Source organism: Phyllobates terribilis, unplaced genomic scaffold (genome assembly GCF_046119375.1).
Source record: "Phyllobates terribilis strain yellow unplaced genomic scaffold, ASM4611937v1 Scaffold_7__3_contigs__length_470593459, whole genome shotgun sequence".
NCBI classification, from domain to species: domain Eukaryota; kingdom Metazoa; phylum Chordata; class Amphibia; order Anura; family Dendrobatidae; genus Phyllobates; species Phyllobates terribilis.
In genome coordinates, this window is record NW_027362767.1 from 378,874,973 (window position 1) to 378,947,061 (window position 72,089).

General features: G+C 46.0%; 1 protein-coding gene across 1 annotated transcript; it reads left to right on the plus strand.

Annotated features, from left to right (window-relative positions):
* The first annotated feature begins 10,407 nt into the window (after nucleotides 1-10,407).
* On the plus strand, nucleotides 10,408-40,446 carry LOC141154882 (NTPase KAP family P-loop domain-containing protein 1-like). The gene is made up of 6 exons (XM_073641412.1): nucleotides 10,408-10,488; nucleotides 13,827-13,860; nucleotides 14,107-14,280; nucleotides 18,927-19,001; nucleotides 35,797-37,439; nucleotides 39,777-40,446. The coding sequence occupies exons 2-6, from the start codon at nucleotides 13,839-13,841 to the stop codon at nucleotides 39,963-39,965; spliced, it is 2,103 nt and encodes a 700-aa protein (XP_073497513.1). The 5' UTR covers nucleotides 10,408-10,488; nucleotides 13,827-13,838; the 3' UTR covers nucleotides 39,966-40,446.
* The last annotated feature ends 31,643 nt before the right edge of the window (nucleotides 40,447-72,089 follow it).

Consider the following 72,089-nt stretch of genomic DNA (forward strand, 5'->3'; position numbering starts at 1 on the left):
ACATATCACTGAGCAGCTGTAAATACTCGGAGCTCGGCCCGAGCATACTCGGCGAAAGGGTGAATAGAACATACTCGCTCAACACTAGAAGGCTCCCCTTAAATCCAACTTGGAGAATACCTTAGCTCCCACAACCTGGCTGAACAAATCAGGAATCAGAGGAAGAGGGTATGAATCATGGATGGTAATTTGATTTAATTCCCGGAAATCTAAACAGGGACGTAGACCGCCATCTTTTTTCTTCACAAATAAGAACCCTGCCGCCACGGGTGAAGATGAGGGCCTGATATGTCCCTTCTCCAGACTTTCCGCAATGAAATCCTTCATGGCTTGCCTCTCAGGGCCATAAAGATTATACAGTCTGGACTTCGGTAGTTTAGCTCCGGGGGTCAGGTTAATAGGATAGTCATAAACACGATGAGGAGGCAAATCCTGATACCCCTCAGAAAAAACGTCCTCAAAGCCAGACAGAAAAGCAGGTAATATTTCTGTAGAGACAGTAGCAATGGAAAGTTCTCATGGCAGTAATCTCCCCATTCAAAGTACTGCTCTTGCTAAAGCCTCACAAGTAGTAATGATTATAGCCAGCACATCCCTCTCAGACATATCAGGTATTTATACACCCAGGCCAGGGAGCTAATTAGCCAAAAAGGGAGTTAGGCGCTGGGTCCTAGAGACAGCCTGCCTCTAAGAAGATGTCTGTAATGCCAAATGTAGAGATCTCCTGCAACCAACTGCAGGGCAACTGTCACCTCTGACACACCCGTGACATAAAGTTGTTCATGAACTGTCTCTTTTTCATGCTGCATGTCTCCTACCATCCCTGAGTGAGGAATCACTGTAAATGCTGTGGAATATGTTGGCGCTATAAAAATAAAAATTATTATTACCACCACCATGACCCATTGTATCACAGCTGTACTACCGTGACCCATTGTATTACCACTGTACGACCATGTATCATTGTATCACCACTGTACCACCATGACCCATTGTATCTCCACTGTACCAGCACGTTCCATTGTATCACTGCTGTACTACCGTGACCCATTGTATTACCACTGTACCATGTCCCATTGTATCATTACTGTACTACCTTGATCGATTGTATCACTGCTGTACCACCATGTCCATTGTATCACTACTGTACAACCGTGACCCGTTGTATCACCACTGTACCATCGTGACCTATTGTATCTCCACTGTACCAGCACGTCCCATTGTATCAATGCTATACCACCGTGACCCATTGATCACCACTGTACCACTGTGACCCATTAATCACCACTGTACCACAATGAGCCCCTATTTGTCTAAGCTAGTTAAAACTATCATGAACTACATTGTCCAACTCAGAATGAATGTATGTCTTCTTAGAAAAGTCATTATAAATTAAGAGCAGGATGCTCAGGCTTCTGGCACAGTTCAGCAATTATGAGATTATTAGTTCTGTGGAAATCACATTATTGGACTTGATGATACAAAAACAACTTTATATTCCATGGAAATTGCATTTGAAGAGGTGTCTTTTGCTTTCGATTTTACCTTCTTCTTTTTTATGCTCCAGAAGATGCTTTGTTACTGCAGGTTGTAACTTATCCACACATAGTAACAAAAGATATGATTTATTAGTTAGTCATAGCATTTTATACCAAATACTAATAAAGTGGTAATAATAACTTGAGCAGAGCATTGCGTAGAGACATAGGGACAATTCATTAAGACTGGCGTATGGTTTGCCAGTCTTAATAAAAGTCTTGCTGGAGTACATGACACTAAATTCATTAAGAGGCACATGCCACTTAATGAATATGGTGCATCTTCTCTGTGGTGTTTGCCTCCATTCGCCAAGCCAGATTTAGTACTCCAGTCAGGGAGTAGAGTAGCATTTCTCGTGTACAAGACGCCAGCATTTTTAATGAATTTGATGGGCGGACATGGCCCCGGCTCCTCCCAGTTCCAACCATTTTAGCAGAGCTGCTTCAAACTGGTGTTGCACAAAAAATTCACAACTTTTTAAAGCTTTTACACCTGTTTTCTGGTGTAAAAGCTTTGATGAATCTGCCCCCTAGAGTGATTATTGTATGAAGTTACAAGGTATACAGTATATATTGAGCTACAGTATAAAGCTGGTCATAGAACTGAAAAAAAAATTGTACAATAGTTTTGGATTTTTTCGGCCTATACAGTGGCATGTAAAAGTTTGGGCACCCCTGATCAAAATTACTGTTAACTGTGAACAGTTAAGCAAGTTGAAGATTAAATGATCTTTAAAGGCCTAAAGTTAAAGATGACACATTTAACTTTGTATTTTATTGTATTTTTGGGCACCCTTGGAGATTTGTGTTCTCAGATAACTTCAACCAAGGTTTCAGACCTTAATTAGCCTGTTAGGGTTATGGCTTGTTCACATCATCGTTAGGAATGGCCAGGTGATGCAAATTTTCAAGCTTTATAAAAACCCAGCCTCCTCTAACCTTGTGCGAATAAACAGCAGCCATTGGTTCTTCAAAGCAGCTGCCTAGCACTCTGAAAATAAAAATGGCGGAGTCCCCCAAAAAACAGGAAAAGGCTATAAGAAGATAGCAAAGCGTTTTGAAGTTGCCCTTTCCTCACTTTGAAATGTAATTAAGAAATGATAGTTAACAGGAACAGTGGAGGTCAAGATAAGGTCTGGAAGACCAAGGAAAATTTCAGTGACAGCTGATTGTAGGATTGCTAGAAAGGCAAATCAGGACCCCCGCTTGATTGCAAAAGACCTTCAAAAAGATTTAGCAGACTCTGGAGTTGTGGTACATTATTTTACTGTTCAGAGACACCTGCACAAATATGGCCTTCATAGAAGAGTCATCAGAACAAAATCTCTCCTGCGTCCTCACCATAAAATTCAGCATCAGAAGTATGCAAAAGAACATTTAAACAAGCCTGATGCATATTGGAAGCAAATCCTGTGGACCGATGAGGTTAAAATAGAAGTCTTTGGCTACAATCATCAAAAGTATGTGTGGAGAAAAAAGGGCACAGAATTTCAGGAAAAGAACATCTCGCCAACCATTAAGCATGGGGGTGGATCCATCATGCTTTGGGGTTATGTTGTAGCCAATGGCCCGAGTAACATTTCACGAGTAGAGGGAAGAAAGGATTCAATGAAATTTCAACAAATTCTTGATGCAAACATAACACCATCTGAAAAAAAAAAGCTGAATGTGAAAAGAGATTGGCTTCTACAAATGGATAAGGCGCAAGCTGAAGGTTTACCATGGCTCTCACAGTCCCCTGATCTGAACATCATCGAAAATCTGTGGCAAGACTGTGTAGGTGTCTCTGAACAGTAGAACAATGTACCACAATTTCAGATCTGCTAAATATTTCTGAAGGTCTTTTGCAGGCAAGTGGGGGTTCTGATTTACCTCTCTAGCAATCCTACAATTAACTCTCAATGACATTTTGCTTGGTCTTCCAGACCTTATCTTGACCTCCACTGTTCCTGTTAACTGCCATTTCTTAATTACATTTCAAAGTGAGGAAAGGGAAACATGAAAACGCTTTATCTTCTTACAGCCTTCTCCCGCTTTGTGGGCCTCCACCATTTTCATTTTCAGGGTGCTAGGCAGCTGCTTAGAAGAACCTGTGGCTGCTGTTTTTTGGCACAAGGTTAGAGGAGGCTGGGTTTTTATAAAGCTGTGAAATTTGCATCACCTGGCCTTTCCTAACGATGATAGTTCACAAGCCATAACCTTAACAGGCTAATTAAGGTCTGAAACCTTCGTCAAAGTTATCTAAGCACACAAATCTCCAAAATGCCTAAAATACAAAGGAAATGTGTCATCTTTAACTTTAGGCCTTTTAAAGATCATTTCTAGTGATGAGTGAATGTGCTTGCCACTGCTCAGTACTCGCCCAAGTATCACGGTGCTCGACAAGCTCGGCGAGTATTTCCAGGTTGCTCGGGTGGGAAATCAGGTCCCCTCCCTGCATGTTTGGCGCTCTTTAGAGAACCATTGAACATGCAGAGATTGCCTGCCATGCACTGTATATAAGACCTGGTGCCGCTATGCTCGTCACAGTCTACCCCGTAACCAGGCGGAGTAGGGAGACGTGCTGCTGAGTCAGGGAGAGATTTGCTTGTTTATAGTTAGTATAGGTATTCCACAATAAATATATATGTAATCTGAACTAACAGGCCTTCTGAGGACTAATCCAGATTCATATATTCTGTGGTGATAGCAGGAGTTAGGCAGGCAGGCAGCGTATGTGGCAGAATGCAGTGTATGATACAGCACAAGAGGGTCCATTGAACGTCCTGTCTGCTGCTGTAATAATTACATATATTTGTAGACATAGCCCCAGATATCAGGGGCCAGGGCAATTTTTTTTTTTTTTACCTTAATCCTGGTTATTTGCTTAAAAAGCAATCCAGAGTACACATTGTTTCTTCTCCATTTGCTTGTTAGCACTACAGAATACAGCCAGATCTGTTCAATATTTCAGTGATAAAAATCCAGAAATTTGAACTCAACCTGGAAACTATTGTCCTCCTTTTCCATTCTGTTGCAGTGTGTATGTCAAGCTATTCACACTAGGTGTCTGTGAAGAATAGTATTAGTAAATTACCGGCCTGCTATTTAAAACCGTGGTTCTCGTTCAGACATATCACCTATAAGAGTGTTCCAAAATCAGCCATTTTGTCCATTTTCTTTTCGTTACAGTGTGTCGGTCAAGCTATTCACACTAGGTATCTGTAAAGAATAGTATCAGTGAATTATAAGCCTGCTATTTAAAACCGTGGTTCTCTGTCAGATATAACATATATAACTGCGTTCCAAAATCAACCATTTCTTGTGAACGTGGAACATATTGTCCTCCACTTAAAATGGGCAAGGTGCGTGGTATGGGACGGGGAAGTGGACGTGATGGTGCATGCATAGGCCGAGGACATGGCCGTGGGCATGGTGAAATTGTGCCACAGCAAACACCCACATCTTGTCGCTCGACCTTCCTGTCCCAAATACTAGGGGACCGCAGCACACCACTATTGAACCCAGAGCAGTGTCAAAAGGTTGTTGGTTGGATAGCAGATAATGCTTCCAGTCACTTAGCTACCACCACCACCACTATCCTGTATTCCAGACGGTCAAATCTCAGTATACGTGAGTTTGAACCGTATATTCCTCACCCTGATCCTCCTTCCTCCCACCATGCTGGGTGCCCGGAGACAACTGATCCCACACTTGGACACTAAGAAGAGCTGTTCACTTTTCTATTTGTAGATTCTGGTCTCTCGCCCGGCCAGCTTCAAGCGGGGCAAGAGGAGAACGCGTGTAGCGATGCCCAAATATTGGAGCAGCCATAGTCACATGAAGGCAATGGTGGGAAAATGCAATTACTGTTGCAAGAGGTGGATGATTATGATGGGACACAATTGCCAGAAAGTCAGGAGGAGGACCAGGGTACGGAAGTGGAAGACAAGGTGGTGGATGATATAGTAACTGACCCAACCTGGCAGTGGGACATACAGAGCAAGGAAAGCAGCACACAGGGAGAGGGAGGCATGGCACCACAACAGGCAGGAAGAAGCAGTGTGGTGGCTACAGACACAAGGCAGGAAAGCGTTCCTCGCCAACATGACGGAAGTTGCCAGTACAACTGTTAGGTCTTCCCGAGTCTGGTTACTTTTTAAAGACTCTGCATATAACCCCGAAAGGCCATTTGCACTACCTGCCAGGCCAGCATCAGCAGGGGTAGCAAAACTAGCAGCCTGACCACCACCAGCATGATCAGGCACATGGCAGCAAAGCACCCGACTAAGTGGGCCAAATCCCAGGGTCCAGAAACAGTGTCTGCGGGTGACACCACTGCTTCTTCCGCTGCTGTGCGTGCACGCCAGTCCTCTGTCCATGGCGCATGCGAAGATGCCTCCCGCCCTACACGTGTCTCTCAACTAGCACCATCAGCAAGCACGTCTACCACCTCATCCCTGCGCAGCATTCAGTTGTCCCTACCCCAGCCCTTGGAACGCAAGCACAAATACGCAGCCAATGCCCCACAGACCATGCTACTAAATTAACACATTTCGCGACTGCTTGTGCTCGAAATTTTGCCTTTTAGGCTTGTGAAGATGGAAGCTTTCCGCAAGCTGATGGCGGCGGCTGTCCCTCGGTACTTGGTCCCCAGCCGCCACTATTTCTCCCGGTGTGCCGTCCTCGCATTACACAAGCACGTGTCCCACAACATTAACCGTGCCCTCAACAACACAGTTACTGGGAAAGTCCACCTAACCACGGACACGTGGACAAGTGGTCTTGGGCAGGGACGGTACATCTCGCTGACGGCACACTGGGTTAATATAGTGGAAGCCAGGACCCAGTCGGACCTTGGGACGGAACACGTCTTCCCGGCGCCGAGGATTACGGGCCTTGGGTCAATCATAATTGCCCCCATATTCTACAGCTCCTGCACCTCCTCCTCTTCAGCCTCCATCTCTGAAATGACCACATCAGTCGCAAGCTGGAAGCACTACAGCACTGCCTCAGCCAAGCGGCAACAGGCTGTGCTGAAGCTAATATGCTTAGGTGACAAATCGCACAGCGCTAAAGAGTTGTGGACAGCTCTGAAAGAGCAGGCAGATCTGTGGCTGACACCGCTGACCCTACAGCCAGGCATGGTCATCTGTGACAATGGCTGGAACCTGGTGGCAGCTCTGAGGCAAGGCAAGCTCACACACATACCATGCCTGGCCCATGTGCTTAACCTCGTGGTTCCGCGGTTTCTCAAAACCTACCCGGATCTGCTTCTCAAAGTACGCCGCCTGTGTGCCAATATTATAAAGTCAGCTACAGCTTCCGCCGCCCTTGCCGTGCTTCAGCAGCGTTTGCAGCTTCCAGCTCACCGACTGATCTGCGATGTCCCCACACGTTGGAACTCTACATTGCAGATGTTGGGAAAGATTTGTGAGCAGAAGAGGGCAGTTGTTGATGACCAGCATCAACAAGGAAATCGGTATTCAGTTCAGACTCCACACATAAGACCTCAGGAGTGGACATGGATGTCAGACATACAGTACAGACCAAAAGTTTGGACACACCTCATTTAAAGATTTTTCTGTATTTTCATGACTATGAAAATTGTACATTCACACTGAAGGCATCAAAACTATGAATTAACACATGTGGAATTATATACTTAACAAAAAAGTGTGAAACAACTGAAAATATGTCTTATATTCTAGGTTCTTCAAAGTAGCCACCTTTTGCTTTGATGACTGCTTTGCACACTCTTGGCATTTTCTTGATGCGCTTCAAGAGGTAGTTTTTGTTTTTTTTCTAGAATTCTGTCCAGCATAGAAAGTTTTGAAACTTTACAAATTACTTTAATAAGGGATTTGTCTTAAGTCTTGTTAAAAAAATGAACATAAGTGGCTTTCAAACAACTCCAATTGTAACTGTCTGTTTTAACTGTCTGTTTGCCTGCCTTCATCTCTTTTGACATCAGAATGTAATCATTTGGAGTACAGATGATGGCAGTGGAAGGATCAGTTCTGCTCCTGTATCACTAAGGCTGTGTGCCCACTATGCGTTTTTTAAGCATTTCCGCAGCGGCAATTCTGCTGCAGAAACGCTTAAAAAACGCTTGGTAGAAGGTCTGCCATGTTCCCCAATGATAATCTGCATGTGCTGTGCACATGCTGCGGAAATTTCATTGCTTAAAAATCCGCAGCACTACCAATTATTTTGGGTAAACGCGGCGTTTTTGCCGTCATTGACTTGCATTGGACCCCATGTCATCTGCATCACTAGATCTGTACATGTGGATTCCATGCGGTTCAATGTGCGGATGGTACCCGGGTTTGGAGAAGAGGAGACTCCTCTGGACCCAGATACCATAGAACCTGTAAAAAAAGAATAAAATAAAAAATAAATATTATACTTACCTTCTGATGGCCCCCGGTGTCCTTGTCTCGACTTGCCGGCAGCTCGCGGTAGACTAGAAGGCCCTGCGGTGACGTCATTTAGTCATGTGATGGGTCACATGACTGATGACGTCGGCTGGTCCTTTAATCTACCGCGAGCTGCCGGAAAGCCGAGACTAGGACACCGGGGGCCATCAGAAGGTAAGTATAATATTTATTTTTTATTTTTTACAATTCTTTCAGTCACACTATATAAATCCATGCAGTTTGCATGAATTTATATAGTGTGATCAAGTTGTCAAGCACTTTCCAAGTGATGCTAAAATCGCTTGGAAAGCGCTTGACACCCGCATGCGGAAATGCATGTGAAGAACGCTTCACTTCCGCTTGTCACTGGCAGGAAAAACGCATGTTTAATCCGCATGCGTTTTTTCTGCCAGGGAGATGCAGAAACGCTCAGGAAAAATCTCGAGCATTTCTGCATCGTGGGCACATAGCCTAACTCTGGGGATAAGCTGCAATGGGAGATATTTTTGATAAGCAAATACTCAGAGGAGGACACAGGTGCTGACCGATCACTGCCATCATCTGTACTCCAAATTAGTATGTTCTAATATCAGTGCTGCTGACAACAGGTGAATAGACTAGGGAAAAGCAGGGGTTTGGAAGCCACTTACATACTATTTCTTACAGGAGTGAAAACAAATCTAATAAGTGATTAGCAAAGTGTCATATCTTTCAATGCTGGACGAAAATATAAAAAAAAATCTAAATTTAACGTTTATATTACTCTTTAAGAGAAACTGTGCAAATAAGCAGCCAAATAAAAAGATGATTCAGTTCTATATTAATAAAATATTATACAATTGTTTGGCGGAAGATACATAGGTACTTCAAACGGGAATAACCAAATATTTGGAGACATGGATACATAGAGGAATTCATTCATTGGTGACACATGGTAGACTCATGGATTATAGTTTGAGTGACTCTTCTTTCCCATGTTGTCTCCAAACAATATCTTCTTAAAGGAACATAATAAAAGATAGATGTAGTCATAGGTGGATTCTAATGTGGGAAATCTGGGCTACCACCCAGGGCCCATGGTTCCAGCGGCTCATGGCCAGATTGCCCTCATAATAATGTTTTGCTGCGGTGCTAATCCCAGGGCATGGAGCATTCCTGAAGCTCTGTTGCCGGTAATACAGAATGGCAGCACACCTTCAGGAGAACTCCCGTTGCCTTTCTGTGACGTGCCGGCACGATGAAATGTTCAGTATGTGGTTCAGACATGCAAGAGGAGGTAGCAGGTAGATGGCAGAAACAAGTAAAGGGGGTTTTCTAGGACTATATTATTTTTTTACTATGAGCCAAACAACTAACAGACTGGTAGTTGCTAACTATGTGCCTGATCTATGCTTTTCTGGCTCAGAGCGGTCACTGACCCCTCCTGAAGAAGATTCAGCTGCTCCACATCAACACGGCAGCCCTTCAGCTTCTGAGCTCCTTTGTCGATAGGGCATGACTGCCAAAATCATGCTGATTGACAGCTGGCTTTCTGCAGTTAGGCAGCAGGGAGCTGGCTGTCAATCAGCATGACATCGTCAGTTACGCTCCAACAACAGAGCAGAGCGGAAGAGAAGCTGCTGCCCTGTCGACATGACGTCAACAGAAGCCGCAGATTCGCTGTCAGTCTATGACTGCTCGGGGCCGGCAGAGATCTGTGCTGGGCAGAACTAATACTTGCTTGTTAGTTCTTAGGCCCAAAGTAAAAAATTAACATAGTCTTGGATAACCCCTTTCAGCATTGAGAAGCATTGAGGACTCTTATTTGATGGAATTCTGGTAAATAAATCATGAACAAGATGTGATTAATGCTATTCAGTATGATCCAATTATATCTGGTCATAGAGAGAATGCATCTATTATGTTTGGAAGCTATAAAGGCCATTGGGACTGAATGGATATCCGTTCATCCACCCAATTTTAAAAAAAATTTCTGGAAAAACATTGAGGTCAATTTTTCCTCCTTTAATAAAGAATAAATTGTGAAGGAGATGGCCAAAATAGCTGTATAATGTGTAATGCTGGTGGGTGTGAACCCACTGCTCCATGGGCCTTGCTTACCCTGGAGGGGCATAACTAAGCGATTACCTGGTGTTCGCTAGTAATGACTAACGGCGTAGTGAACGCCAGATACGGGTAAGGTTTTATCCTCATGATGGTTCCTTCTATTTTTAAATGAATTTCTAATAAAAAAAATTAATTTTATGGATGGAAGTGCCGAAAAATCCTTTTTCGTTTTCGGTTCTTCAATAGTTAAGCTTCACCAGGAATTGGCACACGTTCATCACCTTTTGGTTGTATCCTGAACAATATTGGCACGGTGAGCTTCATTATTTCTTTTTTATCTACAACATAATTAGTTCTCTGGAATTCCACACCCCAAAGGATTATTTACATGTGTTTGATAGGAGGTAAATACTATAAATACCTCTAATATCAGCCTTAACTCAATCCAATGACAGAATCCATCTGTATTCATTATTTCCAGGTCAAGTTTGCATCGAGCGCCGACTGTAAGTAGAAGGAATTCTTTAATAATAATAATAATAAGAATAATTTCTTTATTTTTATTCTAAACTATAAAAATGGTATTTATATATCTGGGTTGTGAAAGTCTATTTTTAAATGTAAACTTCCATTCATTTCATAACATCTCTATGGACTCCATTGCTTTATTACCGAGCACCAAATCCTTCCTTACCCTGCACACAGCCATTGAGCTACATGATAAGATCACCAAGTCATGTTTTATTAACCCTATAGATGTACCACTAATTGAAATAGACGGTTTCTTTTCATAAGATTTTTTTTGCACAAAGATTTTCTAAAAAATATTGCTTTGTTTTGCTCCTGAATGAACTCCATAGCTAATTTATAATCAAAGTCGTTTGGGTGTAGAGACTGAGGGGCTGTAAATATCCCAAAAAGTTTCTGTAAAAATCCATACACAGAGACATGTGTTACGCAGTATACAAAAATGAAGTTTAACAAATGCATTTTTTTTTTTTGCAATAGAATATACTTTATATACGCTGACCAATGCATAACTGGTATTTTACACTTAACTCTATTACATATTGTCATTGTACAAGGGCTATTCTGTGCATAATGCAGTGGGGAGCAGGGTGTATGTGATGTGCTGCAGTGTCCTCTCCTCTGCCTTCCTTTTGCCCAGCGCTTAAAATTAATTTGATACAGGAAAGGAAAAATATATGAACTTTTGCAATTATGGCCACAACTGTTTTCCCCCAGTCCCACATTGATAGTTCACTTGTCTCATCTATTGCATTATATTTGTGTATAAATATGTGATTCTTCAGATTTTGTGTTCTACTGAGCCTACTGAAGAGACCTGAGTAGTCTCGAAAACTTGCAACCTGTTACCATCTTTTCAGTTAGCCATTAAAAGGTATCAACCACTGAGGACTCTAGGATCTTATTATTTTAATATGAAATTGTCATTGGAAAATTACATGTTGTTTCAATCATGTTTTTGTGTTAAATGTATTCTTTTTTTAGTTATAGCAATATTTTTTTTCATAAATTTTTAAAAAAAATAAAATTGAGAAATCTTGCAATTTTCACACTGGCCACTTTATTTTTTTCTTAAATACTAAGGGGACAATTCTTCAAAGTGTTTTAGCCATAAAACTAATGAAAAACAATTTGAAAAGTCTCTAAATTTTTGAGCGATGAGGAGTTGTGTAAAAATTGCGCAACTTTCGGTGTTTTCAGCCCAGTTTCAAGCAGCTCCATAAGAATGGGCAGAGCTGCAGAGCGTCAGAAGATCTTCCACCAGAAATGTTAATGAATCAGGGCCAGTAATGTGGCTACCAGGGGAGCAGAGGGTGCAGTCGCCCTGGGCCCCACAGCTTCCCTAAACTGTATGAGTGTGCGCAGCACATCAATACAGTTAAACTGTGCAATAAAGCAGGGAGACATGATCTCCCTGCACTGCCGCTCAGCGTCCATGATCTGTAGATCATTTTTATATGAAAATTGCTAAAATTACAAAAAAAATGATTTAAACAATAGGTCATATTCTGACAACACTTTCCACTTAATGCCGATACAGACAGACTAACTCAGTGCACTGCACTAAATCCTGGGACGAGACATGTTGGTACCTTAAAGGGGTTGTCTGGTATTAAACTACAAGTGTGCAGTCACACTATGTGACTGCAGACTCATGAATCCTCACATCCCGTGCTGTCAGGATTCTCTGGTGTTGGCACCAGGAACGGCGATCATGTGATCGCAAGTATGCGATAACATACTCACGGCTACATTCCGTCCAGATGGATGCGGCTTCATGCAATGCAAATGTATTGAGCAAGGCCAGAAACAATCTAGTTTGAATGTGGCCGGGAGTATGCATATTGTATACTTGCGGTCACATGACCATCATTACCGGTACCGACACTGGAGGATTTCAGTGCGTGAGATATGAGGATCCACAGGTTTGCAGTCACATATTGTGACTGCAGACTTGTAGCTTAAGACCGGACAACCCCTTTAAGCAGATAAGGTATATTGCTTTTCTCCTATTTCTCCTCCAAGCCATAAAATAATTTAAAGTAAGTGTTTGGATCATTGATAGAGACGAAGTTAATAATAACATCACTAGTGGTCCTCATGACTAAATGGGTTAATGGGCTGGGTCAAGTGCCACATGTCCGTCTGTTTACTCACCTGCCTCCTCAGTCTCCTGGACTGTCTGTGCCCCTATTAGGCTATATTATCACATTGCGTTTTTTCAGCGTTTTTTTTCTGCAGCAGAACATTATCTCTTGGCATCAAAAACACAGGTTTAGGTGCATTTTTTTGTGCGTTTCTGGTGCGTTTTTCAGGATCCCAAAGTTCAGCATTGCTTCCACCACAGAAGCATGAACACAGGTCACCAATGCAAGACATATGTGAACCCATATTAACCAGAATTACAAATGTAACAGTGGGGGAGGTGAATTGTTCAGTAATAGTTTACCTAAGACACTGGCAGTGTATTGAGTTTGTAGGACACTATTTATTATCACACTATGGTCTGCCATTCTGTTGCACAGGAATTGTTCAATTTCACACCTTCCTGGGCCACAGGTAGTGTTCAATCTCACACGTAGCTGAGCCAATGTTTACATTGTACACATCACTAATTTAATTAAACTGTCCTAATCCAAACTGCCATCTCTGACCAAGACAAGATGGTAAAAAAAAACAAAAATAAAACGAGTTTCACATACTGTTGTACTTGCTTATTTTCTCTAAAAACGTAGCAAAACCTGATGGCTATGTTCACTCTAGGCGTTTTTTCCAATGGGTGAAAAACGCTGAAAGAAGTGACATGCTCTATTCTGCAAAAAACTATGCAAAGCACAAAATACTGATCAAACAAAAACCAAAATGTGTGCATGAGATTTCTGGACTCTCATAGACTTTGCTGCTACCGTAAAACGCAGCTGAAAATGTGCATAAAAAACGCTGAAAAAAACGCAATGTGTGAACATAGCCTTACTGATTTTACCACTAGATCATCAGGATCTGAAAATGTAGTTGTAAGTGGTGACATTAAGATCTGAGATTGTAATTATAAAAAAAGTAAAAAAGCATAAATAGACCACAAAATAAGTGCAATCTCCAAAATAATACAAAGATAAGAATAACCGTTTGAAACATCTATTGATTTAACATTGATGTTGTAAAATAATCCTTCATCCTTGGGGGAAGACATGTCTCCTCCTGGTAAATGATGCTGTATCTTGCACATTTTTCACAGAAGATACTCAGAAAATACTATATTTTCAGGAACAAGGACAGTTTTAACCATTTTCCATTTTTTTTTCATATATTTATGTAGGGGCATATTAGGATGGAGTCAAGTTGCAATGTTGGTAAGTATAACGTACACAAAAAAATCAATGATGGGATTGAAACTTTTGGTGTATCAAGATAGGGGAGGTGTCCAAATATTGTGTTTAGTGCAAATATCATTCTTTGTATTGCATTTATCATAGAAAACACATGAAGAATTGCCGCACTGTTTGTTGAAAATAACTTTCATACAAGGAGGCTGCTGAAAAACAAATTGTGTTGCAAATATTATAGTGGTATTGGTTCATGAATGCTCTCCTTCCTAGATATTTCCTATGAAATAAAAATGTGCAACACCGACGACGATGATGTGTACACCACAGATGATGATTATTGCAAAGCACTGGCCTGGACTCTCTACAAGGGGAAATGTCCTATGACAGTCGGTCTGTATGTACCGTGGGGCAGATGCAAGGATGCCCTCCTTGACAAGATCAGGGGTAAGTATAACATTTGTATTTGGACATACATAAGGTTTTTATTAAACGTACAAAGCTTGTTAGGAAGTTGAAAGGAATCAATTTGTCACAATGACCAGTCCAATCACAGATGTCGATTCATGCTTTGTTGAAACCACATTTGGTGTGTATATCCAGTATGGAAATTAGTAGATATATTAGATGTATGTATTGAAATTATGCGTAGAGTCCTAGACTATGTTCACACGTTGCGTTTTTGCTTCATTTTTTTCTGCAGGCAAAACTTGCTCTCTTGGCAGTAGGAATTTTTTGTTGCGTTTTTCAGGATCCCAAACTTCAGCTTTGCTTCTACCACAAAAGCATGAATACTGGTCACCAATGCAAGACATATGTTCATGAAAAAATACACATTACCAATGTAACAGCGGGGGGAGGTGAATTGGTGGGGAATAGTTTACCTAAGACATTGGCAGTGCATTGAGTTTGTAGGACACTGTTTACTTTTACACTTTGGTTGGCCATTGAGTTGCTCAGGCATTGTTCAATTTCACATCTTAGTCGGCCACATGCATTGTTCAATTTCACAACTTGGTTGGAAAATTTACTTTGCACGCATCACCAATTTAATTAAACTGTACTAATCCCAACTGCCATCTCAGGTGAAGATTCCAAGACATTATGGTTTACACTTTGGAAAATCACAAAAATAAATGCGTTTCATATACTGCTGTACCTGCTTTTTTTCATTAAAAACGCAGCAAAACCTGATACCTGTGTTTTTTGCTGTGTTTTTTTCTGTGTTTTTGCACTTACTCATTGTTTTCTAAGGGTGAAAAAATTATGCAAAAACACTGAAAGAAGTGACATGTTGCAGTTTGCAAAAACACAGTAGTTTTCCAAATCAGTCAGGAAAAAAACCCAATGTGTGTGCATGAGATTTCTGAAATCTCATAGCTTTTTCTGATACTGTAAAAGTAGCTTTAATTTACATAAATTTGCATAAAAACACACCCCAAAAAAAGCTGCAAAAATGCAACATGTGAACATAGCCTAACAGAGCAGACAGATGCCAAAAGTGCCCTTTTGACATTTAATGAGTAGCTAGAGTGGATATAAAAAGGCTGTATGCCACTGTTAAAATGCCAGGTTTATGTCATGCAAAATAATTATGCCAAGAATAATCATTTCAGAACTGTTTCCACCTTTAATGTCACCTATAATCTGTACAAAACCATTGCGAAACATACTGAAATCATTTAGAGGAGGGAAATGAATATAATGTGGTTGCATAAGTGTGAACACCTTCTTATACTTTGGGATGTGGTTATGTTCAGAATTAGCCAATCGCATTTACCCTCATGTTACATAGTAGTCAGTACACAATTGGCATGATTTACAGTGATTCTGATTACCCCATATAAAGTTAAGCTGTTCTAGGAGGATTTCCATGACATTTTCTTAGTTGAATTTTGCAGAAAAAGCTGTGGTTTATAAACTGCTTACAACACAGTAAAGGGGTCTAAGTTTTGAAAGTTATCAGTTAGGAGAAGGATACTCTGTGAAGACGGCATCACTAAGTGGCTTAAATTTGACACAACAGTGACATTACCTAGAACTGGATGTTCATAAAAATTGCTAAAAAGGCAACAAGAAATTTGGTATAGGAAGCTGCCAAGAGGAAATCCATGTGTACATTCAGGGCTGCAACGAGGAGTTTCAGGGCCCCACACTGGCAAAATTTTTGGGCCCCCTTGAGACTTCACCCAGTTCTGCCTCCATCCCTCGAACCTTTCACAGTCCCACCGCCCACTCTTGGAAAAACTCTACTTTCTGCACCACATCTTCACCAATCACACATTAACAGGTCCCATCTAACACTATATCACACACATAGCCAACAGCTTTTGTTTTGGCCAAAATAATTTTTAAGTTGCCACCACAACAAGCTAGACTCTTCTGACAGAGCCCTACTCTACGCTAACCTATTAAACTTTTCTTACAATACCCAATATTCTTTTTAGGTATATTTTTATTTAAGGGAATTTGTCACATACATTTTTTAAAATGACCAGTAATACCACTTACAAAGGACAAATACCATCACACTATGACCAGACCACATTTTACCACCACATAGTGACCGAATAATACCACATACAAGAAACAAATACCGCCACACTGTGACCTGACCACATAGTGACCGAATAATACCACTTACAAAGGACAAATACCATCACACTATGACCAGACCACATTTTGCCACCACATAGTGACCGAATAATACCACATACAAGAAACAAATACCGCCACACTGTGACCAGACCACATAGTGACCGAATAATACCACCTACAAGGGACAAATACCTCCACACTGTGACCACACCAAACCACATAGTGACTGAATAATGCCACATACAAGGGACAAATACCGTCACACCATGACCAGACCAAATATTATCACCACATAGTGACCGAATAATACCACATACAAGGGACAAATACTGCCACACCATGACCAGACCACATAGTAGTGACCAAATAATACCACATACAAGGGAAAAATACCATCACACCGTGACCACACCACATATTATCACCACATAGTGACCGAATACTACAATACTGAACATTAATAAAAAAAAACATAATACTAATATTACCATAAGTACCATTATACAGAGGAGCCCTGTGTATAGTATGTAGTGTATAGTGTCAGTGTACAGATAACACTGACTCACCAGTGACGTCTCTAGTTGAAGTTCTCTATCTTTGCTTTTCTCCTTCATCCAGCACAGACCGCCATCACTTCTTCTAGACAGGACTCGTCTCTGCATAAAATACACACAGTTATCTAGAGCAGCTTCTAGAGCACATTTCCCAATTTTCCACAACTTCTACAATACACCACATGAAGAAAAAAAAGGGACAGTGTCACCCTGCACAGTAATAGGACCCCATCACTGAAAACAGTATCCTCAAAAATAAAATTCACCACAGCAGTAATAATATCCTTTAATTAGCCCCTACAGTAATAATGTCCTACATCCTGCCCCCGTGTCTCTCCATCCTGCTTCCATTGTCTCCATCTTGCCCCCAATGCCTCCATTCGTCTCCATCCTGCCCCAATGTCTCTCCATTCTGCCCCCAATGTCTCTCCATTCTGCGCCCAATGTCTCTCCATCCTGCCCCCATTGTCTCACCATCCTGCCCCATTGTCTCACCATCCTGCCCCCATTGTCTCCATCCAGCCCCCTTTGTCTCTATTCTGCCCCCAATGTCTCTACATTCAGCCCCAAATGTCGATCCATTCTGCTCCCAAAGTCTCTCCATTCTGCCCCCATTGTCTCCACCCTGCCTCCATTGTCTCTCCATTCTTCCCTCATGTCTCCATTCTGCCCATGTCTCTTCATTCTGCCCCCCATGTCTCTTCATTCTGCCCCCCATGTCTCTCCATCCTGCCCCCCATGTCTCTCTATCCTGCCCCCATGTCTCTCCATTCTTCTGTCCCCCATGTCTCTCCATTCTGCTGTCCCCCATGTTTCTCCATTCTGCTGTCCCCCATGTCTCTCCATTCTGCTGTCCTCCATGTCTCTCCATTCTGCTGTCCCCCATGTCTCTCCATTCTGCTGTCCCCCATGTTTCTCCATTCTGCTGTCCCCCATGTCTCTCCATTCTGCTGTCCCCCATGTCTCTCCATTCTGCTGTCCCCTATGTCTCTCCATTCTGCTGCCCCCATGTCTCTCCATTCTGCTGCCCCCCATGTTTCTCTATTCTGCTGCCCTCAATGTCTCACATTCTGACCCCATGTTTCCATCTTGCCCCCACGGTGCGGCTTTAAAAAAAAAAAAAAAGCTTCTTCTTACCTTCCAGCACTCCAGCGCCCGGCTCTCCCATCACCGGAAGCACGATCGGTGGTGCATGACAGTGACGTCATATGCCAGCAACGTGCATGCTGATGTCAGCTGCTGGCCAATTGCCGTGCACGGCAATAGATTTAAAGTGAACCTATGTCCGAGGACGCACGTTCACATTGACTGAACTGGCAGGGGGCCGCTGGGGGCCCAGTGAACACTGCCGCTTGGGCCTAGTTCTTCTGCTCACCGGGCCCCATCAGGCCCCCTCTGCTCACCGGGCCCCATATGCCAGTAAGGGCAGTAATAACCTGATGGTGGCCCTGTGTACATTACACTTTGACCCTATCTTTTGTATTGAAGCATGTAATAAGCATATACAAGGTCATTGTGAAGGGAGGGGGAAAGTGTCATCTGTGACATTACCTCTTGTAATTGGTGAATCCTGTGTTATCAACTGTGTATAGAGGTGTTAACAGTCATTATAATCCTGCTTATGTGATTATAAGTAGTCTGCTGAAAACTCTTCCTAAAGTGATAGGAAGGATTAGTCTAGAATAGCTCCAGTGCTCAGTGTGAAAATTGCAAGATTACACTTTTTTTTTTATTTTATTTTTTATAAAGAACATGAATTCATGATATGAAAAAAAATATTATGTTACACATGTTTTTACTTAAACCGTCTGAATCATAAAGCTATAAGCTATTGTATACCAAAACATTATGACCGAATGGTTTTTCTTTGTAACATCCTGCACAGCATTTAAATAAAAAAAACAAAAAAATCAGGTCTTAATATTTTTTTTGTTATTACAGAGCACCTTTGTGAAATAACTTCTGAGTCTGAAGAAACAAAAATACTAGAACCCAGAGACACATCGCCTCTCAATGGTAAGAAGTTATTGTAAGGTAGGATGGATATTCATTGCCATCTATTGGTCATCCTGCGGTAAACTAAGTTGATAAAAGAAGATGCAGCCTCCCTGCATCTCCACCTTACCTGTGCATTTATGACCTGCACCTGCCTTCTTTACTCATGTCAACCAGCAGATCCCATCCTACATACCACAGCACACACGGGTAACTCAGATATTAAAAGGGGGCAGGATTGGGGGCTTGATGACTTCCTTTTCCTTTGTCCACAGATACAAAACATGGGGGAATCACGGGTTACAGGAAATTAAATGCATCACTTTAATGCAACTTCTTTAATCATCTCTGTGCCACCATTTTTCTCATTTGATAGCCAGTTAAGGAGGCTCCAGCACCCTGCTTTAGGTCACCGCTGCTGCCTCTGCTTCTACAGCCCAGAACTGGTCATATGAACCTGGTATTTGTATATTGCCCCTTACACAATCTCACATGGATGGCTCATACCTCCCAACGTTGAAAGGCAGGAAAGAGGAACACATATTGTGGCACATGCAGCTCACTATTATAAATTGTTTTACAGCTAAGCCACACATCTAGATCCAACCAGTCCTTTTTGATTACCCACACAGAAATAGTGCCCATTGTGTTGCTCTTTATGTTACCACACAGTTTGGTATTCTTTATATGGCCACCACACAGCATGATGACCCATATAATGCCCTTTTGACATAGAATGATGCCCCTACAGTGCTCCCCAACACACAGAATAATGCCGCCACAATGCATTCCTTCATGCGTGATGTCTATAACAGTGCCCCTGGTACACAAGATGGTGCCCATCACATATTCCATCCTCTCTACACACAGTGACATCATCAAACTCCAATAGTACTGCATTATGCCCCAACAGTGCCTGCCTTACACATTATTATGCATTCATATTGCCACCCACACAATATGATGATCCAACAGTACCCCCACATGGTATAATGCCCCTACAGTGCCCCCCCCCCCCACATTATGATAACCAAGAGTCTTTTCCCCCAGTATGGTGCCCCTCCACTCCAAGTCACTGTCAAATAAAAAAAAAATACTCCCCTAATCCTCTTAAAGGGAATCTGTCTGAAGGTTTTTGCTACCCAATCTAAGGGCAGCATAATATAGGAGCAGAGACCCTTGTTCCAGAGATGTGTCACTTGCTGGGCTGCTTGGTGTAGTTTTTAGAAAATCATTGTTTTATAAGCTGAAGATTATCACTGGAAGGACTACTTGTCCTGCTGTCAGGTAGTCCAACCACACCCCCATCACCGATTGACAGCTTTCTGTACACAGAAATGTGCCAATCAGTGATGTAGGTGAGGTTATACAAAGCAAAGGCATTCAGAGCACTGACAGATCTGCAGAAGATAAAACCTTACTTAAGTCAAAACTGCAGCATCTAGTAAAAATAAATCAGAGTTGCAATCCCATAAATATTTATCATGCAAAAACTCACCAGCATGCAAAAGGGGATGGAGGAAGAACACAAATTCACATCTATTCAGTGATGCCCTGTCTGTTCGGGACCCTTAAGGGCCATGTCACATGCTGCAGTAATTGGAGAAGGAAGAGGAGGAGTAGGTGGGAGTGGGAGTGGAGGAAGATATAGACTTGGAAGAGGATGAGGCAGACAGAGTAAAAATTAAAATGACTATGACACTGGCCATGACAACCAATCATTGCAGTGGGGTTACAGCAATGAAACATCAGGGCTTTTTCCAACTTCCAAAAACTGAGCACAAATTGATTTAGTACCAGGATAAAGCTACATTACCTGCTCTACCAAGCTTTCGTTGAGTGTACAACTGACCAGCAGACTCCTTTGCGATCACATCTACAATGTTCCTTTACCTGTGCCAACGTTAGGGGTACAACAAGTAGCCAAGGTAGCAACACTTACAGTTATTGTACATGATGGACAAGATGTTTGTTCTGCCATTGCGACAACCTAGCTCACTTCAGCAAACACAGGCAGTCACAGGCAACATGTGAACAGCCAGGTTCAGTCATTCTTTGACTGTCTCGTTTCTCTGTCAAATACAAAGAGCCCCAATCCTATGGATTTCTGAGTCCACAAATTGGACCTGTGGCAAGAAGTGGCGCAGTTTGCTATGGGAGTAATGCCATGTCCAGCCTCCATTGTCATGTCAGAGAGAGTATTCAGTGCCACCGGTGGATTTGTCACACCAAAGTGGACTAGTTTATCTGCCACGAGAGTGGAAAATCTAATAATTGTCAAAATTCATCTGGTATGAATTAGTGCAGAATATCATGCACCGTTGCCAGAAGCGGATGATTAAATTGGCTGAACCATCAGCCTACCTGCCTGCCTGTTCATTGACGGTCATATACAATGGGGAAAATAAGTATTTGATACACTGCCGATTTTGTACTTTTTCCCAAACGATTTTGTAAAAGCTATCGCTTCTTCACTTAGCAAAATGCAAAGATCTTTATATTCCATAAACAGTGATGATTGTTGCACCCAACTGTGTGAAAATGCCACAGATTCTTCCATTTGCAACACCTGTCTATAAACAACAGCATGCTTGCATCTTCTTCCCCCTCGAAAGGGATAATTTTTGGACCATTTATACAATTTCTGTACCCTTAAAAGTCTGATACTGCTGTGTGTTTTTAAATAGGCTGTTGGTTACCTCTGGTTGCCATCTGTTTTCCCCTAGCCAGATTGGTGAAGTCATTTGGACAATAAAACGGTTGTGTTTGCATTACAGATCCCAAAACATGTTCCTTTGACTCCAATCAAAACTCATATTCTACTCATATTTTCCAGGCTATTAGAGGCTTTTTAATTATGCGATTCACGCAAATTTATTCATCGTGAATCAAACTTTCTTAGGAAATTTGGCAAATTTGAAATTCAAAATATCTGCTCATTACTAGTCAGTGATAAAATACGGTCCTGAGTTTACGCATGCAAATATAGAAAAAAAACGAAAGAAATATTTATTTATACTCAATCATAAAATAGGTTATAAATGTGTTGAATAGAGAGGAAGCGGTGTTGTAGGAGGAGAGGTCGCATGCAAAAAAGCGTAACAGCACAGTGGTAAGATTAGGTAACAATATAATCCCTACATTAACCACTTCGCACCAGAGCCTGTTTTTGCCTTCGTGACCGGGCCAATTTTTTCAATTCTGACCACTGTCACTTTATGAAGTAATTACTCTGGAATGCTTCAACGTATTCCCCTGATTCTGAGATTGTTTTTTCGAGACATATTGTGCTTCATGATAGTGGTAAAATTTCTTCGATATCACTTGCGTTTATTTGTGAAAAAATCAGAAATTTGGCAAAAATGTTGAAAATTTTGCAATTTTCAAACTTTGAATTTTCATGCCCTTAAATCAGAGAGATATATCACACAAAATAGTTAATAAATAACATTTCCCACATGTCTACTTTACATCAGCACAATTTTGGAACCCAAATTTTTTTTTGTTAGGAAGCTATAAGGGTTAAAAGTTGACCAGCGATTTCTCATTTTTCCAACAAAATTTACAAAAACATTTTTTTTAGGGACCACATCTTATTTGAAGTGACTTTGAGGGGCCTTTATGACAGAAAATACCCAAAAGTGACACCATTCTAAAAACTGCACCCCTCAAGGTGCTCAAAACCACATTCAAAAAGTTTATTAACCCTTCAGGTGTTTCACGGGAATTTTTGGAACGTGGAAGAAAACAATGAACATTTAACTTTTTTTCACAAAAATGTTACTTTAGACCCAATTTTTTTATTTTCACAAGGGTAACAGGAAAAAATGGAATACACAATTTGTAGTGCAATTTCTCATGAGCGCGCTGATACCCCATATGTGAGGGAAAACCACTGTTTGGGCGCACTGCAGGGTTCGGAAGGGAAGGAGCGCCATTAGACTTTTTGAATGTAAAATTTGTTTGAATAATTAGCAGACGCCATGTTGCGTTTGGAGAGCCCCTGATGTGCCTAAACAGTGGAAACCCCCCACAAGTGACACCATTTTGGAAACTATACCCCTTAGGGAACTTATCTAGATGTGTGGTGAGCACCTTGAACCCCAAGGTGCTTCACAGAAGTTTATAATATTGAGCTGTAAAAATAAAATTTTCACATTTTTCCCACAAAAGCGTTTTTCATCTCTTAATTTTGCATTATCATAAGGGTAATAGGATAAATTGCTCCATGAAATTTGTTGTGCAATTTCTCCTGAACACGCCGATATCCCATATGTGGAGGCAAACCACTGTTTGGGCGCACCGCAGGGTTTGAAAGGGAAGGAGCGTCATTTGACTTTTTGAATGTAAAATTTGTTTGAATAATTAGCGGACGCCATGTTGCATTTGGGGAGCACCTGATGTGCCTAAACAGTGGAAACCCCCCACAAGTGCCACCATTTTGGAAACTAGACCCCTTAGGGAACTTATCTAGATGTGTGGTGATCACCTTGAACCTCAAGGTGCTTCACAGAAGTTTATAATATTGAGCTGTAAAAATAAAATTTTCACATTTTTCCCACAAAAACGTTTTTCATCCCTTAATTTTGCATTATCATAAGGGTAATAGGATAAATTGCACCATGAAATTTGTTGTGCAATTTCTCCTGAACACGCCGATACCCCATATGTGGAGGCAAACCACTGTTTGGGCGCACGGCAGGGTTTGAAAGGGAAGGAGCGCCATTTGACTTTTTGAATGTAAAATTTGTTTGAATAATTAGCAGACGCCATGTCGCATTTGGGGAGCCCCTAATGTGCCTAAACAGTGGAAACCTCCCACAAGTGCCGCCATTTTGGAAACTAGACCCCTTAGGGAACTTATCTAGATGTGTGGTGAGCACCTTGCACCCCCAAGTGCTTCACAGAAGTTTATAATATTGAGCTGTAAAAATAAAATTTTCACATTTTTCCCACAAAAAATGTTTTTCATTCCCTAATTTTGCATTATCATAAGGGTAACAGGATAAATTGCACCATGAAATTTGTTGTGCAATTTATCCTGAGTAAGCAGATATCCCATATGTGGGGGAAAACCACTGCTTTGGTGTACGGCAGGGTTCGGAAGAGAAAGGAGCGCTCTGTTGGCTGGGATAGGTTGCAGACACCATGTCACATTTGAAGAGTCGCTGACATGCCGAAACAGCAGAAACCCCCACAAGTGACCCCATTTTGTATACTACACCTCTCAAGGAATTCATCTAGGGAAGTAGTGAGTATTTTTTAATTTTTAAATTTATACCATTGGGCAGTGAAAAAAGCATAATTATATTTTTGCCACAAAAAAATGTTTTACCCTCAGATTTTACATTTTCACACAGGGCAATGGGTAAAAATGGTGCCGAAATGTGTCACACAATTTCTTCTAAAAGTGGCAATACCCCATATGTGGCTGTATCGTACCGCTTAGCCATACGGCGAGATCTGGGGGGGACGGAGCGCTATTTGACAATTGGAGAACAAATTATTGTAGAATAGGCATTTGGATTTGGGAGCACAAAATTTTCTGAATTTCTTTTGGGGGCAAGGGCCATTTCGCTTTTCCAGAGCCTTTCTGCTACCAGTAACTTGGAAGTCCCTTATATTTTTAACAGATGACGGACCTGAGTGGGACTAGCTTTTTTGAGGACTGAGTTGAAGCTTTTATTGGGAACATTTTACGTAACATTTATCCGGCGCTCTAGGCTGAGCACTTACATCGGGGTTTCCATCTAAATTTCCAAGTGATGTAATTCAGATGAAACCCCTACGGGATCCATTCACTGTAATGAGGCAGCAGAGTTACTCTGGACTCCGTCTGGCCCCTGTTTAGCGGTGTCCTTTTTTTCAGAAGTGCACAAAACTGTGGCCAACCGCACTTTTATGCACGCCTAAAACAAATGACACTGTGGGATCACAGGCCAGATGGCATCCACAGCGGCCTACATCTGCCTCATTAGAGGGAATCTTCCGTCATGGGTTCCGGCTGAATCACGTATTTCAGAGATTTACATGGAAACTCTGGTGTAAGTGCTCAACGCAGAGCGCAGGATAAATGTGAGCAGAGCTTTACTGCAATCTTTGGGAGACATAATAAACAAATCATTAGCAGGTGAAGAATTGGTTTTATTTATTTTTTACGCCATTCCTCATGCGGTGTAAGTGATGAGATTACTTTATTCTTCGGGTCGGTGCGATTACAGAGATACCAGATTTATATCGGGTTTTTATGACTGACAGCTGTCACACACTAAGAGACGCTTTTTTTTTGCAAAATCTAGTTTTTGCATTGCCATATTTTGAGAGCTATAATTTTTCCATATTTCGGCCGACAGAGTCATGTGACAGCTTGTTTTTTGCGGGACGAGTTGACATTTTTATTGGTACCATTTTTGGGTACGTGACTTTTTTTATCGCTTTCTATTCCGTTTTTTGGGAGGTATAATTAACAAAAACCAACAATTCAGGAATTGTTTTTTGAGTTTTTTTTTTATGCTGTTCTGCGTGTGGTAAAAGTGATCAGGCAGTGTTATTCTTCGGGTCAGTACGTTTACAGCGATACTACACTTACTGTATATTTTTTTTATGTTTTGGCGCTTTTACACAATAAAACAATTTTATAGAAAAAATATTTTTTTGCATCGCTTTATTCTGAGCGCTATAACTTTTTTATTTTTCGGCTGATGGAGCTGTATGGCAACTTTTTTTTGCGGAACAAGATGACGTTTTCAGCGGTACCATTTTTATTTCCATTTTGCTTTTTGATCGCATTTTTTTCCCCTTTTTGTCCGGCAATATGATGAAAAAGCATAGTTTTTTGCTCCGTTTTTTATTTATTTTTATTACGGTGTGCACAGAAGGAGTTAATTAGTGTGACAGTTTTATAGATCGGGTTGTTTCGGATGCGGTGATACCAAATATGTGTACTTTTTTTGTTTTTGCATAAATATACAGATTTATTGGTTTAATATTTTATTTATTTATTTTGTGATTTTTTTTAACAGTTTAAAAACATTTTTTTTACATTTTTACTTAGTCCCTGTATGGGACATTCATTTTTATTTTTCTAATCACTGATCTCATCCAATGTAATAGACATGTATTACATTGGATGAGACCTTTGCTGACGGTTTCACAGTCAGTGTGTCCTGCCAGGCTTCAGCTGCAGGCTGAGCCTAGCAGGACACCATATATGGCAGATCTGGAGGCGGTCATGTGACCTCCAGCTGCCATAACAACGGAAGGTCCTGGAAGCTATCAGGGGTCCGTCGGAGAGGTAAGTTGACGACCCCCTCTCCTCTCACTATCTTCTATATGCCGCGATCACTATAGATCGCGGCATATAGAAGATAGCAAAGGGTTAACATCATTGGGACCTGATCTAATCAGGTCCCGATGATGTCCCCTGTCAGACCTATCGCTCTGCACTGGAATCGCAGCGCTTGCAGGACCCTGGGGGTCCTGAGCGCTGCGGGACCACCAACCATTTTTAAACGTCGGCGCTGCACAGAGCCCAGGCAGCGCCGACGTTTATCTATAGTGGGCGGTCGGGAACCGGTTAACCACTTTACAGCCTGTGCCGTATTAGTATGCAACAGGCTGTAACCCCTGGTTCAGTGAGGGCTTCGGCGCTGAGCCCGCATTGAATCGAGCACATGTCAGCTGATTATTAAAGCTGACATGTGCCCGCAACAGCCGCGGGTGGAATCACGATCCACCTGCGGCTGTTAACATGTTAAATGCCGCTGTCAATCTCTGACAACGGCATTTAGCATCGCCGCGCCAGAAGCGCGTCACTTACCCCGCTCATCGGTGACCCCGTCACGTGATCGCGGGTCACCTATGGGTGGGCATGACAACCCTGGGTCTGCAGCAGACTCCAGTGGTTGTCATGAGCTGATCGCTATGAGTGCCACCTAGTGGTCGGCGCTCATAGCACAGGACTATTTCTGCTACATAGAGGTGATCTGCTGATCACCTCTAAGTAGTAGAGGCGATCAGACAAGTGCTGCTTCTAGTCTCCTATGGAGACTATAGAAGCAAGCAAAAAGTGAAAAAAATGTTTTTAAAAATATTAAAAAAATTAAAATATAAAAGTTTAAATCACCCCCTTCGCCCCATTCAAAATAAAATAATAAAAAAAAACATACACATATTTGGTATCACCGCATTCAGAATCGCCCTATCTATCAATATAAAAAAGAATTAATCCAATCGGTAAAAGGCATAATGAGAAAAAATTCTAAACGCCAGAATGACGTTTTTTGGTCTCCGCAACATTGCAATAAAATGCAATAATGGGCGAACAAAACATCGGATCTACCCCAAAATGGTGTCAATAAAAACTTCAGCTCGGCGCGCAAAAAATAAGCCCTCACCCAGCCCCAGATCACGAAAAATAGAGACGCTACGGGTCTTGGAAAATGGCGCCATTTTTTTTAGCAAACTTATGAATTTTTTTTACCACTTAAATAAAAAAGAACCTTTAAATGTTTGGTGTCTATGAACTCGTAATGACCTGGAGAATAATAATGGGAGGTCAGTTTTAGCATTCAGTGAATGTGGTAAACAAAATAAAAAAAAACATCTGTGGTATTGCACTTTTTTTGCAATTTCACCACACTTGGAATTTTTTTCCTGTTTTCCTGTACACGATATGGTAAAACCAGTAATGTCGTTCAAAAGTACAACTCATCCCGCAAAAAATAAGCCCTCACACAGCCATATTGACCAAAAAATAAAAACGCTATGGCTCTGGGAACAAGGGGAGCAAAAACGGAAAATCCCAGGGTTGCGAAGGGGTTAAAAAAATAGTAATAGATTAAAAATACCTGTAGTGTCGTATGGTAGTGAGTAATTTTATTTTCTGTCTAACGAGTAAAGTTTCCCTTGTGCAGAGCACCAAGGTGGAATAGAGAAACATATAGGCCATGCAATGCTCAATTGGAAATTCAGTGTGCAAGTAGGAAGAGAACAGGAACCCTAGTACCACCTATGGGAAGTACGATACGATTCACTTTATTGATCCCTAGGGTAATTACAGTATCACAGCAGCAGAACATAGACATTGCAACATAAGAGCACAATTTTGCAGGTATCCCATACATTCCCATTCATGACCGGTCAGTACGATATACAATTAGAACACCAATAATACAATGCAACGCAGCCAATCAACAAGCTTTTAGGCTGTGGGCACTCCCGGAGCAATCACAGCCATGCCAAACCGTGCCTGTACGAGTAATAGGCCTAAAAAAATAATTTTACTCTACCGCTGTGCCTGTCAGAGTTGTGACCATGCCTAAAATAATAATTATACTCTATCGCTGTGTCTGTACGAGTTGTGGCCGTACATAAAAAAATAATTGTACTCTACCGTTGTGTCTGTCCGAGTTATGGCTGTGCCTAAAAAAATAATTATACTCTACCAAGGTGTGTGTACGAGTTGTGGCTGTGCCTAAAAAATAATTATACTCTACTGCTGTATCTGTACGAGTTGTGGCCGGGCACAAAAAAATAATTATACTCTACCATTGTGTCTATACGAGTTGTGGCAGGGCGCAAAAAAATAATTATTCTTTCATTCTCTACTGCTGTGTCTGTCCGAGCTGTGGGCCTAAAAAATAATTTTACTCTGCAGCTGTGTGTGTGTGAGAAGTGTGCCTAAAGAACACTTAAAACAATGAGTAGACCATCAATGAGGAGATGAGGACACGGCCGTGGTGGTGCTGGTGTAGATGCTGCTGGTAGTGGTAGACCTGCTGCAGGGATAGGACGAGGTCGTTCTGTTCTTGTTACGTGCCCAAATACAAAACCTTCCTCTGGGGCACGGAGGCGACAGGACGTTATGCGTCATTTCGTAGGGCCCAATACTACTACACGAATGGTGAGGCGAGAACATGTTGAGGCAGTGTTAGATTGGATGGCTGAGAGTGCCTCCAGTTACTTCTCATTATCTTCCACCCAGTCCACTGCAGAAAGCGCAAAGTTGGCACCTGAAGACCATGGCTATCCAGCTTCCACCTCCACCTTCCCCTTGCGAATCAGCCAACCAGCCTGAGCCCCAAGTCATGCAGCAGTCATTTCTGCTTTTTCATGACTCCGCTGGCTGTGGTTCCGTGGGCCATCCACCTGGCCTTCCCCGCAAGTGGAAGATATTGAGTGCACTGATGCCCAACCACTTGTCCAGTTGGAGGATGAGTACATGGGAGGGTTAGTGTACGCGGTCAGCGGAACACCGCAGCACATCTCTGATGATGGCGAAACACAAGTGCAAAGTCCATACTGCTGGCCCAGCATCATTGCAAAAAAGGGAGCAGGGTGCAAAAGCACAGTGGGTGGCCCCTAGCCAGTACATCAGCTGCTACTGGTCATCGTGCTGAGGAAATGAGAACAATAAAGAAATCTCAAAACACAAAAGCCCTGGTGTGGCATTTCTTCAGCCAATGTGCTGACAACAAGACACCGGTGGTTTGCACTTTGTACCGTCGGAGCATGAAGCAAGGCATAAATGTTCTGAACCTGAGCCCCACCTGCATGACGAGGCATCTGAATTCCAAGCACGAGGTGCAGTGGGGTACACACCTTAAAAAAGCATGTCAGATCTGAGCCTCCTACCGCTCCATCTTCTGCTGCTGTCTCGGCCTCTTCCTCCCGCTCACGATCAACAGGGCCACCTGCCTCCCATTAAAGAGAGGATGTGACTGCACCACCACCAGCAGTGTCACCGAGCATGTCCACACTATCCCATGGAAATGTTCAGCTCTCCATCCCCCAAACTCTCAAGTTAAGAGGAAATATCCCCCTGCTCACCCACGAGCCATGGTCCTGAGTGACAGCATTTCCAAATGATGGGCCTTTGAAATGCTGCCATTCAGCTGGGTGAGACGGACAGTTTTAAAAAACTGATGGCAATGGCTGTCCCACAGTACGTTGTTGCCAGGTGCCACTACTTTTCCAGTCGGGCCATCCTTGCCCACACATGTTGTTGACCAAATCAGGTGTGCACTGCGCAACGCCATCAGTGGCAAGGTCCACATAACCACCCATACGTGGATCAGTAAGCACAGCCAGGGACATTACATCTTCCTAACTGCCCACTGGGTAAATGTAATGGCAGCTGGGACTGAGGTGGAAGGCATTGTAGCGCATCTCCTACCACCACCGAGGATTGCTGGACATTCCTCTGTCCAGGTTGCCTCTTCCTCCTACTCCGCTTCCTCCACTGCCTCTTCATCTGGTCACAGTAAGACCTTCACCACCAACTTCAACACAGCCAGGGGGAAACGACAGCAGGGTGTTCTGAAACTCATATGTCTGGGGGACAAATCCCACACTGCGCAGGAGCTGTGGACGGGGCTTAAACAGCAGACAGATGAGTGGTTGGTGCTGGTAAACCTCAAGCCTCGCCTGATGGTGTACAATAACGGGCGCAATCTCGTAGCAGCTCTTGGCCTATCTGGTTTGACGCACATCCCTTGCCTGGCGTATGTGCTGAATTTGGTGGTGCAGAGCTTCCTTAAAAATTACCCACGTAAGTCGGAGCTGCTGCTGAAAGTGTGGATAGTGTGTGGGCACTTTCTGTGTTCTCACCCTGCTGCTCGTCTGTCTGCTCTGCAGCGTCACTTCTGCAGCATCACTTCTGCCTTCCCGCTCACTGGCTGATATGCGATATACCAACAAGGTGGAACTCCACTTAGCATATGCTGGAGAGACAGTGCGAGCAGCAGATGGCAATAGTGGAGTTTCAGCCAAAGCACACCCGGCTGAGTCGTTCTGTGGAACAATACCACTTCACCACCAATGAGTTGGCCTCTATATGGGACATATATGCCGTGTTGCGTTGGTTCGAATACTCCAGCAACATGGCCAGCGCTGATGACGCCATCATGAGCCTTACTATACCAATTCTATGCCTGCTGGAAAAAACACTATAGGTGATGATGGATGAGCTGGTGGCACAGGAGGAAGAGGAGGAAGAGGAGCAGGAGGAACAGGGACCATTCACAATGTTATCAAGCCTTTCGTCCACACACGGCTCGGAGGGTGGGTTTCTGTACCAACCGCAGCAAGGTTCACAACTATCCAGCCAGGTTATAGTTTCGGAGGAGGAGGAACCGTGTTCACAGCAGGGTGGCACTCATATCAGCTCACGGGCATCACTGGAGCGCGGCTGGGGGGATACAGAGGACCCAGACCTTACCCCTCCTACCAAAGACAGCTTTTCGTTGCCTCTGGACAGCCTGGCACACATGAGCCAATACATGCTACTGTACCTGTGCAACGACCACCAAGTTGCTCGAATTGTTACCGATTACTGGGTGACCACCCTGCTGGATCCCTGCTACAAGGACAACACACCATAATTATTTCCATCACTGGAGCGGGATCACAAAATGCGTGAATACAAGCACACACTGGTAGAAGCATTACTGACTTCGTTCCCACCTGACAGCGGGGGCACACTGGAAGAACAAGGCAGAGGAGGAAGAAGTCGCCAATGGAGCTGGAGCACCACCATCTGATACGGTGCGTATTAGCAGGAGGCAGCGTTACAACATGGTGGAAGAGTACCTGTCTACATGTACTAACTTGATGGGACTTGATTTAATTTATGGGTTTCCACATTGAGCTTACCCTTTATGCCTTGGAGGTGCTGGCTTGCCTTGCGGCAAATGTACTGTCGGAATGTGTGTTTATCACGGGCAGGGGGTGTGATCACAGACAGGTGCATCTGCCTATCCACAGCCTATGTGGGGAAACTAATATTTATTAAAACGAACCAGGCATGGATCCCGCAGGACTTGTCTGTAATTTTGGCTGACTAGACAACTATACCAGCTGCACTCAACCATTGTTCAACTCTATGTGCCATTTGTTTCATTTTGGGTCCTCCCCAAATTAAAAAAACAAAAAACAAAAATAAAACAGTGTTTGCTACCTACTCCTCTGGCTGTTCCACCTACATCGCCACAATCACCCACTCCATTTACTCTTCCACTTGGATTTCCGCCTCCCGGTTCTAGATTATTTTTTTATTTTGTTAATTCTATGTTCTATTACTTAAGTTCCCTAAAAAAAAACACAAAAACAGTGTTGGATTACTCCTGCCTTGCCTTTTCCACCTACACTGCCGCGTCCGCCTCCTCCACCGCTTGGACCTCTTTCTCCTGGTTTTAGATTGTAATTCATTGTTTGGTTAATTCTATGTTCTTTTAAGTCAATTCCATAAAAATAAAAAAAAATAAAAAACAGGAAAAAAACAATGTTGGCTTTCTCCTTCCTTCCCTGTTCCACCTACACTGCTACATCCACCTCCCGGCTTCTATGTTTACCTCTCCGTCGTTTTCCTCGCTCCGTGGCTCCACCTCCTCGGGGACGCAGGGCCGATCATCTCTTCTCAGTGCATAAATTAAAATATATATGCACCTCCTCTCACTCCTGTTATCAGGTCTCAAACTCACATCACAGTGTCAACAGGCTGTTTGCACTAACCACTGAGCTACAGCCCATAATGATAAAGATAGGAGAATTTGGTTATCTTGACTCTACATTGCAATGAATCCAGAAGCAGAGTATACAGCTCCATAGAAATACATTGTATATATTGTATACATAACAATGTATTTTTATGGTGCCTATATACTGAGGTGAAGAAAAATATGTCTCTTGTTTATATGAGCCCACGATCAGGAAGAGTAGCGTTTTGGACGCAGCTCACCTGCGCTGGATTCTACATTACCAGCACAGTGGATGGGATTTATAGAAATCCCATGCCCACTGTGCTTCTATTTGATGCTGCGTAAACTCACCAGCGGCGCAGATTTACAAGCTGCAGCACGTCAATTTCTGTTGCAGTGACGCTGGTCTCCACTATGAAATTTCCACAATTGAATGTCATTAGATGCGGTAAATTCACATGGTTCAATGAACACATGCGTATTTACTTGCCTGATTATAGCACAGCGTTTTGGATGCAGCGAGAATATGCTGCGTCCAAAGTGCTGTTGTTCCTGATCGTGGTAATGTAGCCTAAAAGTATTAAAAATAATGATCAATTAAAAAATTTTTTTTAGCATCTACTCAGGTCTTGAACCACAACCTTCACATTACACATAGATGGAGTGTTATTGTGCTGAGCCACAAGCTCTACAGATATAATGAGCAGAATTCCATGTACTTGGTCTGTAGTGCAGAATCTGACTATGGGCTGATAGTACTGATAGAAATACACTGCTGTGTACAATGCATGTATTTTTATTCTACAGGGAAAATCAGGGTATGTGCCCACGATGTGTACCAGCTTCCGCTTAATATGCAAATGAGCGGCGCCTTTTTTTGTTTCACCTGCGGACTTTCCTCATAGAGGTTAGGTCTATGGGGAAAGCCTGCATGCAGACCCGCAAGAGAAATTGACGTGCTGCGGTCTGGAAAGACGCACCACATGACATTTTCCGCAGGTGATCTGCAGGAAAGACACATAGTGGACATGAGATTTCTAGAAATCCCATCCACTATGCTGTAACATCTGGCCGCTGTGGGTTTGACGCTGCATAAACAAGCCGCGTCAAACCCGCAGCAGCTCCAGACCATGTGCACATACCCTAAGAGATTTTTTCATCTTATAAAATTACTAAAAAAATAATAATGAAAAACACTTGATAATGAAAAAAAAGTTATTTTTAATGCGTTTATTTTTAAATAATAAACATCACAAATCAGCAAATAACACGGACATATTTGTGTCCCTGTAATTGTAATGACCCGCACAACACAGAGATCAGATTTATTTACGGGGATCGGTAAATGACGTAAAAAAATGGCGTCATTTATATTTTTCTCTATTAAACCCATAAAAATGTACTACAATGGTAATGCTGATGCCGTGTTCACACGTAGCATAAATGCTGCGTTCTTTCTGCTGCTATTTTTTCTGCAGGTGTCCGCACCACACGACACAGTAACAATCTTCTCTGATTATGGCGTCTTTGCTGCGTTACTTTCCCTCTTATTTGATGCGATTTTGGGGCAGATATGAAGCAGAGTTTTTAACACTTTTTAACAGTACAGAAAATCTTTGCTTCTTATTGTGGAGTTTGGTGCGGATCCTGCAGAAAACAGAAAACACAGTATTTCTGTAACGTGTGAACACTGCCTTACAGACACAAAAAAGCAAGATGTTGTATAATGAAGCTACATAGAGATGTATTCCAACTGTGAATGAGGGAACAAAAAATAATCCACAGGTCGCAACTAGAGATGATGTGGCGCTGCCCTGGGTGATCAGAAGCTGCCAGGGACGCTGGATGGTTAGAGATTCACGACCTCCTGTCCAGCCGTCAGGTACCACTGATCTGGATGCTGAACCCGAGACCCGTGAATCCATCCGCTCATCTCTAGTCCCTACTTTCCCGGATACAGCGGACAGTCCTGGATTTGGTTCTACGTCCTGCAGTCTCGGTCGTCTGCTGAATGCCCCTCATTACCACCGCCCCACCACTGACCACTCTTTCTGCAAGGGGAGAAAGAAATGGTAAATGGGCGTGGATTGGGGTGTGGCCAGGGGCATGGGCAAAACTTGCCAATGTGTCCCTCTTTCTGTTCTTCAAAAGTTGGGAGGTATGCGTTCGGATACCGAACAGAACTTTGAACTACAGTTTGGCCGAGTCTGAAGAACCCAAACAACCACAGGTCTGCTCATCCCTATTCACTGGTACACTACAAATACGCCCCCTGAGGAAGCTACACACACGAAACATGCATTGGGGATAGAGGCCTGTGTGCTGCTGGAACAAAAAGTGGGTAATTAATACTTGTATGACTTATAATGATCTTTTGTGCAAACTAGCACTGATGCACTTATGCAAATTATATTCCTTTTGCAGTAACTGCACTTGCACTTTCCATCTGGCATTACAAGGCATGGCAGTGATTGATTTCTAGTTATATGTTATACTTAATAGCATGCCTCTCCATGCATAGCTCTAACAACCTATTAATACTGGAATAAGATATTCACCTGCTCCTATTTGCTCTAGATAGAAATACAGTATATAAAAACACAGATCACTATTACCCTTTAACACATATACAGTATATACCGTACTCTGCCTTTGTTTTTATTTGTGATAAAATCCTAATTAATTTTCATTCAAATTAGAGAGTACATATTATGGGTTATGGTTATTGTTTTTTATGACATGCATATTTTCAATGAAATTACAACCCATAATTTTTATGGCACTTCGCCTATTATTTCTACTAGGATTATTTCATTGAATATAAAAAAAAAATTTTCAATGATATCTACAATAAAATGTCTATTTTATTATAGCTTTATAGACCCTTGGTTCTCCTTTTATTGATATGTTATACAATTTTAGCTGAGCAAAGCAATACGTGTGATTTAAATTGATATTTGGGCGCAAACTAAATTTAGCACCCGAGCTATTGAGACTTTTCCATTGCATCTGTTCCTGAACATTATTCAAGATACAGAGCTCATAATTCAGTGCACAGACTTAAAGGTCTGGTAATAACAACCATTTGGTGTGAAGGACAGGGTGAATCTGAGTTTTTTCCTGTGTTCTTATAACTTCGCAGCAAAGAAGATGGAACCAACCAGAACCTACCTTCTTTGACTACTTGCATATCAGAATCAGAATTATCAACAGGGTTTGACTTTAGTGTCATATCATGTGTCACTTACTCTTCTACTATGTAAAAAAAAAATGTTCATGTCTTACCTTTACAACAATAGTGGAAGGATCAAGTGTTAATAGATTTTATTTTATTACAGAATATTACAAAATAGAGTCTGAAAATCACAATGACGAAAACCGAAGACTAACAGTAAAGGAGCTTTTCAAACTTGTGTTTCTCATGTTATTCTATGATCCTATATTCACAACTGGAAATGAAGAACTAAAAGGTAGACACAATATATTCATTAAATTCAGTGCTTGGCACTGTATAGGCTGTGACCATCCATGGGCCGGCCTGGTTACAGCTCTCTGTGATGCTATTGAGGATGAATTTGGATTGATACCAATCAGCATATATCGAGCAGTACACAAGGAAAAAGAATATAGTCATGTGAAGGAATTAAAATGGGTTCCCAAGAAGATTCTTCGCATCCCAGTTTGGTGTATTACTCTCTTCATCTTTGTGATTCTGATTGGTGATTTACTTTTAAAGTTTTGTCTGTATAATTACTCTGGAGAATTTGAAGACTATAAAGACCCCGCAGATTATATATTATACATTACTGTGGCTATATTTGGCAGTGGTTCATTATTTCTGTCAGGAACGATCCTTAAAGTGATAAGAAATTGCATTGTGACTCAGAAAGGCAAATTGATGCAGAAAATGAAGAGGACAGACATGAGCTCCCAGTTGGGTTTCATGAATGACGTCAAGGAGGAAATTGAAATCATCACCTCTTATCTTCAATTGATGGAAACGTACCAAAAGCAGAAAATTATAGTCATCATTGAGATCACTAAATTGGACAAGTGCTTGCCAAACAGAGCGGTCGAGGTCTTACATGCTATAAATGTTCTCCTTTCTAATCCAGATGCTCCATTTATATCCATTTTAGCCGTAGACCCTGGCATCATCGTTGACTGTGTTGAAAAATCGGATCTCCTGAAAGGAATGGCCAACAATGGGCATCTGTTCTTAAACCGAATTGTATCATTGCCTTTTTCTGTGCCCCAAATGAACAAAGAGACTAAGAAAGAGCACCTAAAGAATATAATTAATCGTAAAAAAATTACAATTGAGAAGATAAATGAAAATTCTTCTGAAAATGATAAACTGAATGTCAACCAATACATCCATAATGAAATGAACGCTGAACAGCATGACTTCATACATGAAGCCTTGGAATTCCTTTATAATTGTTGTTCTAAATATATTAGTGACAATGTTATCAACATGAAGAGAATGGTGAGCACTATTATAACTGTCAGTATGATGATCAAGAGTGAGAAGGAAAAAAAGATATGCCCTAAAAAGTTGTCAATGTGGGTGATAATGGCTGCCCAATGGCCGTGTACCCTCAGTTGGATACTTCAGTGCATTGAAGATGAGCAGCAGAGAGGAGAGAAAGAAAACCAATTTATTGAAAACAAACAACTTTGGTACATTTATGAGAAGTCACTGGAGACATTGCATGCTAACAAGAAGAGTCTTAAACAGCTCATGGATTTAGACGGGGATCCGGATATTTTCTACAACTTACTAAATGATGAGGAATTGCGTGAGAAATTCACGGTGAAAGATGCCAACATGTTAATGCCGTACACTATCAATTTAGATCGTACAATTCAAAGAAAGATTGAACTTCTACAAGGTAGCTTTAACCTTTTAAGGTTCAGGGAAAAACAAACGAAAAAGATGGATTTACTGACTATGGACATAGACGCAGTCTGTAAAAAGGTTAGTGTTTTACTTTATATATACTGTAAGTTAAAGGAAATGTCATCAGAAAATTACCCACTGTTTGTCAGGTTTTTATATTAATCCCTTGGAGGCGAGCAGGCAGCTGCTTCCACATGCTTAGCGCATCTCTCCATATATGTGCGCAGGCTCAGGAGCTGTGCCGACGCCATCATGAGGGTTGTCAGCTGTAAATTACAGATGACACTTTGCTAAAACAATCATGATCAGTGCTAACATTAGTGACAGCAGCATCTAGGTGGTTACAGAGGGAGCGGACTCTCCCTTGTCAGTGTCTGTCCCTTAGTCGGATACAACTTATTATACATATAAATGGTATATTTTTTGGAAAAATTACCCTTTTCTCTTCACATTATCCACTGTGCATTCATTTCTGGAAAACACCTCTGGGGTCAAAATGTTCACTACTCCCTAGATGAATTCCTTGAGGGGGTGTTCTTTCCAAAATGGGGTCACTTGTGGGGGGATTTCTCTTGTTGGAGCACCTTAGGGACAATTTAAATATGTCATAGTGTCCTCTGTCTATCCCCTGGCATACTTACGCTCCAAAAGTTAAATAGCACTCCTTTGCTTCTGGGTCCTGCCGTGTGCCCAAACAGTAGTTTCTAACCTCAAATGGGATATTGCTGCATTAGGGATAAATTGTATAAAAAATATTGTGGTCTGTATCCCCATTTACCCCTGTGAAAATGAACAATATGGGACTAAAGCTACATCTTTGTGGAAAAGATGTAATTTTTTCACTTCACTTTGCATTAATTCCAGTGAAGAATTTTTTTGACAACAGTTTTGAATTACATGAGGGACGCTGTTTGTAAAATGATATCACTTTGGGAGAAGGAAGAGAGTTCAAATATACAGGCTTTGCAAAGTCACTTTAAAAGTGACTTGGTCCTTTGAAAATATTAAAAATTGCTGCTAAACGTCTAAGGCATCTAAAATCATAATGAAACAAATGGATGTTTGAAAAATGATTCCGATGTAAGATAGACATTTAGTAAATGTTATTTTTCAACTACCGTATAAACTCAAGTATAAGCCGACCTGAATATAAGCCGAGGCACCTAATTTTACCACAAAAAACTGGGAAAACCTATTTATAAGCCTAGGGTGGGAAATGCAGCAGCTACTTGTAAATTTCCCCATCCTGGTAAGCATTGCCCACTCATCCCCAATCCTGGTATACATGGCCCCCTCATCCCCAATCCTGGTATGCATTGCCCCCTCATCCCCAATCCTGGTATGCATGGCCCCATCATCCCCAATCCTGGTATGCATGGCACCCCTCATCCCCAATCCTGGTAAGTATGGCCCACTCATCCCCAATCCTGGTATGCAAGCTCCCCATCACTGCACACATGAAAAAAAATAAACACTTCTAATCACCTTCCTTTCCTCTGCTCCAGCTCTGCGTCCTGTTCTGCCCGCAGCTATTCTCAGCATCTGAGCAGCGCATGATGTCACTGCCATGCATCCTCAGACGCTGAGGTGAGCTGCGGGGATATTCACTCCTTTCCACGCCGAGACTATGGGCGTGGAGAGGAGTGAATATTCATTTTCTTTAACAGCACGCACGCAGTGTCAGCAGCGGCTGCAGCTCCTGTGTGCCCTCTACTAAAGAGAATTAAAATTCACTCTTCTCCACGTCCATGGGAGTGGAGAAGAGTGAATATTCATACCCTTTTAATAGCGGGCATAGAGGATTGTTGAGCCGCAGCAGGAAGCCGGCGGCTGCGACCCACATGGGCGTGGAGAAGAGTGAATATTCATTGTCTTTAGCAGCAGGCACACGTGTTAGCTGCAGCAGTCAGCTACTGCATGTGCACCGCTCCTCCGCCGCCTCAACCCCCCCCACCACCTTCCCAGCCTGAGTAAGTATATACTCGAGTATAAGCCGAGGGGGGCTTTTTCAGCATAAAAAATGTGCTGAAAAAGTCGGCTTAAACTCGAGTATATACGGTATTTTCTGTGCAGTTACTATCTGTTTTAAGGGAATAAAAATTAGTTCCTGTTCGTACAGAAGACTTCAGCAGTCTCATTATCATCAGAGGCAGGATTACAATGACAAGTAACAACTCTATTCACAGCTGATACTACAGGATCCACCAATCATAATAGGCGATTTGACGGCTGACCTTGCTCCCCTTCTCTTCACTATGATCTTTCCAATCATCACCCCATCAGGCCCTACATTAGACGTAATATAGTAGTAAGAGACCCTCCTTTTTAGCCTAGAGAAGTACAGTACACTTGCTTTTATTTGTTGTCAATAGCATATATTTGGCCTCTCATGTCCATTTTTCTTTTCTGTTTAAGATGGGAGAGCTTCATTTTGAAAATCATGATGTCTATGTAGAGAAGATAAAAAAGCAGAATCTAGACGGAGAGGCTCTTCTCTACAGTGAGAACAAAAACATACGAAAAGCCTTGAATATGAACTTGGGAGATTGGACGAAATTTAGAGCTGCATTTCTAAGCCTGCCTACTCCAAATGTTTTTTATTAAGAAAGAACAAAGATCTGTCACTGTATCCATTATAATCTCATGTTTATTATTTCTACTATGTTAGTCTTATTATCATATACTCACATTATATAACTGCATATGTGGAGATCTCTAATTTTATGTAAATAAAACTTAATAAATGATGTATTTTGCTCACATAGATTTGCTTAGATCGGATATCCATGTATTAGCTGAAATCAGCGCTAGGCATGTATGGAGTTTATTGATGGTAAATTTAAAGAGATATTCCCATGTAATCCATTTATGTTGTATCCAAAGAACTGCTGTGACCCTTGTCTGTCTTGAAAACTGCGCGTCTGTCTGTAGAGAGGTAGATACACATATATATTTCTTTTCATTCATATGTATGAGTGTACCAAACTTGTCGAGTAAGCGTGGTGATGGTTTGAAAAAAAGGTATATTGGTGATTTGTAAAATATTTTATCTTTATGGTGATTTATGACCTTTATATATATATATATATATATATATATATATATATATATATATAATGGAAATCCTTTTTGAAATATTGGCAAATACAATGTATTAGGATTATATGTGCTCAACGTAAAAGAGAATGTATATTGTATTTCATTTTATTAAATGTGAGTGTATAGAAAATAAATAATGTGACTTGTGGATTTATTTACGTTTTTTTTTTTTTCTTTACTTATTTCCTGCATTGTCTATATAGACACTTCAGAAGGTAAGGGTCTGAAAAGCATTGGGAGATTAATTTAGTCTCCAGGAAGGGATAAAATACTGTCCTCTGCCTTGATAATTAGCAAGTGACAGAGGGGATGCATTCAGAGAAGGATGCACTTGCGAAAATAGATATCTAGATTAGAGATGAGCGTTGTTCTACTCGAACTGTTCGCCAATCTCAAATTCGAGCTGTTTTGGGCGGTGTTCGAGCCGTTCGGCGAACACGAACAATTTGAGAAAAATTCGGCTGTTTGAGGTTATGTTCGATAACTGTTCGTGCACCAAAATCATAACTGGATTTTTTCTCAGTAATGATGAAAATTAATGTTAATACGCAGTTTGAGTGTACAGCGGGGCGGGGGGAGGGGCAGGGGATGGATCTCTGCAGGAACAATGAAGATCTCCATTTTTTTTTTCTCTTTCCCGCATTTACAGTGGGGAGGTGCAATCTGTCAGCCTATCAGCAGCGCACACACGGAGCGAAGTGCTTTTTTTCACACAAGCAAGGGCATGTGTCATTGGCAGTGTATGTCACATGTCCTTGCCCTATAAGACCAAGCCATTTTCCCCGTCACCACCATTTTCTCACTGCTGCAGCTGCGTGTTAGACGGCACCGCTGTTGCTGTGTGCGCTATACCTTGTTAATTTCAAGCCAATTTTCGCACAAATCTTCAGATAGCTTGGGAGTAGGGAATAGTTGTGATTGCAGTCCTTTTAAGGACTAGGTTACAGCATTTCCTACGACTTTTATCAGGCAGGTCTGTGCTCTTAAATAGATAGGTTGTGGGAGTAAAGACTAATTGTAATTGGAGTCCTTTTCAGGACTAGGTTACATCAGTTCCTATCAGTTTTTGCCAGGCAGGTCTGTGCCAGTGCTGTGCAAGTTTTTTTCACAGCATTTGGCTGAATCTAGCAAAGCTAATCCTTTTTGGCCTATTGCAGAGTGTGTTAGTCAGTGGAGTAGCCTATCTGTGTTGCAAGATATACCACCTGTGTATAGAATACCAATTTTTTTACTGCACCTAGTGAAGTAAAATCTTTTGGGCATAGCATCATTCTATTAGTCCATCTATACTGACCTCCATCAGGTTGCAAATTGAATATAATTTTTTTCTGCATCTAGCTCTGAAAAAATATTGGGCTTCTAGCTGTGTGTGGGACTTGTTGTATTAGTCCATCTATACTGACCTCCATCAGGTTGCAAACTGCATATATTTTTTTCTTCATCTACCTCTGAAAAAATATTGGGCTTCTAGCTGTGTGTGGGACTTGTTCTATTAATCCATCTATACAGAACTCCATCAGGTTGCAAACTGAATATATTTTTTTCTGCATCTACCTCTGAAAAAATATTGGGCTTCTAGCTGTGTGTGGGACTTGTTGTATTAGTCCATCTATACTGACCTCCATCAGGTTGCAAACTGAATATATTTTTTTCTGCATCTACCTCTGAAAAAATATTGGGCTTCTAGCTGTGTGTGGGACTTGTTGTATTAGTCCATCTATACTGACCTCCATCAGGTTGCAAACTGAATATATTTTTTTCTGCATCTACCTCTGAAAAAATATTGGGCTTCTAGCAGTGTGTGGGACTTGTTCTATTAATCCATCTATACAGACCTCCATCAGGTTGCAAACTGAATATATTTTTTTCTGCATCTACCTCTGAAAAAATATTGGGCTTCTAGCTGTGTGTGGGACTTGTTGTATTAGTCCATCTATACTGACCTCCATCAGGTTGCAAACTGAATATATTTTTTTCTGCATCTACCTCTGAAAAAATATTGGGCTTCTAGCTGTGTGTGAGACTTGTTCTATTAATCCATCTATACAGACCTCCATCAGGTTGCAAACTGAATATATTTTTTTCTGCATCTAGCTCTGAAAAAATATTTGGCCTTCTAGCAGTGTGTGGGACTTTCTCTATTAGTCCATCTATACTGACCTCCATCAGGTTGCAAATTGAATATAATTTTTTTCTGCATCTAACCCAGCCAATAGTTTTGGCCTAATACCACAGTTTGGCCACTCAGCTCTGCTCGGTTCCCATCCATTGTTTTTTTGTGCAAACAACTCCAGAGTTGTTAATTAGTTAACCACCAAAATGAGTGGAAAAAGGCCTGCTGCTGGTGGAAAGGGGAATAGGCGTGTTGGGAAGGGGAAAAAAGGTTGTGTCCGTGGGGTAGGTGTTAAAGCAACAGTAACATCTGCAGAAGAAAGACCATCTTCCAGCCAAACTAAAATGTCTACTTCTTTTAGCGGACAATGTGATAAGATCCCTTTCTTACGGCCACGCCAATCGCTACAAATTCCAGATGAGGCACAAAAACAGCAGGTGCTTCAACGGATATCAAGTGCTCCTTTAAGTGGGCTCTCCTCCACATCAACTTCAACATCACAAATACTCCAGTCCTCAAAGGTGTCACCCCAATCGCACTTGCTTCCTCACAGCTCCCAAATCTCCAGCTGCCCGTCTGAGTATGAGGTAGAACAGATGGTTGAGTCTGCAGAGCTGTTTACTCATACTATAGCCTGGGAATCAGAGGTCGACTCCAGCGCTTCTGTGAATCCAGACGAGGAAATGATCTGCACTGATGCCCAGAATCTTTATGAGTCGGATCCAGGACCAGACGCAGAAGGTTCTGACCATAATGTAGACCCTCATTCCCAAACTGTAACTCCTGTTGGTGGAGACAATGAGGAAGACGATGATAAGACTCAAATACCTGATTGGAGCGACAACTTTAGTTTTTTGTCAGGGCAGGAACAGGTTGGCTCTGAGGACGACGGGTGTGATAACGCACAGGGTGATGATGATGAGGTTGGAGATCCCACTTACTGTCAACCCACAGTCAGCCAAGAGATGAGGTCAGCAGAGGAGGTGGAGGAAGATGCTAGTGACGACGAGGTCAGGTTGCGCCTTCCTGGACAGAGACGTAGTACTGGAAGCACGTCAACAACTGCATCCTCAAACACAACTCTGCCTCTCACCACAAGTCGTGGTGGCTCTTCAGGTCGCATGGGTGCTAAGCCTTGCATAGCCTGGGCATTTTTTCAGATCGATAAAGATGACCCAACTCGTGTTATCTGTAACATTTGTCAGCAAAAGCTAAGTAGAGGCCAAAAAATACATAGTTTGAGTACTTCATGCATGAGCCGGCACATGGACATGAAGCATAAGTTGCAGTGGGAAGCTCAGTGTGCTACAATGCGGCCTAGCCGGCCGGGCCAACCACCGTCTGCCATATCTTGTGCATCCGCGGCCTCTTCATCCTCTGTGACTGGGGGGACAGCAGTCACACCTGTTTTGGGGCGCAGACCTGCCACCTCTTTACCCGCAACAGCCAGCGTGATTGGCAGGTCATCATTTTCTTTGGAGGTGGTAACACCAGCTGGTGTTGAGCGCTGTCCGACATCGATAGCACCACCTTTGGATCAAGGCAACCTAACATGTCCGCCTGCATCTTCCTCACAGACCGGCAGTTTGCCGGGGACACCCTTATCAACCCCGTCTAAGCACAATAGCCAGCCCTCGGTCCCTCAGATGTGGACAAGTAAAAGACCATTTCCTCCTAGCCATGAGAAAGCTAAGAGGTTGAATTTCACCATCTGCAAGTTCTTGGCTACAGAAATGCTGCCTTTCCGCCTGGTGGACACAGAGGATTTTCGAGACCTTATGTCCGTCGCAGTGCCCCAGTACCAGATGCCCAGTCGGCACTACTTCTCAAAGAAAGGTGTGCCTGCGCTCCACCAGCATGTCGCACACAACATCACCGCTTCTTTGAGAAACTCTGTGTGTGACAGGGTGCATTTCACCACAGACACTTGGACGAGTAGGCATGGACAGGGGCGTTACATGTCGCTGACTGGGCACTGAGTAACTATGGTGACAGCAGGACAAGGGGCTGCTGTCCAAGTCTTGCCGTCCCCACGAGTTGTGCGTCAATCCTCTTTATGTCAAAGTTCTTCCACTGCTTCTGCCTCCTCAACCTCCTTCGCCGGGGCAATGTCACACACGTGCCTTGTATGGCTCACGTGTTGAACCTGGTTGTCCAGCAATTTTTAGCCCACTATCCCAGACTAGATGGCCTTCTGCAGAGGGCACGGTCGCTGTGTGCTCACTTTCGCCGTTCGCATCCCGCAGCTCAGCGACTTACATCTCTACAGAAGTTGTTGGGCCTGCCACTTCACCGGCTAAAATGCGATGTGCCTACCCGGTGGAATTCAACTCTGCACATGTTGCAGCGACTGTGGCAGCACCGACAAGCCTTGGTGCAATACGTTCTGACGTATAGCCTGGGCCAACGAGATCCAGAGGTGGGGCAAATCACGCTGGAGGAGTGGTCTCAGATCAGGGACCTATGCACCCTTCTGCACAGTTTTGAAATGGCGACGAAGATGTTTAGTGCTGACGATGCCATTATCAGCATGACTATTCCGGTGATTTACATGCTGGAGCACATGTTAAACAGAATTCGGAGTCAAGTGGTGGCACAAGAGGAGGTGGAGGAAGTAGAGGAGGAGGAGTTGTATGCGGAAGGGCTAACATCTGCAAGGTCCAGACGGTCGGCAGCACCAAGGCGGCAGGCATGTGAGGGTGGGGGAGATGGTTTTACCAGGGCGCATGGTAGCAGCCAAACTAGTGAGGAAGGTGCAGGAGCCCAGGAAGAAGTGGAGGACGAACTGATGGAAGACTCATCAGATGAGGGAGACCTTGATCACATTTCTGTTGTGCGAGGTTGGGGGGAGAGGACAGAGGAAGGAAGCATGATTGTTACCTCGCCACCAACACAACAGGGACTTGGTGCTCCTGGATGCGCAACACACATGAGTGCCTTCTTGCTGCACTACCTGCAACATGACCCTCGAATTGTGAGAATTAGAAATAATCCTGACTACTGGGTTGCCACACTGTTAGATCCCCGGTACAAAAGTAAATTTGCAGAAATTATTCCTGCCATAGAAAGGGATGCACGCATGCAGGAGTATCAGCAGAGACTGTTGCAGAATCTTACATGTGCTTTTCCACAAAATACCAGTGGTGCACGTAGTGAATCTCACAGTTCCAACTTGCCAACCGTGGGACCGTCAAGTGTTCAGCACTCAAACCGTAACAGAACCACAGTATCTGCTGGTAACATCAATTTTGCAGAATCATTTCACCACTTTTTTAGCCCATCCTTTGCAAGGCCACAGGAGACAAGAAGTCTGACACATAGTCAACGCCTAGAGACAATGGTACAGGAGTATCTCCAAGTAAACATTGAAGCCATGACTGTGTCACTGGACCCTTGCTCTTTTTGGGCTTCCAATCTGGATAAATGGCCGGAGCTAGCCACTTACGCCTTGGAGATCTTGTCATGCCCCGCAGCCAGCGTTCTGTCTGAACGTGTGTTCAGCGCTGCTGGTGGTGTGCTGACAGATAAGCGCACGCGGCTCTCCACTGATAATGTAGACAGACTCACGTTCATAAAGATGAACAAATCATGGATCCGAAACGACTTTTCTACCCCTGTGTCATCCTGGGGAGAGTAAAAGCTTGATGATTGGTTAAAATCACCCTACCAACCGTTTTAAGCTTTCAAATTACTAATCATGTTTATCTGTATCTTGGCTGGAAAATAATTTGGGCTTTGTAGCAGTGTGCAGCACTGATTCTATTAGGCCATCTATAATAAGCTCCACCAGATTTAAAATTACTAATCATGTTTATCTGTATCTTGACTGGAAAATAATTTGGGCTTTGTAGCAGTGTGCAGCACTGATCCTATTAGGCCATCTATACTAAAGCTTCACCAGATTTAAAATTAATAATAATTTTTAGCTGCATCTAGCCCGGAAAATAATTTTGGGGCTCCGAGATGCGCAAGACACATAAGTGCCTTCTTGCTGCACTACCTGCAGCATGACCCTCATATTGTCAGAATTCGAAGTAATCATGACTACTGGGTTGCCACACTCTTAGATCCCCCAAACTTTTCGATCAACCTTTTCATTTTAATAAAGACCAAAAAATGGTCATTTTTGAAATTATAAGCATTAGCAGGTTGTTAGAAACTGAAATCAAACAGTTTTCAACTCAAAACTTTATTCTAGGTGATGTTACATTTTCACATAGGACCCCTTGTTCGAAAGGAGCTTCTGAACTCTCTCGTCCATTGAATTTGTCAGGTTTTGGATGGTTTCTGCTACAATTGTTTTGCATGAGGACAGAATACCCTCCCAGAGCTGTTGCTTAGATGTGAACTGCCTCCCGCCATCATAGACACTCCTTTTAATGATGCTCCAAAGGTTCTGAATGGGGTAGAGGTCAGGGGAGCATGGGGGTCACACCATAAGTTTGTCCCCTTTTATGCCCATATCAGCCAGAGATGCAGATGTTTTATGTGCAGCATGAGATGGTGCATTATCATGCAGAAAAATGATCTTGCTGTGAAATACACGGTTCTTCTTCTTGAACCATGGCAGGAAGTGCTGTTTGAGAAAATCCACATACATTATGGAGTTCATCTTTAGCGCCTTCAGGGATCCTAAAGGGGCCGACAATCTCTCTCCCCATGATTCCAGCCCAAAACATTACTCCACCTCCTCCTTGTTGGCGCTGTAGCCGTGTTTGCATGGGGTGTCCATCAACCAGCCATCCTCCACTCCATCCATCTGGACCATCGAGCGCTGCACGGCACTCATCCGTGAACAAAACAGTTTTGAAATCAGTCTTCATGTAATGTTTGGCCCACTGGAGCCATTTCTGCTTGTGTGAAGTGGATAGAGGAGGTCGACAGGATGGCGTATGCACAGCTGCAAACCTCTGAAGGACCCTGCATCTTGTTGTTCGGGGGACGTTGGAGGCACAAGCAGCTTCAAAAACTTGTCTGCTGCTATGACAAGGCTTTTTTGCCGCTGCTCTTTCAACCTGACGTAATTGCCTGTAGGAAAGAGTCCTCAATTTGCCCTTATCAGCACGCACACGTGTGTACTGTGAATCAGCTACATACTTCTTGATTGCCAAGACACTTCATCCTGATCATCGCACAATGTTGATTGTAGTCATGCCTTGACCTAAACACTCCACAATTTGTTGCTTCTCAGCAGCCGACACATCCTTTTTCTTTCCCATTTTGGCAGAAAATGTAGGCTGCTTAATAATGTGAGACAGCCTTCTTAAGTAGTCTTGCCTTTCATTGGACACACCTGCCAAACTAATTAGCACAGGTGTCTGCAATTGCTTACAGTGATATAAAGAGCCCTGACACACATCACCATCAATGAGTTTAACTGACAAACAAACAAATTCTTCCCTTATCACTCCTAAACACTTTTTGCATAATAATTTGGAACACAGTGTACATGTGCTTTTCCACAAAACACCAGTGGTTCACGTAGTGAATCTTACAGTTCTAACTTGCCAACCGTGGTCTGTATGGAGTTGTTCAATAAAGGGCCCAAAATTAAGATAACATAGATGGGAGAGGTCTCTATGAATAGGAATTCCTAAGTATTTGATACCCTGTGAGGGCCAGGCAAAGGGAAAGTTGGACTGGATGGAATCCTATATGGATTTGGGGAGGGAGACATCGAGGGCCTCAGACTTCGCTGCATTGATTTTAAAATTTGACCATGTAACAAAGTGATCTATTTCAGCCATAACAGCATGGATGGATATATGTGATTGAGTGATATATACTAGGACATCATCAGCAAATAGAGAGCACTTGTACTCGGTGCCTCCCACCTCAATCCACCTAATATTGGGGTTATGGCGAATTGATGAGAGCAGGTGCTCCGTCACTAGGATGTATAAGAGAGGGGACAGAGAACATCCCTGCCTTGTCCCATTGGTGATTGTGAAAGGTGATGAAAATGTTCTGACGCGCCCCCTGGGCCTTGGGACACCCGGAGCCGGACCCTTTTTGGTGGATGCTGGTGGTTGTAGTCTCCGTGGCGGCAACCCGGTTCCGTGGCTCAGGGCGGTCAAACCAGTGGCGGAACTATTTATGTGGTTTTGATGTTTAAATGTCCGACTACGCCACCCGTGGATTGCGGTCAGAGTGAACCGCCGCTCCAGGGCAGACCGCTGAGGCTGGTGTTGTGGGTGCAGCAGAGCGTAGCATAACTCCCCACGGGAGGAGTATAGCCTCAGGGCAGTGTATGCGGAGGATGGGGGTGATGGTGCAGGGCAGCAGCAGTAATGACACGGAGTCAGTGATGCAGTCCAGGGCCTTTACTCACAGTTCTTATTATCCAGACCACGTCTGCAGGTAACGGCTGCCCACGTCGTACTGTGCTCACCAGGTGAGGGGCTCAGACAACTCCCAGATAACTTTGGAGTGCTTCACAGGACCCCCTTTGTGTGTCCTTTGTCTGGCCTCTCTTACCAACCCTTCTGTCCGGCTGCCTCGGGCCTCCTCTTGGTAAACTTGGCGCCAGTTTCCCTGACCCTATGTGGTGCCTTCCTAGCGGGTGTAGCGAGGGGCTGCGCCACATAAAATGTCACAGCCTCCTGTTTCTAGCTGAGGGTCGTTTCCTGCCTCCACTAGTTTCGGGGACCGGTCTCCCCCTTTGGCCTGACCCCTCCACGCAGGTGGATTCGGGCGTGCGGTGGCGACTCGCCCGTCCGCACCCCTGAGATCCCTTCGTTCCTCGTTCCTGGAGCCTTCTCCGCTCCTCTTCCTTCCTTCTCCCTCTTCCAGGCCTGGGCCTCTGTTACTAGGCCCGCCTCCGGAGCAGAGCTCATGCAGAGCCCCTGCTCCCTGCCACTTCTGCTCAGACTTCTCTGCACTGAACTAAGATGGTGCCCACCTTTTATACTCCCTTCTCAATGCACCCAGGAACTGCTTCCTCCCTGCTCCTGCACTACAGGGTTCCCCTTCCTCTGTGTTCCCTCCCCCCACTCCAGCCAGGGACAGGGACTGTCATGCCCATCTCAGGGGCATATTGGTCGCCCTGCCCCACGGCAATGTGGTGTAATGCATGCAGGTGTCGGGTCCTGATCCACACTACTTCCTTACCTGAGAGTGAGATATCACACCTCTGGGTGAGGTGCAATACCTCTGTAGCAACCGAGCCCTCAGGGTGCTACAGTTCCATTTATCTTCAGCCTAGGTGACGTATTGCGATACAGGGCCGTGATTTTGGCTATAAAATGGTCCCCTAGACCCCTACCCCAAGCTTTTTAAGAGAATCATATATGGCGTGCCAGGAGACTCTATGGAATGCTTTCTCAGCATCCAACGAGAGTATCTAATTACAAATTTTTAACTGCATCTAGCCCAGGAAATACTTTGTGCCTAGTAGCAGGGTCTGCTAGTCAGCGGATTATCCCGGCTGTTAAGCAAGCTACACCACCTGTAGTTTGGACACTTCATTTTTTCAAAGGAAATGCTTCGGGACCACGGGATACTCAGTGAAGAGCATCAGGAGGCACCCCAAGGCATAGGGGCTGGGACTGGCAGTAGGATGCCTTGCGGTGGACAGCCGAGCTCGATCCTTATAAAAGCTTTTTAACTGCAGCAGCTTTAGTGGACGCTACTGGAGCTGGAATTACGCGGCTGCTGGCATGAGACTTGCCCTCCAATAGATCCTTGTAAATGGATTTAAAGTGTATTCATTCAAATTAGAGAGACAATTTAAATTAAAAAGCTTAGAGCTGCCTCCACCACAGGGGGGCTCGCTCGACCCACCAGCGGACAGGCACCAGTATTGGGAGAGGGGGGCTGGCCGTCAGGGTCCACCGCGGCTCTGGCACAAACCCGGCGACACGGAGGTGGCACGGGCAGGAACGGACTGGCCGTGTCGGCTTCTCACTTTTTGGATTTTAGAAGGGCATGACATGCCTATATCTGTGTCTCCCCCTCCTTTTACTCCTCCACCTCTTTTCTTTTCGCATGACTATATGTACTTGTCACTTTTCCATGTGTTAGTTGTGTCTTCTGAGCAGTTTGTCAGCTTTTGGACACCTTTGAAGGTGTTTTCTATGTGTTTCTATGTGTTTTTGTTTGCCTGCCATTGGTTTTAACGGTGTTCGAAGGTGTTCGACGAACAGTTCGGCGAACACACGGGTGTTCGACGAACCGAACCGAACTCGAACACTACGGGGGTGGCTCAACACTAATCTAGATATATATGTAGCTATATATAATACTATATAAAAATGTCAGCATGAGTCAGCTGAAAATAGTGTAGACAAAAAATGAATATGGCGCGCACATAGCCTTACAGGTGCATCTTCATACGGATTACACATAATAGTACTGTCACAAATCATTAGGGATTCGTGACAGCTCTGGGTATGCTGGAATTTAAATGTAGTTTTTTTCCTTTGGTCCAGTAAGAGTTCATGTCAGTCTCTTGCTGGAAAGTTACTTTTGGTTCGATCAGCTGGTGTTGGGTGGTAACCGGTCTGGTGCTAAAGGGGTCGCTCTTAAGGGTCTTATCTGAAATATGCCGGAAATATAACCCCCCACTCTTCATCTGACAATCTGTTTGCTTTATCCACAGGTATGTGTCCTGCACCCTATCCAATATCTGCTGTATCTGACTCGCACCCTGGGCCGAGGGGCACCCGGAACCGGGCTTCTGGGGGTTGTAGTATCCGTGGCGGTGACCCGGTCCCATGGCTCAGGGTGGTCAGGCCAATGGCGGTATTTTGTGGGGGTTTAGGTTAATTGTCCGACTACGCCACCCGTGGATTACGGTCAGTGCGGACCGCCGCTGCAAGGCAGACCGCTGGGGCTGATGGTGTATGCAGCTGAGGTAGTGTGACTCCCCACGGGAAGAGTGCAGCCCCAGGGCAGAGAATGTGGATGATGGGAGTGATGGTGCGAGCATCCCAGCACTAGTAGTGCTGGCGCGGCGATGAAGCACAGAGACGTGGGATTGCAGTTCAAAGGCTTTACTCACAGTTCTTTATATTCCAAATCACTTCGGTAGTGACTGCCCAAGCCTTGCTGCGTCCACCAGGCAAGGGGCTCGGTCAACCCCCAGGCAATTCCAGAGTGTGTCACAGGACTCCCTTCGATTCCTCTCTCTGGCCGTGCCCCACCAGTGACACTACTTTTGTCCAGCTGCCTCGGGCCTTCTCTTGGGATGTTGGATGTCCACTTCCCTGACCCTATGTGGTGTGCCTTTCTAGTAGGTGTAGTGAGGGGTCGCACCAAGATGTGATCACGACCGCCGGTTCTTGGCTGAGGATTAGTCGCCTCCACCAACTTGGGATCCGGTACCCTGTTCTGCGAACCCATCACCCGCAATCTCCTGGGCCTTTGGGGTTCCTTCTGCCTTCGTGTCTCTGGGCCTCTCTTAGTGTTCCGTTCCTTTCTTCCTTTCCTTTCTGTTCCTCTCTGCTGTTTCTGGCCTTCACTCCAGGCCTGCCTCGTGTAGCTGGGCCCAGACTGAGCCACAGCTCCCTGTCAGCCCTCTCTGGCTGAACTCCTCTCCTCTTCTCCTCCTGACTGAACTGACTGAACTTCTAAGATGGTGCCCACCTTATATACCTCCCTCTAGTGTATGAGCCCAGGTGACTTGCAACCAATGGGCTCCTGCCTATGCCCAGAGACCGTCCCCTCCTGCTCCTACATCACTGGGTTTTCCTCCCCCCTCCCCACTCCAGCCAGGGACAGATTCTGTCGTGCCTGCATTTCTGTCTAATGGGAGCACCATTGAGCTGTCCCCCGGAAATGGGGTGTGTGTGATGCATGCAGCCTACCGAGCCCTGGTCCACACACCATCCTTACCCGGGAGTGGAATATCACACCTCTGGCAGAGGTGCAATACCCCTGTAGCGGCCGAACCCTCGGGGCGCTACATTCCCCCCTGGTAAACCACAGCACGTCCTCGGGCTGGAAAAGAGCAAAGACAATTTAAAACGTACAAAATTTTAGAATGCACTCGCATATAAGACATTAACTATTAACTCATCCCTTTATGGGAGGTATTCTTCTCTTTTTAACGTTACTGGTTACACTTTCATAAAACATCCTGCTAATGCCACCGGAACTCTTTTATAAAACACTATATAAAACTTTTGCATTACTATTTTAGCAGCATATTAAACTTCTTCACATAAGACATTTTCAAGTAAAACATTTTTTTCAAAAACACATTCTTGAGTTCTGGCCGCGGTTCCTTCTTCTTAAAGGTGCAACAGTCCAATTAATTTGTTCTGAGGTAGACGTTGCAGTCTTTTTATAAAACCAGTAGGGGGCGCTTTAAGAAGCGCAACTATTTACAGGAATGGCCGCTCTCAGTCCTCGGCCAGGTTGGGAAGGGGATGGCTGTTCTCAGTCTTCAGCCAGATAACTTAGGGGAGGACTTAAAACGGGCAACAATTAAATAACAGTTCCACATTAGTCCCAACGGGGACCACACTCCAATCCAATAACAGTCCCAACAACAATTCTCATACCCTGACGGGTAACTATATACAGTTCCACTTTACCGTTTATTGGTAACGGTGTCCTCCTCGTTCCTCTGGGTAGTCTTCAGGTCCGTCCGGACCCTCTGGCTACTCAGTGTCTGGGCGGTACTGCAGTTCTTCCTCAGTTAGCCGGTGGACGTGAAGGGCGTACAGTCCTTTGGCACCCTTGTGCCGGGTGTAGGTGACCACGTCACCAGGGTACAGGTCACGTCCGTGATGTCCCTCTGGCAGGTGGCTCTCGACGTCCCTTCTTGTCACGAAGACGTCGTTTGAGGCCTCCGGGTCTCTAATGAAGCCCCAGCCGTGCTCCAGCTGGAACTTTACTACGGTCCCGGTGGCTCGGGGACCGCGGGCGGCTTGGGGATTCTGACGAGCTCTCCGTTTTTGTTCTGCGCTCCGGGCTTGGAGTCGCTCTTCCCTGATACGCCTCTCCCGCCGCTCTCTCTCGAAGGTCGCCAGCTGTTGACGGCAGGACTCCAGGCGACGAGCTGCGTCCGCCCGGGTTTCTTGGGTGAACCCCATTAGATTTTCGCCGGTGGGGTCCCACTCAAACTGGACATCCTGTAGTGAGGGCGGGGTGACTTCCATAGGCTCCGGAGCAGGGATCAGGGGCTCGCGCGGGGGTTGAGCTCTCCATGGGTGGCCGCTGGTCAGCTCGGCCGGCCACACCAGGGGCAGTCCATCCGGGCCGGTGTGCTGAGCGAATAAATCCGCGCCCAGGGGTGGTATGGCAGGGGACCCCAGTCGGGGAGCAGCGCCCGGGGACACTCGGCCTTGCGACCAGGCCGGTGGTCGTCTGCTGGTCGTGCCCGGGAGTGGCGCAGCCAAGGTAGGGGGCGCTGGTGAGGCAGCGGCGCCCAGGTGCACTAGGCCTTGCGTCCCGGCCTGTGACGTCTCCCTCTTTACTGCGCCCGGGTTCAAAGGGCACAGCGCGGGGCGGGGCGTGACAGCGACGCTTGCAGCCTGAGGCCTAGCTGGCGGCGGTGGAGGCGTGGTGTCAGGTACGGTCCCCGGGGCTTCGGGTCCCGCAACGGAAGGTGGGAGCAGGCTGGTGGCCTCAGGGCTTGGGGTGATGACATCCCCGTTACCGGCCTCGGTCCCTGTGGCCTCCTCCGCGGCGTCGTCCGCGGCCGCCGGTCCACCTTCACCGCCCTCGGAGGCAGGCGTGCTGCTCGGCCCTGGTGATGTCTCCTGCTGGCGGGTTACATGCTGCCAGGCCAACTCCTCCTTCCACCCGGCAAACACATCTTGCTGCGCCCGGACCATCCTCCGATTTAAATCTTCCAGCGCAGCTCGCGCGCACTCCGGGTCTCTGGGCAGCTGTGTCAGCAACTCCGTTAAGCTGCACAGTGGTTCAGCCTGCAGCAGGCTGCGGGCCAAGGTGCTGGTGGGGTTCGCTGCTCCTTCCATCTCCGGGTGCGGTATGTCTAGACTGACCCAGGCCGCACCCGGCCCCACAGTTTTCTTTCCTGTCCGCCCCCATGGGGGGTGGTCTTGGGGCCACCTGCTGACAATCACCTTTAGGGGCAGCCCCCCCACATTGATGGACATCTCCACAGCTGCACTCATAGCTGTTGGGGGCGGGCTCCTTCTTTGGCGCCACTCTGGGACCTGGCCAACGATGGGAGGTGGCCTCCTGCTGTCCTTTGGTGCGCACATAATGGCGTCCGCTCTGCCGGGGCGGGAAAAACGGCTGAAGATGGCGGGAAACGACCAAAGATGGCGTCTGATGGCGGGAAACGACTCCGAATGGCGGGAAACTTCTCTCATGTAAGTGTAAAGTCCCTTTCAGGCACGCAATACCCGTTAGTGGCGGGCTGGTAACGATCCTGCCGACTAAGCCAAAGCTGACTCGCCCCCTGGGCCGAGGGGCACCCGGAACCGGGCTTCTGGGGGTTGTAGTATCCGTGGCGGTGACCCGGTCCTCAGGGTGGTCAGGCCAATGGCGGTATTTTATGGGGGTTTAGGTTAATTGTCCGACTACGCCACCCGTGGATTACGGTCAGTGCGGACCGCCGCTGCAAGGCAGACCGCTGGGGCTGATGGTGTATGCAGCTGAGGTAGTGTGACTCCCCACGGGAAGAGTGCAGCCCCAGGGCAGAGAATGTGGATGATGGGAGTGATGGTGCGAGCGTCCCAGCACTAGTAGTGCTGGCGCGGCGATGAAGCATAGAGACGTGGGATTGCAGTTTAGAGGCTTTACTCACAGTTCTTTATATTCCAAATCACTTCGGTACCGGTAGTGACTGCCCAAGCCGTGCTGCGTCCACCAGGCAAGGGGCTCGGTCAACCCCCAGACAATTCCAGAGTGTGTCACAGGACTCCCTTCGATTCCTCTCTCTGGCCGTGCCCCACCAGTGACACTACTTTTGTCCAGCTGCCTCGGGCCTTCTCTTGGGATGTTGGATGTCCACTTCCCTGACCCTATGTGGTGTGCCTTTCTAGTAGGTGTAGTGAGGGGTCGCACCAAGATGTGATCACGACCGCCGGTCCTTGGCTGAGGATTAGTCGCCTCCACCAACTTGGGATCCGGTACCCTGTTCTGCCAACCCATCACCCGCAATCTCCTGGGCCTTTGGGGTTCCTTCTGCCTTCGTGTCTGGGCCTCTCTTAGTGTTCCGTTCCTTTCTTCCTTTCCTTTCTGTTCCTCTCTGCTGTTTCTGGCCTTCACTCCAGGCCTGCCTCGTGGAGCTGGGCCCAGACTGAGCCACAGCTCCCTGTCAGCCCTCTCTGGCTGAACTCTTCTCCTCTTCTCCTCCTGACTGAACTGACTGAACTTCTAAGATGGTGCCCACCTTATATACCTCCCTCTAGTGTATGAGCCCAGGTGACTTGCAACCAATGGGCTCCTGCCTATGCCCAGAGACCGTCCCCTCCTGCTCCTACATCACTGGGTTTTCCTCCCCCCTCCCCACTCCAGCCAGGGACAGATTCTGTCGTGCCTGCATTTCTGTCTAATGGGAGCACCGTTGAGCTGTCCCCCGGAAATGGGGTGTGTGTGATGCATGCAGCCTACCGAGCCCTGGTCCACACACCATCCTTACCTGGGAGTGTAATATCACACCTCTGGCAGAGGTGCAATACCCCTGTAGCGGCCGAACCCTCGGGGCGCTACATATCCATTGATCCCTGCTTGTATCAATCTGTTTTTCCCTGGTATGTGTCTTGCACCCAATCCAATATCTGCTGTATCCATTGATCCCTGCTTATATCAATCTGTTTGTCCCTGGTATGTGTCTTGCACCCAATCCAATATCTGCTATATCCATTGATTCCTGCTTATATCAATCTGTTTTTCCCTGGTATGTGTCTTGCACCCAATCCAATATCTGCTGTATCCATTGATCCCTGCTTATATCAATCTGTTGTCCCTGGTATGTGTCCGTCATCAAATCCAATATCTGCTGTATCCATTGATTCCTGCTTATATCAATCTGTTTTTCCCTGGTATGTGTCCTGCACCCAATCCAATATCTGCTGTATCCATTGATCCCTGCTTATATTAATCTGTTTTTCCCTGGTATGTGTCTTGCACCCAATCCAATATCTGCTATATCCATTGATCCCTGCTTGTATCAATCTGTTTTTCCCTGGTATGTGTCTTGCACCCAATCCAATATCCGCTGTATCCATTGATCCCTGCTTATATCAATCTGTTTGTCCCTGGTATGTGTCCGTCATCAAATCCAATATCTGCTGTATCCATTGATTCCTGCTTGTATCAATCTGTTTGTCCCTGGTATGTGTTCTGCACCCAATCCAATATCTGCTTTATCCATTGATCCCTGCTTGTATCAATCTGTTTGTCCCTGGTATGTTTGATCCCATCTGCATGTTTATCACCTCACTCCTTTGATCCCAATACACACTGGTCCCTCTCTGTCTACTTTCTGAATGAATTTAGCCTCTGCCTCCTAATCACTCCCCCCTCCACCCTTGTCCAGTCTCCCTGCGGCCCCTCCCTCCTGCCTTCTGATCAATGCTGATCAAACTCCACGTACTGTTAAGAGCTTCATATATCGAGAGTCACAAGTCTGGCATAGACCGGTCTGGCTCTAAAGGGGTCGTTCTTAAGTGTCTTATCTGAAATATGCCACAAGTGGCCAGAAGGTACGAGTAACTATTTACTAATTGTAATTAGTTTCTCTTTCTCATTCACAATTAACATTGATTATGCTTACATATGCCATTACTGTCTTTGCACCACTAATCCTCACTCTCCTTCGCTATCCCCAAACCCCAGCACCCTCTAATCAACTAAGCATCTCACCTTCCCTCTTACCTCCTCACCTGACCTCATCTGCAGACCTGCTCCTTAACCTCAGATCTATCCTACCAAAACATAAAACAAGCCGGACACTCTCCTTCTCCCACCTGCTCTCCCTCTCTCTGCTTCTCCTCACCGCTGGCAAAATATCTCACAATCCTCCCCCACAATTTATACTTCCCACCAATTCCCCCTTCTATCGCTTCCAACCAACTACAAAGTACCGCAACCTCTCCTACATAAATCCCGTGCCCCAGATGCCCACCCCCCTGCTCCCTCTCTCAGGAGCACTCTAGAACGCCTGCTCTGTCTGCAACAAGCTCCATTTTGTCCACAACCTCTTTACCTGTCATCATCTCTCATTCCTGGGCATCACAGAGACATGGCTGACACCCTCTGACACTGCCTCTCCTGCTGTGCTGTGTTATGGTGGCCTCCACTTCACCCACGCTCCTCGCCCTGGTAACAGACATGGTGGAAGAGTGGATCTTATCCTTTCTACAAACTGCACCTTTAGCCCTATCCCACATTTACCCTCCCTTAGTCTCCCTTCTTTTGAAGTCCACGCTGTCCGTATCTACTCTCCCTCCAATCTCCAAGTGGCTGTTATATACCGACCTCGGGGCCCAGTCACTGCCTTTATTGACGAATTCTCCACCTTCCTTCTCTCCTTTCTCTCTGCTGACATTCCCACAATCATCATGGGCAATTTCAACATCCCCACTGACACTCGCCAGTCAACAGCATCCAAACTCCTGTCGCTTACTTCATCCTTTGGACTTACTCAGTGGTCCGCCTCAGCCACCCACACAGAAGGACACGCAATAGACCACATCTTCACCTGACTTTGCTCCCTATCTAACCTCACAATCTCCCCCCTACTCCTATCTGACCGCCATCTACTTACGTTCTCATCCCTGTCATCCTCACCTGTCACCCGTGTCCAGCAACTAGCACACCCCCGCAGAAACCTTGCACATCTAGACACTCACACACTCTCTGACTCTATTCTACCACTGACATCTATATCTTCACTCCACGACACAGACAGCACCACTGCTATTCTACAATGCCACTCTCGCATCAGCTATTGACTCAGTCGCCCCTCTTGTGCATGGCAGAGCGCGACAAGTCAACAGGCAACCCTAGCACAACAACCCCACTAAACAGTTTCGGCAAGCATCCAGGGTTACGGAGCGGCGTCGGAAGAAAACACATTCACAAGATGACTTCACTGCATTCAAACAAGCAACTGTAGCATCGGCGTCTCTGCCCCCTGACAGGCAGAGACGCCGTCCCCCTTACCGCCACACTCCCGGCCCGGTGTCTTCCGGCTCTCCTGCTGCTGCTGCCGGCGCGCGCAGCTTCCCTGGCACTGTGCTTAGGGCGCGCGCGCGCTCCCTCGCTCTTAAAGGGGCCACACGCGCCGTCCTAGGGAGTTCCCAGCCAATGGCTGGAGGACCTCTCGTATAAAAGGCACCCCCTCCAAAATGGAGGTGCGCGTGCAAAGTTGTAGCTTTGTGTCCTAAACTCTGCGTCCAGTCCGCCAGCCTGACTACCAGTCCAGTCCGCCAGCCTGACTACCAGTCCTGTCCGCCAGCCTGACTACCTGTCTACGCCAGCCAAGTGTACTCTCCAGCCCGACGGTCTGCCTACGATCCAATCCCGCCAGTCTGTCTAAGGGCCTGGCTTGCCTGCCTACTCGGAGAACGTACTAGTTACATGCCGTGCCTATCAGCCAACCTACCTGGAGGCTCCTACCAGTTACCTGCCGTGCCTACCTGGAGGCTCCTGCCAGTTACCCATGGGAGTCACCTGCTCTCATACAAGGACAGGCCCAGAGTAGCACCTGGTCCCTCTGCTGGGTCCTTCCCTGGTTCACGGAGTCAATTGAGCTGCCGTGTGACCTTGGTCAGTCCGAGTTGATACCTAGTTACGCCCCTCTGGTCCCTCCTTGCGCCGCAGCACAGAGGTTCCACCACCCGGATCCGTAACAGTTTGCACAGGCTATAGAACCCGGTAGCCCCCAGGCTCCTTCGCTTGCTGACCTGTACCAGGAGATTTCTCATCATAGATCCCAACAGGAAACCATCCTGACCTACCTGCGGTCTGTCAACTCTCGCCTGGACATGCTGTCTGTCCCACCTGTGCCCGTCTCGTGCCGAGCGACACCCGCTCCGGCGGCGCCGCTGCCTACCAATACCACGGCATCCAGCTTAGGACCCCGGCTTTCTGCGCCTCCTCATTTTGGGGGTGACCCCGTCTTATGTTGGGATTTTCTGAACCAGTGCACGCTGCACTTTGAACTTCTGGCACATCAGTTTCCCTCCGACCGGGCCAAGGTGGCGTTCATCATGTCTCACCTCACCGGGGAAGCATTGGCATGGCTAAACCCTCTATGGGAGAGAGGGGATTCCCTGGTGTCCGATCTTCCGGCTTTCCTCACTGCCTTCCGGAGGGTCTTCGATGAGCCCGGACGAAGGACTTCTACTGCCTCCTCATTGCTCCGTCTCCACCAAGGGAGTCTCACCGTGGGCCAGTATGCCATACAGTTCCGAACCCTGGCTTCTGAGCTTGCCTAGGACAACGAGGTCCTGGTGTCCACCTTCTGGGAGGGTCTTTCCGGTCGGATTAAGCACGAGCTAGCCAGCCGGGACATTCCTACCACCCTGGATGACCTGGTGTCACTAGCTACCCGGATTGACATCCGTTTCCTAGAAAGTGCTAAGGAGACTACCCGGGGGAGAGAAGATTTCCTCGTCTTGCTCCTGTTTTCCAGAAACCTGCCTCCCAACCAGCAACTCCCCGGGCATGCTCGCCCGAACCCATGCAGATCGACCAGACGAAGAAGGTCAAGTCGCGCCAAGAAACACGCCGAGCCGAGGGGAGCTGTTTCTACTGTGGTAGTAAGGAGCACCTGATCCGTTCCTGTCTGGTGAAGCTGGGAAACTCCAGTGTCTAGGACCACTCGGAGAGGTCGTCCTAGGCAAGAGTAAATCCTCTCCGTTCTTGACTTTATCCATCTCTATTTCCTGTGGAGAGAACCGCTTCTTTGAAACCGCCCATCTGGATTCTGGAGCCGCAGGCATTCTCATTTCCCAGTCCCTTGTAGAGAAGTATCAGATTCCTACCAAACCTCTGGCTGAACCATTGGCAGTCGCTTCCGTGGATGGAAGACTCCTTCCAGTGACCATCTTGCTCGTCACTGAGAGGATCTCCTTCCATGTGCTTTCCGGACTCTCTCACTCCCTTTTGCTAGGTCTACCCTGGCTACAGAGACATGAACCCGTTCTAAATTGGCAATCCGGTGAGGTGCTCCGTTGGGGGCAGGATTGCCATGAGACCTGCCTGGTCCCGGTTTGCCCGGCTCGACCTCCGTCTACTCCGGCTAATTTACCTGGTCTACCAGCACCTTACTGGTCCTATGCAGATGTCTTCGAAAAGAAGAAAGCAGAGACACTGCCACCTCATAGGCCATATGATTGCCCTATCTACCTAATACCTGGTGCCACTACACCCCGTGGACGTAGCTACCCGTTGTCGTTGGCTGAAACCCGGGCCATGTCAGAGTACATCAAAGAAAATCTGGCTAGGGGATTCATCCAGAAATCTACCTCCCCGGCTGGAGCCGGATTCTTCTTCGTAAAAAAGAAAGATGGTTCACTACGCCCCTGTATCGATTATAGAGGACTCAACCAGATTACTATCAAAAACAAATACCCCCTGCCGCTCATCTCTGAGCTGTTTGACCGCCTTAAAGGCGCGAAGATCTTCACCAAGTTTGATCTTCGTGGCGTGTATAACTTGGTCCGGATCCGCCAAGGAGACGAGTGGAAGACGGCATTCAATACCCGGGACGGCCACTATGAATACCGTGTGATGCCCTTCGGCCTCTGTAATGCTCCAGCCGTCTTCCAAGAATTAGTTAGCGACATCTTCCGTGACCTCTTATATTCTTGCGTGGTGGTGTACTACCTGGACAACATCTTGGTCTTCATTCCGGGTCTTCCCACACACCGGAGGGATGTTCGTAAGGTTCTGCTTAGGCTCAGGCAGAATTATCTATACTCAAAATTTGAGAAATGCCTCTTCGAGCAGACCTCTCTTCCGTTCCCGGGCTATATAATCTCTAAGACAGGCCTACGGATGGACCCCGAGAAGGTCTCTGCAGTCTTAAAGTGGCCCCGTCCGGAGGGGTTGAAGGCGATTCAGCGATTCCTGGGCTTCGCCAACTATTACCGTCTCTTCATCCCACATTTCTCTTCCCGGACTGCACCCATCTCTGCGCTCACCCGTAAGGGAGCAAATCCTAAGGAGTGGCCGTCCGAAGCAGAGGAGGCCTTCCTCTCCTTAAAACAAGCCTTCTCCTCTGCCCCAGTGCTACACCATCCAGATTGCAACAAACAGTTCTTTCTGGAGGTTGATGCTTCCTGTTCCGGAGCCGGAGCGGTGCTCACCCAGAAATCTCCGTCCGGGAGAATGGTAACCTGCGGCTTCTTCTCCAAGCTCTTCTCCTCGTCCGAGCGCAACTACTCCATAGGAGACCGAGAACTGCTAGCCTTCAAATTGGCGCTGGAGGAGCGGCGTTACCTGCTTAAGGGGGCTCTGCACCCGGTGGTCATCTACACTGACCACAAAAACCTGGCATATCTACAGAATGCCCAAAGACTCAATCCGCGTCAGGCCCGGTGGTCTTTGTTCTTCGCCCGCTTCAACTTTACCCTACATTACCGCCCTGCGGACAAGAACGTTAAAGGCGATGCCTTGTCCCGATCCTTCCTGTCTTCCGATCAAGAGGAGGAGCCTATGCATATCATTGATCCCTCCAAAGTGATGAATGTGGCTCCCTTGGACCTGTCTCGTCTCCCACCCGGTAAGACATTTGTAGCGGTTCTGGATCGTAAGAAGGTTCTTCACTGGGGTCATTCATCTAAACTAGCTGGCCATGCTGGCCAGAAGAAGACCTTCCTGCTCATTACCCGGCATTACTGGTGGCCTATCCTGCGCAAGGATGTGGTAGACTTCGTCACGGCCTGTTCGACCTGCGCCCGCAACAAGATTCCCAGACATCTTCCAGCCGGCCGTCTCCTGCCTCTTCCCGTACCTGCTGCCCCGTGGCAACACATTGCTATGGACTTTATTATTGATCTCCCTGTTTCTGCCGGTTGTACTGTCATTTGGGTGGCCCACTTCGTCCCTCTGCCTGCTCTCCTGTCTGCAACTGTGCTGGCTAAGGACTTCATCCATCATATCTTTCATCTTGACGGCCTACCCCTCCACATTGTGTCTGATCGCGGGGTCCAGTTTACTTCACGCTTCTGGAGAGCTACGTGTAAGCTGCTGGATGTCACCCTGGATTTCTCCTCTGCTTACCATCCACAGTGTAATGGGTCTGGGAGGTGGAACCTCTGAGCAACTATACAAAGGGGCAGTCCTTGTAAGGAAGCGGGTGGCTCCCAGGGTAGGTGGGCAGGTAGTCACGGCTAGTGACGGGGACAGTCTCTGGGTAGAAGGGCAGGAGGTCACAGCAAGTGACGGGGACAGTCTCTGGGTAGAAGGGCAGGAGGTCACGGCAAGTGACGGGGACAGTCTCTTGACAGGCGGGTGGTCACGGCAAGTGACGGCTAAGCCTCCAGATAGGCTAGCAGGCAGGTAGCAGGTGGACGCTCCTAGGTGAGCGGGCAAGAGTCTCTGGACAGGCAGGTGGTCACAGCAAGTGACGGCTAAGCCTCCAGATAGGCTAGCAGGCAGGTAGCAGGTGGACGCTCCCAGGTGAGCGGGCAAGAGTCTCTGGACAGGCAGGTGGTCACAGCACGTGACGGCAGAGCCTCCAGGTAGGCTAGCAGGCAGGTAGCAGGTGGAGGCTCCCAGGTGAGCGGGTAAGAGTCTCTGGACAGGCAGGTGGTCACAGCACGTGACGGCAGAGCCTCCAGGTAGGCTAGCAGGCAGGTAGCAGGTGGACGCTCCCAGGTGAGCGGGTAAGAGTCTCTGGACAGGCAGGTGGTCACAGCACGTGACGGCAGAGCCTCCAGGTAGGCTAGCAGGCAGGTAGCAGGTGGACGCTCCCAGGTGAGCGGGTAAGAGTCTCTGGACAGGCAGGTGGTCACAGCACGTGACGGCAGAGCCTCCAGGTAGGCTAGCAGGCAGGTAGCAGATGGACACTCCCAGGTGAGCGGGTAAGAGTCTCTGGACAGGCAGGTGGTCACAGCACGTGACGGCAGAGCCTCCAGGTAGGCTAGCAGGCAGGTAGCAGGTGAGCGCTCCCAGGTGAGCGGGCAAACAGATCCATAGACAGACTGGCAGGGCTGGTAGGCAGACTGTTGGACCGCAGGAATGTAAGCAGATAGACAAGTATCAGGCAGGTATCAAGCAGGAATCTGGCAGGTAACTGGCAGGTATCTGGTAACGGGACCTGAGGGCTGAAGCAGAGTGATAGGCTATGCAACAACATTGCTTGGGCACCTCCATTTTGGAGGAGGTGCCTTATATATGGTGAGGTCCTCCGGCCATCGGCCGGGGACTCCTTAGGACGGCGCGCGCGGCCCCTTTAAGAGAGGGGGAGCGCGCGCGCACCCTAAGCACAGTGGCCGGGAAGCAGCGCGTGCTGCCAGCAGAGCGGGAGGAAGACGCCGGGCACGGAGCGGAGAGGTGAGGGGAACAGCGTCCCTGCCTAGCAGGAGGCAGGGACGCCGACGCTACAGTATCCCCCCTTTAGGCCCCCCCTTTTTTAGGCCAGACAGAAATTTATCATGGATGAAAGGGGCATGGATGTTCTCCCGGGGCTCCCACGTTCCCTCCTCAGGACCAAACCCCTTCCAATCTACTAGAAAAAAGGTCTTTCCTCTTACCCTTTTGGTGGCCAGAATGTTCTCTACCTCAAACTCGTTTTCAGCGGAAACCGGAGCAGGGGGCGTACCTGTAGACTTGGAAAAAGAGTTAAGTACCACGGGTTTGAGGAGAGATACATGGAAGGAGTTAGGGATCCGCAAGTTGGCTGGGAGTTTCAATTTATAGGCCACCGGGTTGATTTGTTTGATAACTTCCAGTGGGCCGATGAACCGAGGCCCTAACTTGTAGGAAGGAATCTTGAGCCGGACATACTTGGACGAGAGCCAGACTTTATCTCCAGGACGGAATTGTGGAGGATCCAGGCGTTTTTTGTCAGCGTGTTTTTTCATCCGCTCGGACGACTGAAGGAGTGCAGATCGGGTACTCTCCCAAATGGAGGAGAATTCGCTAACAAGAGATTCCGCAGCCGGATTGTCCACCGAGGTGGAGACGGGAAATGGGATCCGAGGATGCTGACCGAAGACTACAAAAAACGGGGATTTGGAGGAAGATTCGCTCTCGTGATTATTGTAAGAGAATTCGGCCCATGGTAGGAGATCCACCCAGTCCGAATGGTGGGCATTAACGAAGTGCCGGAGGTAACTGGTCAGGATCTGATTGATCCGCTCCACTTGACCATTGGACTGTGGGTGGTAAGCGGAGGAGAAGTCCAGGGTGACGTCAAGCAGCTTACATGTGGCTCTCCAGAAGCGTGAGGTGAACTGAACCCCACGATCCGACACGATGTGGAGGGGCAGGCCATGGAGACGGAAGATGTGGCGGATAAAGTCTTTAGCCAGTTCGGGTGCAGATGGGAGGCCCGGCAGGGGAATGAAGTGAGCCATCTTGGAAAAGCGGTCAGCGACCACCCAAATGACCGTACAACCGGCAGAGACAGGGAGATCCGTTATAAAGTCCATAGCTATATGCTGCCACAGGGCAGCAGGTACTGGAAGAGGAAGGAGGCGACCGGCTGGCAGGTGTCTCGGAACCTTGTTGCGGGCGCAGGACACACAGGCTGAAACAAAGTCTATTACATCCTTGTGCAGGGTAGGCCACCAGTAATGCCGGGTAATAAGCTGGAGGGACTTTTTCTGACCGGCGTGGCCAGCTAGCTTAGACGAGTGACCCCAGTGTAGGACCTTCTTCCGATCAGGTACTGTTACGAACGTCTTACCGGGAGGGAGATGATTTAGATTCACGGGGGCCACCTGCATTACTCTGGCGGGATCAATGATGTGCTTAGGTTCCTCCTCTAGATCAGACACCAGGAAGGATCGGGACAAGGCGTCAGCTTTGATGTTTTTGTCTGCCGGGCGAAAATGAAGAACGAAATCAAAGCGGGCAAAAAACAAGGACCACCGGGCTTGGCGCGGGTTAAGTCTCTGAGCGCTCTGGAGGTAAGCCAAGTTCTTGTGGTCCGTGTAAATTATTACCGGGTGAAGAGCCCCCTCGAGCAGGTAACGCCACTCCTCCAGTGCCAGCTTAATGGCCAATAACTCTCGATCTCCTATAGAATAATTGCGCTCAGAAGGGGAGAAGAGTTTGGAGAAGAAGCCGCAAGTTACCATTCTTCCGGAAGGCGACTTTTGGGTAAGTACCTCTCCGGCTCCAGAGGACGAGGCGTCAACTTCCAGGAAGAATTGTTTGTTGCCGTCCGGATGATGCAGCACCGGGGCGGAAGAGAAAGCCTGTTTTAAGGAAAGAAAGGCTTCCTCTGCTTCGGGCGGCCATTCTCTGGGATTAGTGCCCTTACGGGTGAGCGCAGAGATTGGGGCAGTCCGGGAAGAGAAGTGCGGTATGAAGAGGCGGTAGTAGTTGGCGAAGCCCAGGAACCGCTGAATAGCCTTCAACCCCTCTGGTCGGGGCCACTTCTGGATGGCAGACAGTTTCTCAGGATCCATTCGTAGGCCAGTCTGAGAGATTATGTAGCCCAAAAACGGAAGCGAGGTCTGCTCAAAGAGGCACTTCTCATATTTAGCGTAGAGGTGGTTCTGCCTGAGCCTGAGCAGGACCTGACGAACATCCCTCCGGTGAGTGAGAAGATCCGGAGAGAAGACCAAGATGTCGTCCAGGTACACCACTACGCAGGAGTAGAGAAGGTCCCGGAAGATGTCATTGACCAACTCTTGAAAGACGGTGGGAGTGTTACAGAGACCGAAGGGCATTACCAGGTATTCATAGTGGCCGTCCCGGGTGTTGAATGCCGTCTTCCATTCATCCCCCTGACGGATACGGACCAGGTTATACGCCCCACGGAGGTCCAGCTTGGTGAAGATTCTAGCCCCCCTCAGACGGTCAAATAATTCCGGAATGAGCGGAAGGGGGTATTTATTCTTCACCGTGATCTGGTTAAAGCCTCTATAGTCTATACAGGGACGGAGTGAGCCGTCCTTCTTTTTGACGAAGAAGAAGCCTGCTCCCGCCGGGGAGGTAGATTTCCGGATAAATCCCCGGGCCAGATTCTCCTCAATATATTCATACATGGACCGGGTCTCAGCAGCGGACAAAGGGTAAATACGCCCACGGGGAGGAGTAGCGCCGGGTATCAGGTCGATTGGGCAGTCGTATGGTCTATGAGGGGGTAATATCTCTGCCTCCTTTTTATTAAAGACGTCCGCATAAGACCAATAAGGAACCGGAAGACCAGGTAGATTGGCTGGGGTAGGAGAAGGACGGACAGGATGGACGGGAACTAAACAAGTCTTATGGCAGTCCTGTCCCCAGCGAAGGATTTCTCCGGTCTGCCAATCAAGCACGGGTGCATGTTTCTGAAGCCAAGGTAGGCCTAGTAAGAGGGCGTGAGAGAGTCCAGGCAGAACATGAAAGAAGATGCTCTCTGAGTGCAGCATTCCCACCTGCAGGGTTATGGATTCAGTGATGAGTTGGATGGGATGTGGTAAGAGGCCCCCAACCACGGCAGCGACAGATAAGTGTACAGCTAGAGGTTTGGTGGGAATGCGGTATTTCTCTACCAGGGACTGAGAAATGAGATTTTCGGCAGCTCCAGAGTCAAGTTGGGCTAGTTCAAAATAACGGTTCTCCCCGCAGATGATAGAGACTAGTGTTGAGCCACCCCCGTAGTGTTCGAGTTCGGTTCGTCGAACACCCGTGTGTTCGCCGAACTGTTCGTCGAACTGTTCGTCGAACACCTTCGAACACCGTTAAAACCAATGGCAGGCAAACAAAAACACATAGAAACACATAGAAAACACCTTCAAAGGTGTCCAAAAGCTGACAAACTGCTCAGAAGACACAACTAACACATGGAAAAGTGACAAGTACATATAGTCATGAGAAAAGAAAAGAGGTGGAGGAGTAAAAGGAGGGGGAGACACAGATATAGGCATGTCATGCCCTTCTAAAATCCAAAAAGTGAGAAGCCGACACGTTCAGTCCGCTCCTGCCCGTGCCACCTCCGTGTCGCCGGGTTTGTGCCAGAGCCGCGGTGAACCCTGACGGCCAGCCCCCCTCTCCCAATACTGGTCCCTGTCCGCTGGTGGGTCGAGCGAGCCCCCCTGTGGTGGAGGCAGCTCTAAGCTTTTTAATTTAAATTGTCTCTCTAATTTGAATGAATACACTTTAAATCCATTTACAAGGATCTATTGGAGGGCAAGTCTCATGCCAGCAGCCGCGTAATTCCAGCTCCAGTAGCGTCCACTAAAGCTGCTGCAGTTAAAAAGCTTTTATAAGGATCGAGCTCGGTTGTCCACTGCAAGGCATCCTACTGCCAGTCCCAGCCCCTATGCCTTGGGGTGCCTCCTGATGCTCTTCACTGAGTATCCCCTGGTCCCGAAGCATTTCCTTTGAAAAAATGAAGTGTCCAAACTACAGGTGGTGTAGCTTGCTTAACAGCCGGGATAATCCGCTGACTAGCAGACACTGCTACTAGGCACAAAGTATTTCCTGGGCTAGATGCAGTTAAAAATTTGTAATTAGATACTCTCGTTGGATGCTGAGAAAGCATTCCATAGAGTCTCCTGGCACGCCATATATGATTCTCTTAAAAAGCTTGGGGTAGGGGTCCCTTTTATTGCCAAAATCACGGCCCTGTATCGCAATACGTCACCTAGGCTGAAGATAAATGGAACTGTAGCACCCTGAGGGCTCGGTTGCTACAGAGGTATTGCACCTCACCCAGAGGTGTGATATCTCACTCTCAGGTAAGGATGGAGTGTGGATCAGGACCCGACACCTGCATGCATTACACCACATTGCCGTTGGGCAGGGCGACCAATATGCCCCTGAGATGGGCACGACAGTCCCTGTCCCTGGCTGGAGTGGGGGGAGGGAACACTGAGGAAGGGCAACCCTGTAGTGCAGGAACAGGGAGGAAGCAGTTCCTGGGTGCATTGAGAAGGGAGTATAAAAGGTGGGCACCATCTTAGTTCAGTGCAGAGAAGTCTGAGCAGAAGTGGCAGGGAGCAGGGGCTCTGCATGAGCTCTGCTCCGGAGGCGGGCCTAGTAACAGAGGCCCAGGCCTGGAAGAGGGAGAAGGAAGGAAGAGGAGCGGAGAAGGCTCCAGGAACGAGGAACGAAGGGATCCCAGGGGTGCGGACGGGCGAGTCGCCACCGCACGCCCGAATCCACCTGCATGGAGGGGTCAGGCCAAAGGGGGAGACCGGTCCCCGAAACTAGTGGAGGCAGGAAACGACCCTCAGCTAGAAACCGGAGGCTGTGACATTTTATGTGGCGCAGCCCCTCGCTACACCCGCTAGGAGGGCAGCACATAGGGTCAGGGAAACTGGCGCCAAGTTTACCAAGAGGAGGCCCGAGGCAGCCGGACAGAAGGGTTGGTAAGAAAGGCCAGACAAAGGACACACAAAGGGGGTCCTGTGAAGCGCTCCAAAGTTATCTGGGAGTTGTCTGAGCCCCTCACCTGGTGAGCACAGTACGACGTGGGCAGCCGTTACCTGCAGACGTGGTCTGGATAATAAGAACTGTGAGTAAAGGCCCTGGACTGCATCACTGACTCCGTGTCGTTACTGCTGCTGCCCTGCACCATCACCCCCATCCTCCGCATACACTGCCCTGAGGCTATACTCCTCCCGTGGGGAGTTATGCTACGCTCTGCTGCACCCACAACACCAGCCTCAGCGGTCTGCCCTGCAGCGGCGGTTCACTCTGACCGCAATCCACGGGTGGTGTAGTCGGACATTTAAACATCAAAACCACATAAATAGTTCCGCCACTGGTTTGACCACCCTGAGCCACGGAACCGGGTCGCCGCCACGAAGACTACAACCACCAGCATCCACCAAAAAGGGTCCGGCTCCGGGTGTCCCAAGGCCCAGGGGGTGCATCAGAACATTTTCATCACCTTTCACAATCACCAATGGGACAAGGCAGGGATGTCCTCTGTCCCCTCTCTTATACATCCTAGTGACGGAGCACCTGCTCTCATCAATTCGCCATAACCCCAATATTAGGTGGATTGAGGTGGGAGGCACCGAGTACAAGTGCTCTCTATTTGCTGATGATGTACTAGTATATATCACTCAATCACATATATCCATCCATGCTGTTATGGCTGAAATAGATCACTTTGTTACATGGTCAAATTTTAAAATCAATGCAGCGAAGTCTGAGGCCCTCGATGTCTCCCTCCCCAAATCCATATAGGATTCCATCCAGTCCAACTTTCCCTTTGCCTGGCCCTCACAGGGTATCAAATACTTAGGAATTCCTATTCATAGAGACCTCTCCCATCTATGTTATCTTAATTTTGGGCCCTTTATTGAACAACTCCATACAGACCACGGTTGGCAAGTTAGAACTGTAAGATTCACTACGTGAACCACTGGTGTTTTGTGGAAAAGCACATGTACACTGTGTTCCAAATTATTATGCAAAAAGTGTTTAGGAGTGATAAGGGAAGAATTTGTTTGTTTGTCAGTTAAACTCATTGATGGTGATGTGTGTCAGGGCTCTTTATATCACTGTAAGCAATTGCAGACACCTGTGCTAATTTGTTTGGCAGGTGTGTCCAATGAAAGGCAAGACTACTTAAGAAGGCTGTCTCACATTATTAAGCAGCCTACATTTTCTGCCAAAATGGGAAAGAAAAAGGATGTGTCGTCTGCTGAGAAGCAACAAATTGTGGAGTGTTTAGGTCAAGGCATGACTACAATCAACATTGTGCGATGATCAGGATGAAGTGTCTTGGCAATCAAGAAGTATGTAGCTGATTCACAGTACACACGTGTGCGTGCTAATAAGGGCAAATTGAGGACTCTTTCCTACAGGCAATTACGTCAGGTTAAAAGAGCAGCGGCAAAAAAGCCTTGTCATAGCAGCAGACAAGTTTTTGAAGCTGCTGGTGCCTCCAACGTCCCCCGAACAACAAGATGCAGGGTCCTTCAGAGGTTTGCAGCTGTGCATATGCCATCCTGTCGACCTCCTCTATCCACTTCACACAAGCAGAAACGGCTCCAGTGGGCCAAACATTACATGAAGACTGATTTCAAAACTGTTTTGTTCACGGATGGATGGAGTGGAGGATGGCTGGTTGATGGACACCCCACGCAAACACGGCTACAGCGCCAACAAGGAGGAGGTGGAGTAATGTTTTGGGCTGGAATCATGGGGAGAGAGATTGTCGGCCCCTTTAGGATCCCTGAAGGCGCTAAAGATGAACTCCATAATGTATGTGGATTTTCTCAAACAGCACTTCCTGCCATGGTTCAAGAAGAAGAACCATGTATTTCACAGCAAGATCATTTTTTTGCATGATAATGCACCATCTCATGCTGCACATAAAACATCTGCATCTCTGGCTGATATGGGCATAAAAGGGGACAAACTTATGGTGTGACCCCCATGCTCCCCTGACCTCTACCCCATTCAGAACCTCTGGAGCATCATCAAAAGGAGTGTCAATGATGGCGGGAGGCAGTTCACATCTAAGCAACAGCTCTGGGAGGGTATTCTGTCCTCATGCAAAACAATTGAAGCAGAAACCATCCAAAACCTGACAAATTCAATGGACGAGAGAGTTCAGAAGCTCCTTTCGAACAAGGGGTCCTATGTGAAAATGTAACATCACCTAGAATAAAGTTTTGAGTTGAAAACTGTTTGATTTCAGTTTCTAATAACCTGCTAATGCTTATAATTTCAAAAATGAACATTTTTTTGGTCTTTATTAAAATGAAAAGGTTGATCGAAAAGTTTGGGGGATCTAAGAGTGTGGCAACCCAGTAGTCATGATTACTTCGAATTCTGACAATATGAGGGTCATGCTGCAGGTAGTGCAGCAAGAAGGCACTTATGTGTCTTGCGCATCTCGGAGCCCCAAAATTATTTTCCGGGCTAGATGCAGCTAAAAATTATTATTAATTTTAAATCTGGTGGAGCTTAGTATAGATGGGCTAATAGGATCAGTGCTGCACACTGCTACAAAGCCCAAATTATTTTCCAGTCAAGATACAGATAAACATGATTAGTAATTTGAAAGCTTAAAACGGTTGGTAGGGTGATTTTAACCAATCATCAAGCTTTTACTCTCCCCAGGATGACACAGGGGTAGAAAAGTCGTTTCGGATCCATGATTTGTTCATCTTTATGAACGTGAGTCTGTCTACATTATCAGTGGAGAGCCGCGTGCGCTTATCTGTCAGCACACCACCAGCAGCGCTGAACACACGTTCAGACAGAACGCTGGCTGCGGGGCATGACAAGATCTCCAAGGCGTAAGTGGCTAGCTCCGGCCATTTATCCAGATTGGAAGCCCAAAAAGAGCAAGGGTCCAGTGACACAGTCATGGCTTCAATGTTTACTTGGAGATACTCCTGTACCATCGTCTCTAGGCGTTGACTATGTGTCAGACTTCTTGTCTCCTGTGGCCTTGCAAAGGATGGGCTAAAAAAGTGGTGAAATGATTGCGCAAAATTGATGTTACCAGCAGA

Excerpts from the sequence above, each read along its gene's own strand:
- LOC141154882 (XM_073641412.1), top strand. The coding sequence starts at position 13,839 with ATGGAGTCAAGTTGCAATGTTG. Across the intron at positions 13,861-14,106 it reads GGAGTCAAGTTGCAATGTTG|ATATTTCCTATGAAATAAAA; the intron begins GTAAGTATAACG and ends TCTCCTTCCTAG. Across the intron at positions 37,440-39,776 it reads TAGACGCAGTCTGTAAAAAG|ATGGGAGAGCTTCATTTTGA; the intron begins GTTAGTGTTTTA and ends TTTCTGTTTAAG.